The following is a 72,089-nucleotide window of genomic DNA, read 5'->3' on the forward strand; positions in this document are numbered from 1 at the left end:
TTATTATTACTAATTATAACTTTAGTTTTAAATGTATATTGTATATAAAATATAACTATATTTTTTATGATTTTTAAACTAAAAAGATAGATATTATAAGTTAGATACAAATATTAGATATATAGAAATATATATAATAAGTATATTATTTTTATTAATAAAATACTTTTTGTTCATTTACGTTTTAACGTAACTCGAATTTATTAAAAATATTATCATAGTAAAAGTTATGAGTATTTAAAAATATTGAAATTAAGTAATTATTCAAAATATATTAATAAGGTATATAATATATTATTATCATAATTTAATGAAATATATAAAATAGAAATATTTAAGTAACTATTAATATTACATTTAATATCACAAGTATATTACTAATATCAAAATATATATTTATTTGAATATTATTATATGTGTTAATATGCATACTTGATATAGGTTCGTGAATCCGAGGCCAACCCTGCATTGTTCAGTTCTGTCGTATGCATATTTTTACTATAAAATATCGTATAGTGAGTTCATTTGAATCCCTTTTACTCTTTACATTTTTGGGACAGAGAATACATGCGCTACTTTTACACTGCTTTATTAAATGCTTTTGAAATACATTTTGAACTGCGAATACATGAAATGCTTTTATAAATGTTTGACGAGATAGACACAAGCAAAACATTCCTCAAATGAATTATGTGGACGTGATAATTGCACCATTAAATTATGTGGACGTGATAATTGCCACCATTGTTATGAATATTTTTTCCCTGATTATTATTGCTTGGTAACCTAAGAATTTGGGAACATCACTAATTTTGAGAATTAGTACACGCCTAATTCACGCGAATCCTAAAGGTAGCTACCGGGTTTAACACCCCCACCCAGAATGTTCACTAGACGGAAGGGCTAGTGGGCGTGGTGTTTATTACTTCGAAGTTTATATGATTATTATACAGACGAGATGTTCTATTTTGGGGATATTATTATGCGCATTATATGTTAAGGTCGGTTACCAAGCCAAGCTATGAAAGCAATGAAAAGTGAATGTTATGTATCGAGAGAATGATTTTATACACAGGTTATGTGTATGTTATTTTTGTGCACAAGATATGTGTACGGTTATTAAGATTTATGAAAGATGATTTCATACACGAGAAAGGTGTACTGTATTTAAAAGATATCGCATGTACATTACAGGTGGGTATAGGATTCGGGCCCATTTGTACCGATTTAAATCTTGTGGTCTATCAAAATGATGAATTTTATTATTTACGATAAACTTATGAACTCACCAACCTTTTAGTTGACACTTTAAAGCATGTTTATTCTCAGGTACGAAAGAAATCTTCCACTGTGCATTTGCTCATTTTAGAAATATTACTTGGAGTCATTAATGACATATTTCAAAAGACGTTGCATTCGAGTCGTTGAGTTCATCAAGATTATTATTAAGTCAATTATAGTTGGATATATTATGAAATGGCATGCATGCCGTCAACTTTCGTTGTAAAGAATGATTGTCCTTTAAAATCGAATGCAATGTTTGTAAAATGTATCATATAGAGATCATGTACCTCGCGATGTAACCAAATGTAATGTATTCGTCCAGATGGATTAGGACGGGTCATTTTAGGTGGTAGCAGAGCGGTGGTCTTAGCGAACCAGGTCTTGCATTAGTGTGTCTAACTAGTAGTTGTTAGGATGCATTAATGAGTCTGGACTTCGACCGTGTCTGCATGTCAAAAGTTTTGCTTATTATTTCTTATCGAAAATTACCTGCTTATCATTCTTAGGGAATCACTTGCTTATCATTCTTAATCTAGACACATCTTACTGCATTGATTGCATGAATAGTGTATAGACAAAATCCATATCTTAGCGTATCTGTTACTGTAGACTCTCTTTGACATATTCCGTAAATTTCTCCGTAATCTACGAAATCTTTTGTTCTATATATATAGATATTTTATGTAATTAGAATATCATCCGATAGCCGGAAATCATTTCATATCGAAAATCCTTGTTCTAACCGTGTAAGATGAATTCTGCAACCAGTTCAAGTTCCTCGGATTCCGATATAGATTTTCACTCGAGCTCCGAAAGCAGTGTAACCGGAATGGGTCAACCAATTAGCCATTATAAATTCAGGATGAATTGAGAATGGGTACGAAGTAAACTTAATCAATGGAGATGCGAAGAAGTGATCCCTCCCACCAACCATATTGCCCTATTGGCAAAGAACCAGAAGCACTTACCGGCAAACCTGTTCGAACCACCATTTTCACTCTCATTTCCCGGATAGCTCTCAACATTTACATAATATCTACTATTCTAAACCTTATTCGTTCATCCAACCGATAATCATCCTGGAATAATGGAAGAAGTCAACGAGCTTCGCTCTCGAGTGATGGCTTTGGAAAATATGGTGCAAAACTTACCAGCTTCAGCAACATCACCAGCACCAACAGTACCACCAACATCAATACCAGTATCATCAACAACCCAAGTTTCAACATCACATGCCTCAACATCACAACCTAAACCTCGAACCTAATCATCGTTCTACCTATCATTCTACGTCATTATTCTCATTCTTCATGACGATTATGTAATCTCTAATGTTTTAGAGATTATGTTTTCTAGTTCTAACGGTAAATCAAATGAGTTTAATATTATATTGACTCATTAATTCCATGATTACGTCTGAAGAAAATATATATGTATATATATTTTCATAAATATTGTAATTAAAATTCTTTTGTACAAACTGTTAATGGTGAAAATATTTTCACGGGTAGGTAATACCCGAGGAATATTTAGATTTCACATTAACATGTTACACCGTACATTCTTCAAATTCGATTCAACAATCATCTACTATCCTACATACAACCACAGATACACGTATTCGCTCACCAAAGAATAACCATTTTCATTCCAATTCAATTTCATATACGAGTTTCTGCCAATCAAAATCCAAGACAAGATTTTACAAGTGGCATAATGAAGAAAATAATGAGTAAAATAAAAATTGATTAGTAACCAATTAATTAACTACGTAAAATTTCTTCATGATCTTCTAATCTAAAATATTTTAAATTCTAAGATTATGTATTGGGCTATTGGACTTTTGGACTATTGGACTACTAACCTTGGACTATTATCATTGGACAATTCAAAAGTATTAAAAGAGTAGAAAATATTAATTACAACACATTTTGAGTTAAAAGATCGTAAATAAATCCCATCTACTACAGTTAAATATTTCCTCAAGTTTGCCACTTGGTTTCATCTTAAACATCCTTTGTATCTTGACGATTACAATCAGCGTTTAATCATCTAAAAACACAACTTTCTTAAAATCTCTCGAATTGATAACCGATGATTCAGATATCGTAGCATTAAATGCAGAGGAAACAGAAAAATTGTAGATGGTCTAAATGGCCAAAAGTTTGATGATAAAGAATGGAGTGTGGGGAACGCTCGATAGAAAAATTTGGTACTAAAAAATGGATTGAGCTAACCATGAAGGAGACCAAGGACAAATACAAGGACCAAACCCTATATTCAAAGAATCCAGGTAATTTTGGATCCGATGAAACCTTTAGAGAATATCTTGCTCCGAAGTCATGTTAAAATCTTGCGAATTTTTTTTCTTCATCAATCTTCATACTTAGAAATTCCAAAATATCATCATAAATATCTTCGATATTTCTGAGGATATTTTCACAAATATTCTTGTCCGAAATTATCTATCTTCTCGTACTATCTGTATTACATTATAAAAGAAACTGTTTTAGTTTCTATTCTTCTATAAGATTTGAGTTTAAATTATGAATGATTTCTGGAGAAGTGTTGGGAGTTGACGCATGAGTTAGTATAATATAATGACGCCCGACCAACGTGATTATATTACAGTAAGTCATGCTGAATTTCTAACGGAACGTGATGATGGTTCACAGATCATACCCTCATCATGTGCCATGTTACATAACTCCTTCATTCTACTTAATCTCTAAAAACATCAAGAAAATATTTCTCTTGATGATTCGGTCTTTTTAGTGATTCTAGTAATTTAACAAGTCAAATCATGCTATTACCATTTCTTTCTTAGAACGTTAGCCGTGATCATTTGAAATCCAAAGATTTGATCTACGAATCCAACACGTCTTGATCACTTGAAGTCAGGTAGAAATAAAAGCATGAAGCTTCAAAAATAGAAGAAAGAATAAGATTGGTGAAAATAATGGAATGAAAGAGATCAAATTATAATGAAATATTAGACGAAGCAATCGAGACAGATTACCGCATTTAATTAAAGAAGATCATAATTTCCTTAAATCCTGAAGAATCAGATCTTATAGATTTCGAAGATTATCTTTAAATCTCTTGAATTCCGGAAATCCACCGTGACTACGTCAAAAGTTAAATCTCTATCTCAATCTTTTGTGACGGTTTCACTCTAACGCTCCACATAATCGAATCGTTTTATCTATATTTATCAATAATGATAAAACCCTATTTATCAACTCATATTCGTCATAAAAATATTTTTATTCTTAGTCATGACCACCTCGATCAAATTTCAGGACGAAATTTCTTTAACGGGTACATACTGTGACGACCCAGAAATTTCTGACCAAATTTAAACTTAATCTTTATATAATTTTGACACGATAAGCAAAGTCTATAATGTTGAGTCACAAAATTTTTGAACTGTTTCATATATTCAATTGACCTTCGACTGTTCCCGACGACTCACGAACAATTAATTGTAAATAGATATGTGTGTGTATATATATACATGATAATTGGAATTTATAATTTGTAATATTATATGTTGTAATGTGTATACATATATATATATATATATATATATATATATATATATATATATATTAAAAATTCAATATATTATATAATTGGTAAATAATAATAAATTGTAATATATTAAATCAAGTTACAAATTCGAATATAATTATCATTACTTTCATTATTATTATCAATAGTAATATTAATATTAAAGTCAGTATTAATAATATTATTATATTCAATATACTACATATAGATATGAAATTGATATAAATAAATTATTATAGTATAATTATTACTAATATTATTATTATCATTAATAATATTAGTATTATTATAATTAATATTATTATTATTATTAATATTATTGTTATAAATTCTATAATCATTAATAATAAAATTATTACTAGTATATTATATAGAAAAAAGTTTATTATTAAGAGTATTATTATTATAGTTATATTTATTAATTAATAAGATTAATAATAATATGTAAAAACAGATATATAAACACAGATATATATACAGATATATTATATGAACCAGTATTATTGTATTAATTATATAATCATAAATTTAGATTAATTAAACAAAGAATAAAACAAACACAGAATCAAAATCTGTTTCACGTTACAATCCTACTGTAAGTAATTTGATTTTCGGGCTCTAATCTAGTACAAATCAAGATTTAATCACAAGAACAAAACAAACTTGGATAGGAATCAGTAACAGAAGGATGTACGAATTTGTTACATCTGACTTATATATTCTTGTTTTCTTCTTCTTGTTTGAAGAACCTTCTGTTACACGTCGACTTCACAATCGTCCTTCAAATCTTGTTACTGTATAACCCTGTCTGAAAATTTGAAAATCAAATAGGAATATTAAGATACATATACATAGGCATATATTACTTACACACATATTATGTATACATAAGAAATGCATCTTGATCATCACTCTCACAACTGAACCATCACCAATTGAATCCGGAACACCCACCATCATCAACTTGGTATTTTCTTTGCTCTCTTTCATTTCCTGTTTCTTTTTGAATCACAAACACCACTAACCATCGTGTTAGCTAGTCAAGAAACAATCACCACGATTATTTAATGCAAGAATGATCGAACCATCAACCACTTCACCTTTCCTTCTCCCACTTTCGTTACTATATAAAATGTTTACTTTCTTTTCGACTAAATGTTATCCACCAAACTATTCGATCAGACCCTCACATATTACCTTCACCCTACGGATCTAACCCACCATTGAGCTCCACAACTCAATCACCACCGCCACCTTTGTTCTATCACACAAGCCACACCAAGTTTGCCATATCCTCCTTTTATGTTCGACTGCTGCTTTACTTAATTTTTTCTGCTTTCTTGTCCCCTATATGAACCAAACGAACCCTAAACCACTTGAAACACCTTCTGTTTTCTTTCTCTCAGCTACTTATGTTTCCTACTGTAGCTGCTATTGATTGTACTCAATTTAAACAAAATATCGAGATAGGTAAATAATTTGTTGGTTATCGACATTGACTTGGTCCCGACTTGAATGATATTAAATATAAGGAAATCAAATGAAATTGAAAGAGAAGATGCATGATGGTTGACAAATTTATTTTAGCCTGGCACGTTCCTTTTTCTTTTCCACTTGGCCGACAATCTTTAATCATGGTAACCCACTTATTTCATTTAAAATGATAAGGATATAAATTGATGAAACTGCCTATTATTATATTGCCACCATCGAGTCCCTTGTTTTCTTTCGTAAACTCAACCAACAAAATTATATATACATACGAACCAAATGTCTTTTTCACATGCTATCAATTTTAAACAGCAAAAAGAGGTGTTGTTATTACATGATGGCCGACTGTCTCAATTATTAAACCAAAAAGCTTTTACTTTAAGATAATGGCTTATTTGTGGATCAATTTAATCAAGTTGTTACACTGCATTTGTTGTCAAATTGCTACGTACCTTTATTTGCCAAATTTCCATCCACGTACATCATATTTTTTTTTATATAAACAACTTGCTGGCCACCTTGTTCTGTTTCATTTTGGTACCAATGAAAACATGACCCTCACTCAAAACGAACCACTTCTGCTGTAACTGTTTCAAGTTATAACTGAAGCCAAATATTTTTTTTTACTGCCATATGTTGTAATCAAGCTACTACTCGATCACTGTCGCGTACAGCTTCTTTTCTTTCTGTTAACCCAACACCCACACCACAAAAACCGAAACCACCACAATTATTATAGAAGACTACATCTTCCTTCTTATCACAGTCGATGACATTTTTTTACTATATCACATAGTGGCATAGTCCTACACACCATAATACAATAATAAAACTACTCCCTATTGTTTTCATAAAGTGGAAATTAAAGTGAAAAACAAGGAAAGTAATATAGAAAAATAACGGACTGCTGTAAATTCAATTCTATTTGGGCCGCTATGTTCATACTTATTGGACGGCATTTTTTCAGGCCATGTACTTGTTGCACTAGTGGGCCGAGATCAAGTTATTACAGTTGGGCTGAGATCCTTATTTTCTATTGGGCCGAATAACGGGTTAAAAGAATTTGGGTATTAATTGAATCAGAAAAGAAACAGATAGAGCATTGGTTAGGCATGTGTTTAGTGAACGAGAGGTCGCGGGTTCGAGCCCGGGCTACGACATTATTTTGGAAGCTATTTTTTTAAGGTAGTATACTTATTATTCCTATTATTATTATTATTATTATTATTATTATTATTATTATTATTATTATTATTATTATTATTATTATTATTATTATTATTATTATTATTACTATTATTATTATTATTATTATTATTATTATTATTATTATTATTATTATTATTATTATTATTATTATTATAAGTATTATTATTATTATAAGTATTATTATTACTAATATCAATATTATTATTATTATCATTATTATTTTACTACTAATATCATTATTATTACTAATTATAACTTTAGTTTTAAATGTATATTGTATATAAAATATAACTATATTTTTATGATTTTTAAACTAAAAAGATAGATATTATAAGTTAGATACAAATATTAGATATATAGAAATATATATAATAAGTATACTATTTTTATTAATAAAATACTTTTTGTTCATTTACGTTTTAACGTAACTCGAATTTATTAAAAATATTATCATAGTAAAAGGTATGAGTATTTAAAAATATTGAAATTAAGTATTTATTCAAAATATATTAATAAGGTATATAATATATTATTATCATAATTTAATGAAATATATAAAGTAGAAATATTTAAGTAACTATTAATATTACATTTAATATCACAAGTATATTACTAATATCAAAATATATATTTATTTGAATATTATTATATGTGTTAATATGCATACTTGATATAGGTTCGTGAATCCGAGGCCAACCCTGCATTGTTCAGTTCTGTCGTATGCATATTTTTACTACAAAATATCGTATAGTGAGTTCATTTGACTCCCTTTTACTCTTTACATTTTTGGGACTGAGAATACATGCGCTACTTTTACACTGCTTTATTAAATGCTTTTGAAATACATTTTGAACTGCGAATACATGAAATGCTTTTATAAATGTTTGACGAGATAGACACAAGCAAAACATTCCTCGAATGAAATATGTGGACGTGATAATTGCCACCATTGAATTATGTGGACGTGATAATTGCCACCATTGTTATGAATATTTTTCCCCTGATTATTATTGCTTGGTAACCTAAGAATTAGGGAACATCACTAATTTTGAGAATTAGTGCACGCCTAATTCACGCGAATCCTAAAGGTAGCTACCGGGTTTAACACCCCCACCCAGAATGTTCACTAGATGGAAGGGCTAGTGGGCGTGGTGTTTAGTACTTCGAAGTTTATATGATTATTATACACACGAGATGTTCTGTTTTGGGGATATTATTATGCGCATTATATGTTAAGGTCGGCTACCAAGCCAAGCTATGAAAGCAATGAAAAGTGAATGTTATGTATCGAGAGAATGATTTTATACACAGGTTATGTGTATGTTATTTTTGTGCACAAGATATGTGTACGGTTATTAAGATTTATGAAAGATGATTTCGTACACGAGAAAGGTGTACTGTATTTAAAAGATATCGCATGTACATTACAGGTGGGTATAGGATTCGGGCCCATTTGTACCATGCAGGATTTAAATCTTGTGGTCTATCAAAATGATGAATTTTATTGTTTACGATAAACTTATGAACTCACCAACCTTTTGGTTGACATTTTAAAGCATGTTTATTCTCAGGTACGAAAGAAATTTTCCGCTGTGCATTTGCTCATTTTAGAAATATTACTTGGAGTCATTCATGGCATATTTCAAAAGACGTTGCATTCGAGTCGTTGAGTTCATCAAGATTATTATTAAGTCAATTATAGTTGGATATATTATGAAATGGTATGCATGCCCCGTCAACTTTCGTTGTAAAGAAAGATTGTCTCTCAAAATCGAATGCAATGTTTGTAAAATGTATCATATAGAGGTCATGTACCTCGCGATGTAACCAAATGTAATGTATTCGTCCAGATGGATTAAGACGGGTCATTTCAGCTGCTCAAAAGAGAGGTTTGAGGATGCTGTGAAGAAGTTAATTATAAATAATTTAAAACAAAAAAAATGAAAAAAAACTGCAACGATGGTAGTTATGATGAAGAAGAAGATTGAGGTAGGTAGGTAGATTTTTTCTTTTTCTATGTTTTCTTTTTTAGCTTTAGTGGTGACTGGTGAGTTCACATAAATGATAAATAAATAATAGTAAAAACATAAATTAGAAAATCATTTTTTTTTGAACGACGATTTTTTTGGCATCAGTAGATCATTTCTTTCAACAACCCTCATCATTTGTGTGACGACCCGGAAATTTCCGACGAAATTTAAACTTAATCTTTATATGTTACCGACACGATAAGCAAAGTCTGTATGTTGAGTCTCAAAAACTTTGGAACTATGTTCATATATTCAATTGACCTTTTGACTATTCCCGACGATTCACGAACAAATAGGTGTGTATATATATATATATATATATATATAATATTTTAAAAAAATTAATAAAGTATACTTTAATCATTTGAATTAAAATATAAATAATATATAGAATAATTAAGTTGTTATTGAAATAAATATATATATGACTTTTATATCCAATTAAGATTACATGTATATTGTAAAATTCATAAAATATATAAATATTAAATATTCTATACATTAGATAACTAGTAAAATGATATAATTAATAAATTGTAATAATAATATATTAAATGTAATTACAAGTTAGAAATAAATGTTATAGTAATATTATTATTATTTTCAGTATTAATATCAAAATTAGTATTATTAATATAACATACAAGCATGAAACTTGATATATATAAATTGTTATAAAATTATTACTAATAATATTATTATCATTAATAATATAAATAATTATTTTAATTATAATTAATAAAGAATTATGATTATTATCATTAATTGTTATCATTCTTATTATCATCATTATCAGTATAATTTTTAGTATTATTTTGGTGTTATTATTATTATAAACATTATTATTATTATTATTATTATTATTATTATTATTATTATTATTATTATTATTATTATTATTATTATTTATTCCATTAATATTCGATATTAATATTTGTGTAATTAATATTATTATGTTCCTTAAATACTTAATATATATATATATATATATATATATATATATATATATATATATACTTGATATAAAATTATATAAATACAGACATATATATACATATATATATATGTATACATATATATATATATATATATATATATATACATATATATATATATACACATATATATATATACATATATATATATATATATATATACATATATATATATATACATATATATATATATATATATACATATATATATATATACATATATATATATATATATATGGGGAAGTAACCAATCGGTGGGAAGCGGGGGGAAGCAAAATTTTTTTTTTCTTCGTTTTTTTGAATTTTTTTTTCGGCATCAAGATCACACGAAAATATGAACATTTAGAAGAGACACTTCGTGATGAATGTTATTATTTAGGCGGGAAAACGATCGACAAAAATAACATTCAAGATAATATTGTTCGTGAAGAATATGAACGTTTTTTTTCTTCATGTTTTGTGAAGTAAAATTTAGCCCGATTTAGAGTTTATGGTTTAGGGTTTAGGGTTTAGGGTTTGGTGTTTTGGGTTTATTCCATAAACCCAAAACACCAAACCCTAAACCCTAAACCCTAAACTCTAAACTGTTCGTGTTAAAAACTCAATCTAAATCCTAAATCTAAACCGTAAACCCTAAATTTCTAAACCCTAATATCTAAACCACATAAACCCTAATATCTAAACCCTAATATCTAAACCCCAATAGCTAAAACCTCAAAATACGCTCGAAAAACATGATAATTGTTATATATTACTTCTTCGAGCGTTTTCCCGCCAAAATAAAAACATTTATCACAAAGTGTCTCTACTAAATGTTCATATTTTCATCTCATCTATAATGTTCGTGAACAAAGTTTTTTCAAAGAACGAAAAAAAATGTTTTTGCTTCCCCCCGCTTCCCCCGAATGGTTACTTCCCTCTTGATCCTACCACTATATATATATATATATATATATATATATATATATATATATATATATATATATATTATATATATAAAGAAAATATATATATCATATATGTATATAATACTGATATTGTATATTAATCCGTATTATTATACATTCAAGAATCAAAATCAGATTCCTTTCATTATCAAACTGTGTTTGATTGTCGTTCTGTTACTGAACTCGTACCAATCAGATATAGAACGAATCAATATGCGAATAAATTTTGTTTCATATCCCTTTCTACTTTTTATTTTTTTGTATTTATTCTCCTGGATAAATATTATGTCGATCATGTACTTGATATAAAAGCAATCCAATTGCAGTGTTCTTAAAAAAAATCACTCATTCCTTTCATCACCATTATCAATTATCAATTTAACTAGTTTAATTTATCAAATTTAAACAGAAAATTTATGTTACAGGTCGTTTACCTCTGTTTCTAAACTCAAATTGCAAATCCTCAAATTCGAAATTAATTTCAAATTATGTTAATGCAGTTAGGTTAGGAATTAGCTAGTCGATCTTTCTTCAAAGTCCCAACTTTCAATTCTTAATATCGACTGTGAATTTCTGAGTCAAACCTTAATTTCAAAAAGTTAAACTTTTTGTTCATCATCAAATTCGAATTCAAGTCGATGTTTTAGATTCAATTAAGGTTACAGAAAGTTTGTAATAAGGATTTAGCACCTTTTTTCATGTAGAAGTCGTTATCCAAAACATTCTAAAAACTCGAGTTTGATTTCAAGTTCATAAGCGTTCAATAAGGACTGTTCCAGTTATTAATTTTTTATTTCAATCCTGTTTTAAACAATGTAATCAGTTACCAGTCATTTTCTGTGGTTATAATGTAACGACCCGTCCTGATCCACCTGGACGAAGTCATCAACATTTGGTCCCATTGCGATGATCGACTCCAAGTAATGTCCTTAAAATGAGCAAATGCACAGCGGAAGACTTAATTCGTACCTGAGAATAAACATGCTTTAAAGTGTCAACCAAAAGATTGGTGAGTTCATAGGTTTATCATAACAATCATTTCATTATATTAATAGACCACAAGATTTCTGTTTAATATATATGTACACTCGCAGGTGTATAAAAGTATTCTATAAGTTGTAGGCACCCGGTAACAAGCCTTAACATTCATGTTTTACCCTCTGAAGTACACCAGATCAGGTGTGTTTAAAATAACCTCGAAGTACTAAAGCATCCCATAGTCAGGATGGGGTTTGTCAGGCCCAATAGATCTATCTTTAGGATTCGCGCCTACCGTACATAGACAAGTAGTTTAATGTTACCAAGCTAAGGGTATATTTCTGGTTTAAACCCACATAGAATTAGTTTTAGTACTTGTGCCTATTTTGTAAAACATTTATAAAACAGTGCATGTATTCTCAGCCCAAAAATATATATAAAAAGGGAGTAATGAAACTCACCTAATGTATTTTGTAGTAAAAATACATATGACGACTTTGAACAAGTATAGGGTTGGCCTCGGATTCACGAACCTATATCATTTGTATATTTATTAATATACGTAATCGTAATCGAGCAAGTTTATATAAATTATTATTAATAATATACTTGTTATATCATTTGTTATTTAGATCAATTTAATATATTTAGTTTATGTATATAATATAACTAATATTTATCATTCTTTACAATATGATAAAAAAATATATATATATTTAGGTTTATATATGATAACAATATATATTTACGTATTAATTGAAACTTTATATATATATATATATATATATATATATATATATATATATATATATATATATATATATATATAGTTTAGTAATTATCATTTTAATAATAACAGTGTAGTGATATATAAATTTTAATATTGTAGTATTATATTTTATATAAAACTATCCATATTACAACTAATGCTAATAATAATAAGTTTAATAATACATTACTAATATTTATATTATTAATAAAGATAATATTATTAGTAACTATACTCATGTTACTAGTAATAATAATAAACATAATAATGATAATAACAATAATAGTAATACTTGAGCCTAATACTAAAATGATATTAATATTCATAATCAATAATAATAATAATAATAATAATAATAATAATAATAATAATAATAATAATAATAATTATTATTATTATTATTATAATAATGAAAGAAGTAAAAAGACTACCTTATAAGCTCAATTTTAAAAAAATTGCACCCAGCAGGGATTGAACCCGAGACCTCACGATCCCCCAACACACTACTAAACCGTCCAAGCCATTCTATTTTTCTGTTTTAGTACATCCCCATGAATATTTAACCAGGGTTTATCTGTTTCACTATCTTCTTTCTTCTTCATCCAAATAGTCGACCCAGGTTCCATAAAATCAAAGTAACCTTGTCACTAATTTGTTTGTTTTGATTTAAACTCTCATATGAAATCTAAAAAGATTGTTTAAGGTTTGTATCAATAGAACAACAACAAAAAATGTATATATAATCTAAACAGCCCTGTTGGCCATCGCTGTTGTATAAAAAAAAAAAATGATTTTCGATTTTTATAGTGTTTTATCGATTACTTCCCACATGAAAAAGATTTTAAATCATCTATACAAACCTTATGGATCATCATTCGATCCAGAAACATCATAACAAAATTGAATTTCCCTATGAACACTTGTTTTGACTTTTTGACAATAAGATTTGACTCTAAAAATTAGAATTCAATTCGATTAATTGAACTCTGAAACATTACAGGGAGTTTGATTGAATGGATCCTAACCTATCTGCACTTACACATTTTGTAATTTCGTTTGGTTTTGAGATTTGAATAAAACGAGTCAAGAACAGAGGTATATGATACAGTTCTTCCTCTTTATGTTTAATTCATCGACTTTTCAGTTATGTATAATTGAATATGGTAGTAGGTATTTGAATAATTCTCCTCCTAATACTGATAAATCTGTTTGGTTTATAGCAGTTAGTGGTCGACATGTTTGTTTCATTCGTACAGCAAGATAATAAAAAAAAATAGCTAAAGGATGACAGCAATTCATAACAGATTTGGATCTGTTATGTAGATTGAAAATGACAGAAAAATTACCTAAGTAGAATAGATAACGAACGGGAACAGGTATTGCATATATTTATTAATTTTCCATTCATACATAATTATTAGTATGTATATATTATTTTTAGTCAAAATACTAATAGTAATAATATAATTGGTAATAATAATTAATATTGATATTATGAAATAAAATGAAATGATAATACTATTATTATTGATAATAATTATCATACTAATCATAATAATGATAACAACAATTGTTAATAATAAATTTTAATAATAATGTTTTTAATAATGATATTAATAGATTATATTAATAATATTGATAATTTATAATAATAATATCGATTCTAAATGCTAGTATCTAATAATAATGTTATTATTAATCATTATAATTTTTCTACTAGTTATCATGATATTAACTATGGTAACAATAATATTAAAAATATACATATCAAATGTATCAATTTCATATTATAATAACATTTAAATATATTAATAGTACCAATATTAGTATTATTAATAATAATAATGAATGTAATAGTAATATATCAATTATAATTAAACTTGTATTTTCATTTACTACGTTAATAGTAAAGTTTATTAATTATATAATGTTTAATATTTATAATATATGTAGTAATTTTTATTGAATAGTTAATATTTATAAATTTTTTTATAATATACATATCATGATACTTATAAGAATCATACATATAGATTCATTTTTAATTACAATTATTTATTTTGTATTTTGGTTTACATATTTGATTACTTATTAACATTTCAAATTATTATATATTTCTAATTTCATATATATATATATATATATATATAACAATTGTTCGTGAATCGTCGAGAACAGTCGAAGGTCAATTGAATACAATTCAAAGTTTTTAAGACTTCATCATTACAGACTTTGCTTATCATGTCGAAATCATATTAAGATTAGGTTTGAATTTGGTCGGAAATTCCCGGGTCGTCACAGTACCTACCCGTTAAAGAAATTTTGTCCCGAAATTTGAGTGAGGTCGTCATAGATAACAATAAAAATGTTTTCATGACGAATATGAGTTGGTAAATATAGTTTTATCATTATTGTTTAATATAGATAAAACGACTCGATTATGCGGAGCGTACGAGTGAAGCTATCATAAAATAGTGAAATGAAAGGATAAAGATTTGTCTTAGCTTTTGACAGAGTCAAGGTTGAATTCCGGAATTTAAGGAATTTAAAGAAAATCTTCGAAATCTAAAAGATTTGATTCTTCGGCGAATAAGGAAATTAGAATCTCTTTAATTAAATACGATGATCTGTCCCGATTACTACGTATGATATTTCCAATATAAATTTACCTCTTCCATTCCATTAGTTTTCACCACTTCTATACTCAATTCCTAAATTCAAAAGATTGTGAAAATGCTTAATCCAATCCCGATTCTTGTTCTTATCCTCACTATCGCAACAATCATTCTCCTTTTCCAATTACCACCGGAGGAATCTGTTTTCTTCTGCTTCGCCCTTGGGGTCATAATGTTTTTAATTCTCCCGTGTCTTTATGTCGCGATAAACATTGATATACACGGTTTGTAATTCCTGTGTTTGTGATCGGCTTTACATTTTTTTTTATTTTTCGGAGCTTCATGCTCTTGTTTTCTCTTTCCGACTCCAAGTCAAGCGAATAATGGTCCAGAATTCGTAGATATAGAGTTTCGAATGATTATAATGTTCTAAGCAGGAAGGAATGTGATAGCATGATTTGATTTTCAAATTTATCAAAATTACTGAGGATAGAACTATCAAGAATATATTCTTCTTGATATGTTCGGAGGTTATGTAGAATGAAAGAGTTATGTAACATGACACATGATGATGGTACTGAGAATCATCGCATTTCATTAGAAACTCAGCATGACTTACTGTAATATAATCACGCTGGCCAAGCGCATTATATTATACTAACTCATACGTCAGTTCCCAACACTTGTCCACAATTCATTCATAATTTATACTTAAATTTTACAGAAGTTTCCAATATAATGGAATACATAAATACAAAGAGGTAGATAATTTCGGACAAGAATATTTATAAAAATATCCTCAGAAATATCGAAGATATTTATGATGATATTTTGGAATTTCTAAGTTCGAAGATTGATGAAGAAAGATTTTCCGCAAGATTTTAACATGACTATAGGGCAAGATATTCGTTGAAGGTTTCATCGGATCCAGAATTACCTGAATCCTTTGAATATATGGTTTGGTCCTGGTATTTGTCCTTGGTCTCCTTCATGGTTAGCTCAATCCATTTTTCAGTACCAAATTTTCTATCGAGCGTTCCCAACACTCCATTCTTTATCATCAAACTCTTGGCCATTTAGGCCACCTACAATTTTACTGTTTCCTCTGTATTTAATGCAGCCATATCTGAATCGTCGATTATCAATCCGAGGTGGTTTCAGGAGAATTGTGTTTTTAGATGATTAAACGCTGATGGTAATACGGTGGAATATAAGAGGTTCCCCGGTACAATAAAAGAGCACGCATACATATCAAGGTTATAATAAGGTTGTTTATAACGAAAAGTCAAAGTTGTCTTGCTGGAGCTGTGACAAAATTGGCTAATTTAGAAAAGGAATTGCAAAGTTATTTTGGGTAATAATAACACTAAGGAATTAGCATAACTATGTGTTAAATGTTTACTCAGTTTTTGAGAGTTTCTCAGATGCATAACTATATGTATCAACCTTTTCCTTCGTAGATGAAGTGCGGTTGGTTCATCCTATTGATTGAGGTGTTTTCAAAAATAATGAAAGGTTTGAACGTAGATTGTAATCGTCAAGGTACAAACGAGGTTTAAGATGAAATCAAGTGGCAAACTTGAAGAATTGTTTAGTTTCATATGTTATAATCAATATTTTAATTCATTTTAATTGTCCAAAGTTAGCAATCCAATAGTCCAATAGTCCAATAGTCCAATATATTCATATATAATTTAATATATAATATTTGAATTAATTATTACGTATCGTGACCCGTGTACCGGTCTCAGTTTTGATCACAACTCAAACTATATATATATATATTTTGGAATCAACCTCAACCCTGTATAGCTAACTCCGTCATTTGCATATAGAGTGTCTATGGTTGTTCCAAGATAAATATATAGATGGGTCAATATAATATGTCGAAACCTTGTATACGTGTCCCGTTATTTAAAGTGCGTAAAATAAATACAGAAATTAAATGACGATAAATAAAATTGCGAGAATGTAAATTGCGATAATTAAATTGCGATAAATAAAATGTAACCAGTTAGCTAGGAACAGTTAGCTAGGAACAGTTAGCTAGGAATAGTTAGCGTGGATTTCTAACAAAATTCTTATCATAGTTAAATTGTTTGTTTCTAACAAATTTTATTTTGTCCAATGTTTTCTTTATTATGCCACTTGTTGGATTCTGATAAGTCAAATTCAATTATGAATTTGAATGAAAATGGTTACTATGTGATGAACGGATTCGTATAGCTGTGGGTGTGAGTAAGATAATAAATAATTGTTGAATCAGATTCGAAGAATGTACAGTGTAACTTATTAATGTGAAATCTAAATATTTCTCGAGTATTACCTACCCGTTAAAATATTTTCACCATTAACAGTTTGTACAAAAGAATTTTAATTATAATCTTTATGAGAATATACTTGCATATATATTTTCTTCAGATGAAATCATGGATTTTATGAGTTAATATGATATTAATCTCATTTTCTTTTCGGTTTGAGCTAGAATAAGTAATCTTTAAAACTATTAGGAACCACATATTCTTCGCAGAATATTAGTGAAGTTAGGGATCAATACTTCATCGTTCATTGCTGTTGGTACTCCTTGGTATCTATGGTGCGTATGATATTGATGTTCGAAATAAAGATTGTGATGTTGAGGTGTGGGATGTGGATGTTGATGTTGGTGGTGGTGATGGTACTGTTGATGCCGGTGATGCTGCTGAAGCTGGTACATTTTGCACCATCTTTTCCAAGGCTACAACCCGGGCGCGAAGCTCGTTGACTTCTTTGATTATTCCGGGATGATTGTTAGTTGGAACGAGCGGATGAGTAAGGTTTAGAATTATAGATAGAATATAATCGTGACGAGATATTCGGGATCTGAATATGAAAATGGTGTTTCAAACAGGTTCACCGGTAAATGCTTCAGGTTCACCGCCAAGAGGTGAATTTGGTTGATAGAAAGGATCACCTTCTTTTTGTCTCCAATGATTCAGTCGACTACGAACCCATCAGATGAATTAGTTGGTCCATTCCGGTCATACTGCTTTCGGAGCTTGAGTGGGACTCCATATCGGAATCCGAGAGGCTTGAACTAATGGTGAGTTCCATTTTGCTCGGTTAGATAAAGAGTTTTTGGTATGAAATGAATTTCGGATATCGGATGATATTCTAATTACATAGAATACCTATGTATAATACAAAAAAAATCTCATAGATTACGGAGAGAATTAAGGAAACGTGTCAGATAAAGTCTACAGTAACAGATACGCTAAGATATGAATTTTCTGTACACTATCTATCAAATAAGTGCAGGAGGTCGTGTCTAGACTTAGGAATGATAAGCAGGAAATTTTCCACTAGGAATGACAAGCAATACTTATAATATGCAGCTAAGGTCGAAGTCCAGACTCACTAATGCATCCTAACAGTATCTGGTAAGACACACTAATGCAAGGCCTGGTTCGCTAAGACCAACGCTCTGATACCACCTGTAACGACCCGTCCTGATCCACCTGGACGAAGTCATCAACATTTGGTCCCATTGCGATGATCGACTCCAAGTAATGTCCTTAAAATGAGCAAATGCACAGCGGAAGACTTAATTCGTACCTGAGAATAAACATGCTTTAAAGTGTCAACCAAAAGATTGGTGAGTTCATAGGTTTATCATAACAATCATTTCATTATATTAATAGACCACAAGATTTCTGTTTAATATATATGTACACTCGCAGGTGTATAAAAGTATTCTATAAGTTGTAGGCACCCGGTAACAAGCCTTAACATTCATGTTTTACCCTCTGAAGTACACCAGATCAGGTGTGTTTAAAATAACCTCGAAGTACTAAAGCATCCCATAGTCAGGATGGGGTTTGTCAGGCCCAATAGATCTATCTTTAGGATTCGCGCCTACCGTACATAGACAAGTAGTTTAATGTTACCAAGCTAAGGGTATATTTCTGGTTTAAACCCACATAGAATTAGTTTTAGTACTTGTGCCTATTTTGTAAAACATTTATAAAACAGTGCATGTATTCTCAGCCCAAAAATATATATAAAAATGGAGTAATGAAACTCACCTAATGTATTTTGTAGTAAAAATACATATGACGACTTTGAACAAGTATAGGGTTGGCCTCGGATTCACGAACCTATATCATTTGTATATTTATTAATATACGTAATCGTAATCGAGCAAGTTTATATAAATTATTATTAATAATATACTTGTTATATCATTTGTTATTTAGATCAATTTAATATATTTAGTTTATGTATATAATATAACTAATATTTATCATTCTTTACAATATGATAAAAAAATATATATATATTTAGGTTTATATATGATAACAATATATATTTACGTATTAATTGAAACTTTATATATATATATATATATATATATATATATATATATATATATATATATATATATATATATATATATATATATATATATATATATATATATATAGTTTAGTAATTATCATTTTAATAATAACAGTGTAGTGATATATAAATTTTAATATTGTAGTATTATATTTTATATAAAACTATCCATATTACAACTAATGCTAATAATAATAAGTTTAATAATACATTACTAATATTTATATTATTAATAAAGATAATATTATTAGTAACTATACTCATGTTACTAGTAATAATAATAAACATAATAATGATAATAACAATAATAGTAATACTTGAGCCTAATACTAAAATGATATTAATATTCATAATCAATAATAATAATAATAATAATAATAATAATAATTATTATTATTATTATAATAATGAAAGAAGTAAAAAGACTACCTTATAAGCTCAATTTTAAAAAAATTGCACCCAGCAGGGATTGAACCCGAGACCTCACGATCCCCCAACACACTACTAAACCGTCCAAGCCATTCTATTTTTCTGTTTTAGTACATCCCCATGAATATTTAACCAGGGTTTATCTGTTTCACTATCTTCTTTCTTCTTCATCCAAATAGTCGACCCAGGTTCCATAAAATCAAAGTAACCTTGTCACTAATTTGTTTGTTTTGATTTAAACTCTCATATGAAATCTAAAAAGATTGTTTAAGGTTTGTATCAATAGAACAACAACAAAAAATGTATATATAATCTAAACAGCCCTGTTGGCCATCGCTGTTGTATCAAAAAAAAAAAATGATTTTCGATTTTTATAGTGTTTTATCGATTACTTCCCACATGAAAAAGATTTTAAATCATCTATACAAACCTTATGGATCATCATTCGATCCAGAAACATCATAACAAAATTGAATTTCCCTATGAACACTTGTTTTGACTTTTTGACAATAAGATTTGACTCTAAAAATTAGAATTCAATTCGATTAATTGAACTCTGAAACATTACAGGGAGTTTGATTGAATGGATCCTAACCTATCTGCACTTACACATTTTGTAATTTCGTTTGGTTTTGAGATTTGAATAAAACGAGTCAAGAACAGAGGTATATGATACAGTTCTTCCTCTTTATGTTTAATTCATCGACTTTTCAGTTATGTATAATTGAATATGGTAGTAGGTATTTGAATAATTCTCCTCCTAATACTGATAAATCTGTTTGGTTTATAGCAGTTAGTGGTCGACATGTTTGTTTCATTCGTACAGCAAGATAATAAAAAAAAATAGCTAAAGGATGACAGCAATTCATAAAAGATTTGGATCTGTTATGTAGATTGAAAATGACAGAAAAATTACCTAAGTAGAATAGATAACGAACGGGAACAGGTATTGCATATATTTATTAATTTTCCATTCATACATAATTATTAGTATGTATATATTATTTTTAGTCAAAATACTAATGGTAATAATATAATTGGTAATAATAATTAATATTGATATTATGAAATAAAATGAAATGATAATACTATTATTATTGATAATAATTATCATACTAATCATAATAATGATAACAACAATTGTTAATAATAAATTTTAATAATAATGTTTTTAATAATGATATTAATAGATTATATTAATAATATTGATAATTTATAATAATAATATCGATTCTAAATGCTAGTATCTAATAATAATGTTATTATTAATCATTATAATTTTTCTACTAGTTATCATGATATTAACTATGGTAACAATAATATTAAAAATATACATATCAAATGTATCAATTTCATATTATAATAACATTTAAATATATTAATAGTACCAATATTAGTATTATTAATAATAATAATGAATGTAATAGTAATATATCAATTATAATTAAACTTGTATTTTCATTTACTACGTTAATAGTAAAGTTTATTAATTATATAATGTTTAATAGTTATAATATATGTAGTAATTTTTATTGAATAGTTAATATTTATAAATTTTTTTATAATATACATATCATGATACTTATAAGAATCATACATATAGATTCATTTTTAATTACAATTATTTATTTTGTATTTTGGTTTACATATTTGATTACTTATTAACATTTCAAATTATTATATATTTCTAATTTCATATATATATATATATATATATATATATATATATATATAACAATTGTTCGTGAATCGTCGAGAACAGTCGAAGGTCAATTGAATACAATTCAAAGTTTTTGAGACTTCATCATTACAGACTTTGCTTATCATGTCGAAATCATATTAAGATTAGGTTTGAATTTGGTCGGAAATTCCCGGGTCGTCACATATAAGAATCCTAAAAATCCAAATTTATAAATGGTTATGTTGATTGTATAAGCTCTGGTCGAGTAGATCGTAAAGAAGAAGATGAATATGAACACAGAATTAATTACGGGTTATATAAATTACCAGTTAGAATAAGTCAGGAAAGAAAGTAGTAGCAGGATGGTTGAGGGTGTTAGCGGTGAGCGAGAGGTCTCGAGTTCGAACCCATCTTGGTGCAATTCTTTTTAAAGGGGCATTAGAAGGTAGATTACTATGCCAAAATTTTTATTATTAATAATATTGTTATTATTACTAATCTTGTAATTATTATTATTGTTAATTACCATTTATTATTAGTATTATAATTATAGTAATTATAATTATTATTAATATTGTTATTACTAATTAGTATCAATTTTAAGTATTATAATTTAGTATTATTACCCTTAGGTATTACAAATATTATTGATATTGTTATTATCATTATAATGTTAGTATTTATTACCAATATTATTACATTTACCATTATTACTATTATTATGTTAGTTATTATTAATTATTAACTATATGATTATTATTATTAATGTAACTTATGATATTATCATTATTATTACTAGTATTAACACTTAAAAATTATTAGTATTATCGTTACTAATATTATTATTATTAATGTACTATTATTATTATTAATGTACTATTATTATTGTATTATTATTATTAGTATTATAATTAATGTTGGAATTATTATTATTATTATTATTATTATTATTATTATTATTATTATTATTATTATTATTATTATTATTATTATTATTATTATTATTATTATTATCACAGTTACAAGTATCATAATCATTAGTATCATTAATATCATTATTTTTAAATCTATCAATTTATTAAAAATTAGTATACTCATTAATAATAATAATAATAGTAGTATCATTATTATTAACATTATAAGTATTATAAAATTATCATTTTATATAAAAACATATTTAATACATGTAATTAATACATATTAAAATCTTATTTATAAAAATGAATATATATAATCAAATAATGAAATATATATGTTATTAATATAAAAATTATATCACTGATAATAATATATATTTGTTCGACTACAAGTATATGTTTTAATATATATATAAATGATATAGGTTCGTGAATCCAAAGCCAACCCTACACTTGTTCAATGTCGTCATATGTATTTTTACTACAAAATACAGTATTGTGAGTTTCATTTGCTCCCTTTTTAAATGCTTTTGCAATATATATTTTTGAGACTGAGAATACATGCGCTGTTTTATAAATGTTTTACAAAATAGACACAAGTAATTGAAACTACATTCTATGGCTGGATTATTAAACTGAATATGCCCCTTTTTAGTCTGGTAATCTAAGAATTAGGGAACAGACACCCTAATTGACTCGAATCCTAAAGATAGATCTATCGGGCCCAACAAGCCCCATCCAAATTACCGGATGCTTTAGTACTTCGAATTTATCATGTCCGAAGGGAGTCCCGGAATGATGGGGATATTCTACATGCATCTTGTTAAGGTCGATTACCAGGTGTTCAATCCATATGAATGATTTTTGTCTCTATGTATGGGACGTATATTTATGAGAAATGGAAATAGAAATCTTGTGGTCTATTAAAAAATGGAAATGATTGTTAAGATAAACTAATGAACTCACTAACCTTTTGGTTGACACTTTAAAGCATGTTTATTCTCAGGTATTAAGGAAATCTTTCGCTGTGCATTTGCTCATTTTAAAGATATTACTTGGAATCATTCATGGCATATTTCAAAAGACGTTGTATTCAAGTCGTTGAGTTCAATAGAGATTATTATTAAGTAAATGACAGATTAGGTCATTTATAGGTTGGATATTATGAAATGGTATACATGCATGTCAACTTTCGATGTAATGAAAGGTTGTCTTTTAAAAATGAATGCAATATTTGTAAAATGAATCATATAGAGGTCAAATACCTCGCAATGTAATCATATGTTATTGTATTCGTCTTTATGGATTAGGACGGGTCACTTCAATTTGTACGTAACACACACGTTCGGGTGGAAACCCGAACCCGATTGACGGTACCCGGGAACACATCCATTCGGGCAGTGGTTCCGGGTAGGGGTCCGTGAACGAATCCGGTAAAACCTCCCTATAGGGTCAATATATACCACCATTATTGGTGTTCAATTGGTTTAAAGAAAATCATGTCATCCCTAAGGATCGAACCCATGACCTCTCCCAATCCCATGACACAAAGTACATGGGGAGAACCGTTGGGCTATGCCCGCAAGTTCAGTTAGAAAATCATTTTAGTTTAACCCCTTAAGTTTTTTATGAATTTATTTATTAAAGTATATTTTATATATATTTTTTTTCTTTTTTACTTTGTTTATAGTATGTTTTTTAGTTAAGTCTTTTTTATTTTTTGTATTTTATTATTTTACCTTAACAAAAACTAATTAAAACGACCAAACAAAAATCAAAAATAAAATGACACGTCATTGTCATCCTGTGACAAAAGCCCCCCATAACAATTCCTCACTTTTCCTGTCATGGTCCAATCACTAACTTGCCCCAAAAAGTGCGCCTTACCCACTCCACGTCACAATCACCATTATCCGTGGTCTTATAGATTGTGTACCTAAAAGTTACTAGTAAAAGCTACAGAGTAGTAACACAAGAAGTGGTTCTTTTTATTATTTTTTAATCCTTCTATGTTAACCTATGAGTAAGTAACCTCAACTGGAAGAAAGAATACTCCGTATATCTACTGGATCAAAAGACCGACCAGTAGTTTATTTATGGGTTTATCTCCAAAATGCCCAATTTTTCGAACTTTTTTGCGTCAGAGCCCATAAAAAAATAAAATTGACATTTTGCCCTCGCAAGGCGCAAGGTGTCTTGCGCCCTTGTGCCTTGCGTCTGGAGGTGCCTCTTGCAACATTGCTTCTCGGGGACGCAAGGACGCAATGTGCCTCTTGCGACCTTGCTTCCCGGGGACACAAGGACGCAAGGTTCCTCTTGCGTCCTTGCTTCCAGGGGACGCAAGGACGCAAGGTGCCTCTTGCTCCTGCGCATATGATAATCGTTTTCTTTCAGACATTTCATCGAACACCTTATGTGCACGCATTGAAAAAACAAGCATATGTCTGAATTAAACCATGTTGTTATATCTAATCTTCTCTATGAGGCCATTTATTTTTTATTTATACATATGAAGCTTGTTTTTCCAGTAAGCAAGCCACTGATGATTACATATATTTGCGTAATTTATGATTAAAATCATGATTACAACAAATGTTGCCTTCTTCTGAGGCTTTTTGTTTTTAGTCATTAGTTTATTAAATTTGAAATTAATTTAGTGTAGTTTGGGAGATTCAGATGATGACTATTGCATAGTTCACGTGATATTCAGAAATTAGTCTTTCGCTCCTATCTGATGAACTCTCTTTAAACAACGACACTTTTCTCTGAATCAAAATACGTAGTAAATACCTATCCATGATTAATTGTCTGAAATATTAATCATGCACATATTTTGATATTTTTCAATGCATGCAGATAAGGTGTTCGATGAAATGTCTGAAAGAAAACGATTATCATATGCAGGCAGGAGCAAGAGGCCCCTTGCGTCCTTGCGTCCCCGGGAAGCAAGGTCGCAAGAGGCACCTTGCGTCCTTGCGTCCCCGGGAAGCAAGGTCGCAAGAGGCACCTCCAGGCGCAAGGATGCAAGGAGCAAGGCACCTTGCGCCTTGCCAGGGCAAAATGCCTTTTTTATTTTTTATGGGCTCTGACGCAAAAAAGTTCGAAAAATTGGGCATTTCGGTGATAAACCCTTTATTTATTGGACTTTGAGGTGCACAGTTATTTTTTAATGGGTGCACCAGGCTATAGCCCAAACTTTAAAGCCTATTTGCACCTAGTTCTTAATCTACTTTTACTTAGTTGAGTGGTGTCACGTGCCACCATAGTTTATATGGTGGCTCCGCCCCTGAAGGTATTCACATATTGTAAATTGTAAATTTATTATATGACAAAATTACAAGGATAGTCCCATGTGGTTTGTATCAAATTTCATTTCAGATCTAATAAAAAAAAAGATTTTTTTGTTCTAAACCATCAATGTGGTTTGCACCTTTCACGGATAGTCCAAATTATCCAAATCACTAACGACCGTTCATTTGTTTTGTTAGTGATTTTGACTATATGTGAAAGGTATGCAAATCACGGGGTTGGTATACTGATTAATCCATATCATAAAAACACATACGACACAGTTTTGAAATGTGTGTCTTAAAAAACATCAACCATATAATCATAAAAGAAGTTATTATTTCTGTCAACATCAATTTAAATGTAATCAAAAATGTTAAGCCATAAAAAATATATTTACAATAATGAATAATAAATTTTCATTGAATTGAAACCCAAAATTAACATGTAAAATGCAGCAGCACTTTATACTGCAGTGAGACAGTCCTCCCAGGCTCCATATTTGGAAGTGAATGTACCGCCGCCACTCTTTTGAGCATGCTCCAAAAGAACTTCGCGACAACATACGTCCCAACTCCTTATCATCTCCTCGAGTGACATCGGGTCTGAAAGACTTCTCAAACAATTACTGAAACGCAATTTGGCTTTCGTTGAGAGATCTGCATATTCTTTGCTGCGCAATGGAAATAAATCCAGTCAAATATAGTTCTTTAATCTAATCTAATCTAATCTAACTATATACAAATAAAAGTGGTAATTAGATAAGCATATTCAATTAAAACGTTATATAAATTATTTTAAATCATAATCTCTTCATTGATTTGGGTGATGATATCATAATTATCAACCACTTATTACAATTCAAACCAAAACATTATTCGTCTAGTAACTAGAGAGAAATTCCCCCAATTAGTTATTTGTTTCCTTAAATTAGTTATTTGTCTCTCTTTTAATTGATTATTAATTATTTTTAATTACTACATATTATTACTTATAAATTACTAATAAAGTACTTATATAATTATTGGTATTAAACAGTGATGTCGCGGGTTATAAACTACAAGTATTCTTCAAATTAGGAGCTACTAACGCCTGGATTTTGGCAAAACTTATGCAATTATAAAAGTGCCTGAAATGGTCGCGTTTAAGAAGGTCATGTGCAAATGAAAGTAAACGATTTCTCACCTGAGTTCAAAAGGAATCTTATCTAAGATAATTGGGGAGCAATTTGGATAGTTAGAAGGAACAAGCAACTGCAATGGTTGTATGAGTGGCTGCAAATCAGTTAAATAAAACTTTAATCTCCATACAACAGGTCTAACATAAATTAATAAGAGATGAAAATTTCAACATCTCTTAAATCATTTTACTCAAAAACTATAATCTCCATACAACAGTCTAACATAAATTAATTAGAGTGTTAATTAACAACGTCCTAAATCATTTTACTCAAAAACTAGTAAATTATTCTGAAGATATGATTTGTTTGATCATACAACATATTAGAAGATTTTGAAGTTCCAAGAAGAAAGTTGGTTCATTTCAAATGTTACCAAAAGTTACCCATTTTGACCCGTTATTAACTCGCCACTTTGAAAAAGAAGATACAAATAGTGTCGGTCGTACAGTAACATACCATTTGTGCCGAAGCATATCTAAGATAAACAGGGTTAAATGTGCACTTAACAACTGTTCCTTTACCAACTTCTAAAGATACAGCTGCATCAACATCTTCCTCACTAAATTCTACCACAGTATCTACAAGTCTTTGATTAATCTTTCTTATTTCTTCCACGAGCGGATTTATCTTCTGCAACATTATGAATAAATGTTATCATATACAGATTTAAAGTGGCAATTTCGACCCATTCACGTACAACCGGGATGATATGGGGCTATGTACTAAACACATATGTGATCTAATGAAGAGATAATACCTCAACTCGGCACCTTTTAGAGGTAGAGGATGCAGTTGAATCAACGTCTGTGGGCCCCAAACAATCAATATTGTTGACGCTATCATTTACACTGCTAGCAGATGATACAACATCAAAAAATTTAGCTTTTCTTGCTTCAGTAGTTACATCTTGAGGTCTTTTACGACAAAAGTGTGTCGTGGAAACCAAGTCTTCACCACCTGGTGCAGAACCTGCAATGCTATCGATTGTACTAACAACTGAACTAATGTCGCTAGCCAAAGCACTCAAGGATTTGGCCGAAGCTGACTTCACCTATGAACCAAAGATATTCAAAGTGTTAGACATAAATATTTAATTTCTGATGAGAAACCTAAATATAATAAGAAAAAAATAGACAAAATAGCACGTATGGTCCCTGAGGTTCCGGTGGTCCCTGTACTTTTTTCCGTCAAAGATGGTCCATGTGATTTGCATTAAATTCACTGGTGGTCCCCGTGATTTGCATCTTTTTCATCAAAGATGGTCCCCATTGGTATTCACCGCAGAGACCATCCATGACGGAAAAAAATACAGGAACCACCGGTGATTTATGACACAAACCACGGGGACCATATATTTTTCATGGTACGTTATACACTTATACAAATTGGTACATGTATAATCTTGTTGAAATCAACTAATATCTATACCAAAAGCAAAAACTTCTGAAATAAAATTTATTTTTTTATTTATAATTACTGAAATACTTACTTGGTTTTTCATATTGAATCTAACACAATAGAAAAAAATTTCCCTATAGGTAGAATAAAATTTTAATCTAACCAACGCCGCCCTTTTTTAATCGCACAAAAATATACATTTAGACTAGGAGGTTAAAAAGTGATTTACTGACCGCTCTGAGCAAACGCTCCATGGGATCTTCGATAGTAGTCGACTTTCCGGAAGCTTCTACTGACGCACGATATCCAGATGTACCGATAGCAACAGGCTGAGAGTCTAACATTGCAGCAGTTGTTTGTTGTCCATTATTACCGGCAGCATTAATAAGTGACGAAACACAAACATTGACTTTTTCTGACTCTATAGGCATATGAGCTGTAGATGGTGTAGATGGTGATGACGCAATAAACGGCGAGTTTACCGATTGCATAGGCGTGGTGGATTTATTAACAGAATTCAGTTGATTTTGCTGGTCTATTTGTGGAGAAGAAAACGTGGGTCCCGCCTTAAACTGCTGCTGCGAAGATTCCGACCTTATTTCAATCATCTGTCTAACTTTCAAATCATTACCATTATTTATCTGATTCCCATTTTGTTGCAGCTGCTTCGTTTGTGGATTAAACTGGTGCTGTTTATGCATAACTTGTTGTTGCATATCCCGATTTTGAAGTTGCTTCAATTGCTGACGTAGAAGCATGTTGGGATTTGGGCCCACATTATTATGCTGCAACGCAGCCACTTTATTATGCTGTAAATTAATCGACTGCATCTGATTTTCATGCGGTTGAACTTGTGTATGTTGTGATTGGTGCAGAGAATCGATATGTGGTGCAGTTATTGGTTGCTGCGTTGTGATACCGGGCTTGCGGTTAAACATCGTCATGAAATACATAATATATTTCTCAACCTGAACCAGTTTTTCATTATGGTTGGGAGGTATGTTGGTTTTAGGGACTTGTAGGCATTGCATGCAAAGTTCCCAAATCGATTTGAACTTTTTCAGTCTCTCAAACTGCTCACTTTTTTGTTGCCGAGTAAGAGAATCGGGCTGGACATTAGAATTCATCAATCAAATTATAACAGAGACGAACTTTTAACGTTAAGTTACGTTTTCTCTTTCATGGTTGTCTGAATTTTACCAAAAGAACTAACAGAAGAAAATAAATTTTGTAATAGACTATAACATTCAGAATGGTGTTGTTTAGTACTCCCTTCGTCTCATATTAATTGTTTTCAGACATAAAACTTACCGTTTAAGAAAAAGTGACCGTTACATGTACTTTTTTCTTTAGTTTAAAGTTTTACCCCTTACTCTTCACCCACTTTTTTGTCCCACATGCATAAAGTAAGGGTATAAAAAAAATTTACTTTCATATTCTTATCTATTTATGAAAGTGAACAGTAGATTTGAGACATCCCAAAATGGAATACTAGACAATAAATTAGGGACGGGGGGAGTATTATACGTTTGCATTTAAGGATATAAGCAAAACTTACCCGATTCAATTCGGCTACACGTTTCTGGTACAAGTCCATCACCTCTACCATATACTTATCTTTCAAAAATTTCATCTGAGATAGAAGAATCAATCATCAATCATACTATTCACATACATCTTTCGAAAATTCCAGTAACAGGAAACATTATTTATCCGGCGGAAGAACATTTGGTACATGAAGAGTATGGGCTTAATACGACAAGTGGCAACACAATAACCAAAACCCCATACGCAAATACAATTCAAGAGAAAAACATATATATAAATTATAAAAATGTTTAAAGTCTGATTATTCTGAAATCCAGGTGAAACTTCTCATACACCTGAATAGATGGGTACGCACTGCACATATCAGACCTTAATTATTTGCATTTCCACGCACTTAACCCAAAATTCTAAATGACCCAATCGTAACTTTATTCTCATTAAGCCATTCGTATGTTATTAATGTACAACGTAGAATATTCAAAGTCAGGTATATAAAACATTTTAGCTATTAAATTTTAAAATATATCAATAAGTTTTACGTGTACGGTACCTTTTGAAACACCTCCTCTTGCCAATCTCCACAGTTTGTATTTCCTGTCTGAGCTGTTGATTCTGATGATGCTACAATATAATGAAAAAAAAAACTGTAAAGCTATGAAACTATCATTACAATTAAATTAGACCATTTCTAATGGTGATTGTGACGTCACGGGCCGTTGGTGCACTTTTTGGCCAAAAAGTGAATTTTAATTGTGACATGACTACGTCAGTTTCTGACATTTTTTAACCATTGTGTCAGTTTTTTGTGTCACATATTGGGTACGGTGATATGGTAAAATCTGATTGAAATTGAGTGGAAAAAAATAAATTAATTATAAAAAATATATATTTATTAAATCAAAAAAAATGCATGATTGGTTGATGAAGAAACTGGCGGAAGCTTTCAAATCGTCACATACATAACTGACGCCCCACACAATGACTAACTGACGCCCCGTTAAAATCCATAAGATTTCGTCAGTTTCGCCACATAGACTGAAGGATGGATAGTGACGCGCCGTTAAGTGTGGTCTTAGCATAAGTGGATGCTAAACCAATAGCATAATGCATACATACATACATACATACATACATACATACATACATACATACATGTGTGTGTGTGTGTGTGTGTGTTTGTGTTTATTACGTACTTGATGAAGGCTCCGCTTTAACTCTCTGTGGTTGCATTAGCTGTTTCTGCTGATCAATTACATTTTGCTGCTGTAAAGCACCTGATGTTGGAGGCCTTTGTTGTATATCGCCTCGTGACAGATTCACGTGCGGTTTAATATCTAACTGGTTCTGTAACTGACCTGAATGTGCTTGTAACTGGGGCATTAACAGTTGCTGTAAATCCACTTGTGGCCTTTGACCTTGAGTTGACTGAAAATGTTGATTGTTCATCATCTGTTGCTGTTTCTGACTACTTTGAGGACCCAAATGTTGCTGATGAACAGCAGATAATTTATTATGTTGACCACTCGAAAGATTATTCTGCGGGCCCACCATCCTTGGCTGCGGTTGCTGCACACTTTGTTGTTTTAGGAACGATTGGTGACTCATGGGTTGACTTGATTGTGAGAAAACAGGTTGCTGATTTTGCATAATTGACTGTTGAGACGATTGAAAATGACTTGGTTGAGACAACTTATGTTGTTGAATGTGTGATTGTTTTGCCATTTGATGCAACTGCTGCTGTTGAAAACGATACTGCTGTGAGTTTTGAGGCTGCTGTTGACTTCCTGGCATCTGCCTTTGACTTACGAAATTGTTGGACGGGACCCGTATCCCTTGTCCCATATTATTTCCTACAGAAGTTTGTTGAACCCCGGAAACGTTTTTAATATTCTGCAAACTTGAATTTTGACCGGAAATGTTTGACATTGTTGACTGTGATATGCTACTGCCATGTGGCAATGCAGATGAAGCTACAACGTTGTGATTGCTTTGCGGTAAAATCTGTTTTACGGGTTGAGGATGATTAATAGGTACAGGAACGGGAGACGGTTGACCTCGATTGTTGACTTGTTGCATGCCCTGAGAGCCTACACATCCAAGATTCAACGAAAACAGACAAAAGATTAGGAATGGCAAATAAAATATTATAACAAATGGATATATACATACAACTTTATATCGTTGTATATGTTTTCAGATTTATATCTAAAGTACCTTGATCAGATGCGTTTACAGAATTTCCAGCATTGTTCGACTGTGGAGAATCAGTCACAGGATTCGATGATCTAATCTCAAAATTCATCAGCTTGACGGATATTTTACGCATATAATCATCCTGCAAAACAAAAAAAAATATATATAAATACATAATAGATAACTGAAAATAATATTGGAAACTGTAGCTTGTGAAACATATAACAGTGTCTAAGTATATCTTTCACATAACTTTACACTTAAGACTAAATCCCTGGCAATATATATTCCATTAAAAGCATAATTTTCAGAAAATATTAGCGTAAAAAAAAAAAAAAAAAAAAAAAAAAGCAAACCTGGCTTGTTGCAATATTGTAAATCTTTTCCTCAAACTGCAGAGCTAATTTCTTAACATCCTGTAGATGCTTTTCGGAAAATGGCCCGCGTTTCATCAAGGTATCCATTCTATATAATAAAAAAACACATATACTATTATAATAACATAATACTAAATGACATAATCCACAGAACCCATAGATCAACAACAAATTTCACAACTCTTGGTATATTAGCTCCATAATACGTGAAACTAACTAAATTCATATACGAAGATAAATATTCACCAAATATAAATCCATACTATTAATATTATTATACAATATAACATTCACATGATTGTTCATAATCAAACCTTTGTTATTTTTATTTCCCTTGTTTTATTTATTTATTTTATTTGCAATCACATGTTATAAAGGAATACTCAAAAATACAATATGTCAATATGTACGATATAGCTTGAACACAACTGCAAAAACAAGGTAAAAAAAATCACTTTGATACATGCAATCTCAAATACCTAAACCATAAAGATAATATGAAGTAAATAAGATAATTCGTGTGTACATAAAAATACATACATTTTGTTAATAAGTTTTTGCCGCGAATCAGGTAACAATTTAGTCCTCCAATTACTCGTATCCATCGTCGATTTCATAAATCAATTTCTAAACCTGGAATGTAAAAATTGTGAAGTATCTCTTAACCTGCAATATAAAAATTATGAAACTAACATATATAAGTACAAAATATACATACAGATGATGATAATAATACGAGTAATTAATTATTAAATATAACAATAATAATATAACAAGATCGCGATATTAAAAATAAATCAAACAAACATAATTGCGAAACCGTAAAAACGTAAAGCAGTGCGAGTTTCTTTTGTATGATCGTAATCGGAAAAGTGTAGGGAGGGAGTACTTACTTGATTCAAACCGATCGGATTTTAATGGCGATGATCATTGATTGATTTTGTTAATTAGATGAAGGTTCTTGGTCTTTTCATGCAAGAAGAGAGCGTATGTGTAAACAAGGATTTTGTTGAGATATATATTGACCTCGAAAGTCTTATTTTTTTGATATAGACTTTTATTTTATTTTATTTCAATCTTACTTATATAACCCCCTGTATAATACATACGGATAACCAGGGAAAAAATATGACCAAGCCTAACATCATTTGTAACAAGATAGACAACCCCGCTTATGGCTTAGAAATTTAAACTATATTTAGTTAAATCAAATAAAAAATTATCAATTAAAGTTAAAATACCTTATTTTTAATAGTTAAATACAATGTAAGTAAATAAATAGATAAATTAGAGTATTATTTTTTTATGCGTGGTAAAAATTTAACGTATATGTGGGCCCATCATTGTTGATGGAGAGTCAGAATGAATATAAAATAATTCGAAAAAACCCGTTCAGAAGTGCATATTTCTTTGTGTAACATGTGAATATTTCATATAATTAACAATTTAACATGTAATTTGTGATGATGAACATATGTTTGTTAATAATATAAGCATTAATTAAAATTTGGATGTAATTTGCTGCATTTAAATGCATATAATATATAATCAGCCAACGATTTTTTATTATGATTTTTTTCTCTTTTCTTTTTTATTTTGTTTTTTTCCTAGTAAAAATCACAATCGAAATATATTTTTTTAATTTCTAATTTTATTAGAAGGCTAGCAATGAGCTAAAGGATTACAAAGTCATAAATTCCAACTATGGTCAACTTTGCCTCTAGCTTTAATCCAATAAATAACAAAAAGCCTAATGTTATCAAAACAAATCACTTACTTTAATTAAAGATGAAGCATGTAACATATCATTCCGTAACCTACAAAACCACCATAAAGTCGTTGCCACGATATAGAGACAAAATATTAACATGTAAAATGCGGCACTTTATACTGCGGTTAGGCAGTCCTCCCATGCTCCATATTTGGAAGTGAACGGACAACCACTGCTTTGTTTCGCATGGTCCAAAATAACTTCGCGAGAATATACGTCCCAAGTCCTTACCATGTCCTCGAGTGACATCGGGTCTGAAAGACTTCTCAAACAACTACTGAACCGCAATTTGGCTTTCGTGGAGAGATTTACATGTTCTTTGCTGCGCAATGGAAATAAATTCAGTCAAATATCTATCTATAGTTCTATAATCTAATCTAAATTTAATCTAGCTAAAGTGAAGCGTATTCAATTACACCATTAGATTATTTTAAATCATAATCTCGTCATTAATTTGAGTGATGATCTCTTTTATTTTTAAACCATTGATTTGAATATCAACCACCGATTACAATTCAAACCAAAACATTATTGTCTCCTAATTAGAGAGACATTCCTCCTAATTAGAGAGACATTCCTCCTAATTCAAACCAAATCTTAGAACATGAGATTTCAAATCCCTCATATATACAAAGGATTTTAAAATCCTTCATATATAGGATTTCATGAGATTTGAAATGCAAATCCTTCAACCAAATCCTCCAACCAAACATGAGATTTCATGGGATTTGAAATGCAAATCCTTTCAAATCCAACGAAATCCCACAAACCAAACGGCCCCTTATTGTATTATAATTAATAATAATTACTATTATTATTAATTATTGGTATTAACCCACGATTTTGCACGTTATAAACTACTAGTACTTTCAAAATAGGAGCTACTAATGATCTATTGTATAGCTCTTAATCATAAGTAAAATTGTTGTTTCTTTATCACTAAATTTTAATTCAGTAAGTAAAATTAATGTTTCTTTGTCAATTAATCTGAAAATTATTCTGTTTTAAGGAGATATAGAATCAAGCACTCTCCACAAACAAAGCCAAATGGAAACAGGTGCAAGTAAAAGTAAAAAATTTATCACCTGAGTTCAAAAGGAATCTTATCTAACATAATCGGGGAGCAATTTGGATAATTTGAAGGAACAAGTAACTGCAATGGTTGTATGAGTGGCTGCACATCAGTTAAAATAAAACGTTAATTTCCACACACTCTTAACATAAATAATGAAATGGCAATTTCAACATCTCTTAACAGGGGCCGAAAGGTTTGAAAGTCAGTCAAAGTGTAGTGTTAAAGTGTTCATTAATACAACGTCCTAAACCATTTTATTCAAAAAATAGATTATTCAGAATATATGATTTGTTTGATCGCACGACGTCATATAAAATTTAAAGTTTCGGAGGAAAATTGGTTTAATTCAACCCAACCCATTTCGACCTGTACCAAAAGTAACCTTTTTCGACCCGTTACTAACCTGCCACTTTGCTCTCAAATCCGGCTATGTATCTTTCGAGTCCTTAGTTTTTTAGATGTTGGTGTTTGAGTTGCAACCTTTGCATCTCAAGCCATTTTGTTTCATATAAATTGTCGGGTTGGTCTTGTTGTCGTGTATCTTTTCGTGTTAGAGCTTTCAATTGCTCATGTACCTTTGTTTCGTTTTTTAATAAAAATCTTGCTGTTAAAAAAAAATGATGTCGGATGTACAATAACATACCATTTGTGCTGAAGAATAGTTTGACTTGCGATTTTGACCAAGATATACAGGGTTAAATGTGCACTTAACAAAAGTTCCTTTACCAACTTCTGAAGATACAGCTGGATCAACATCTTCATGACTAAATTCTACCACCGTATCTACGAGTCTTTGATTTATCTTTCTTATTTCTTCCACAAGCGGATTTATCTTCTGCAACAGTTTAACAAAGCATATACAGATTAAAAGTGGCAATATCGACCCATTCACATACAACCGGGATAATTAGGGATTATGTACTAAACACAGATGTGATCTACAGAAGATATAATACCTCAAGCCGGCTCCTTTTGGTGGTAGAGGTTGCAATGGACACAACCTCGGTGGGCCCCAAACAATCGATATTGTTGACGCTATCATTTACACTGCTAGCGGATGATACAACATCAAAACATTTAACTTTTCTTGCTTCAGTAGTTACATCTTGAGTGTTGAGAGGTCTTTTAAGACGAATGTGTGTTGTGGAAACCAAGTCTTCACCTTCTTCTCTTGATCCGTTACCAGGTGCAGATTCTGCAATGCTATCGATTGTAGTAACAACTGAACCAATGTCGCTAGCCAAAGCATTAAAGGATTTTTGTGATGCTGACTTCACCTATGAACCAAAGATATGACATAATTATTTGATTTCTGATGAGAAACCTAATTAAAAAAGGGAAAAAATATATATATTATTCTTTTTATGTTGTACACTTATACATACTGGTACATGTATAATCTGGTTGAAAAACATACGATATCTATACTTATTTCAAAAAGTTGGTAAATTTAGATTGTTTTAATTCATATTCATAATTCATAATTCATAATTCATAGTTCATAATAGTATAATGATAAAATAAATTTTTTTTTTTGAAAGGCAAGCTTGCATCAGCGTATCATTTATTTCAACGACACTCATCATTTGCACACACACACGCGCTTTCGGGCAGGAAACCCGAACCACACTATGAGGATCCGACCCTTAAACCATCCCGAGGGGCAGGCGGGCCGGACCTTAGTCCCGGAGCGGGTCGGTAAAACCTTCCCTTTGGGCCACCTTCAAGGAATATATTTCAATTCCTAGAGCGGGTGACGAGGTTCGAACCCGAGATCTCTAGCCCTGCGAGTACACAAGTGTAACCACGGTACCGCTGGACCGAAGATCCGTTGGTATAATGATAAAATAATAACTTAGTTTTTCATACTAAATCTCCAACCAACCCCTCCCTTGTTAATCGAACAAAAATATACATTTTGACCTGTTTCCCAACCTTGTACTTCTACTTATAGACTAGGAGGTTAAAAAAATGATATACTGACCACTCTGACCAAACGCTCCATGCGATCTTCGATAGTACTCGGCTTTCCGGAATCTTCTACCGACACATCATTACCACAAACATTGATTTTCTCTGACACTATAGGTATATGAGCCGTAGATGGTGTTGATGGTGATGACGCAATAAACGCCGAGTTTACAGATTGCATCGGTGTGCTGGATTTAGTAAAAGAATTCAGTAGATTTTGCTGGTCTATTTGTGGAGATGAAAACGTGGGTCCCACCTTAAACTGCTGCTGCAAAGATTCCGACTTTATTTCAATCATCTGTCTGATATTCAAATCATTACCATTATTTGTATTTATCTGATTCCCATTTTGTTGCAGCTGCTTCGTTTGTGGATTATCCCGATTTTGAAGTTGCTTCAATTGCTGACAAAAGAGTATGTTGGAATTTGGCCCCACGTTATTATGCTGTAACACAGCCACTTTATTATGTTGTAGCTTAATTGATTGCATCTGTGAGTTCATCTGATTCTCATGTGGCTGCACTTGTGTATGTTGTGATTGGTGCAGAGAATCAATATGTGGTGCAGTTAATGGTTGCTGCATTATGATACCGGGCTCGCGATTATACGCCATCATGAATTTAATAATATGTCTCTCAACCTGAATAAGTGTTTCTTTATGGTTGGGAGGTATGTCGGCTTTAGGAACTTGTAGGCATGACATGCAATATTCCAACATTGGTTTAATCTTTTTCAGTTTCTCAAACTGCTCACTTTTTTGTTGACGAGTAAGAGAATCAAGCTGAACATTAAAATTCATCCATCAAATTATAACAGAGACGATCCATTAACGTTAAGTTACGTTTTCTCTTTCATGGTTGTCTGAATTTTACCAAAAGAACTAACAGAAGAAACTAAATTTGTAATTAAACTTACCTAATTCAATTCAGCTACACGTTTCTGGTACACGTCCTTCAACTCTAGCATATACTTATCTTTCAAAACTTTCATCTGAAGTACAAGAAACAACCATCAATCATACTATTCACATGTCTTTTAAAAATTCCAGTAGCAGGAAACATTATTTGTGTTTCATTGTATGCTAACATTTAGGTTTGGAAAGGATGTAAAAATACTTTAAGCGGAATAACATTTGATACATGAATAGTGTAGACTTACTACGACAAGTGTCAACGCAATAAACAAAACCCATTCGCAAATAAAATTTAAGACAAAAGAAATAACAAAACCTTAGTCAGTTGTAAATAATACTGAGTAATTCTTAGTCAGTTGTATAAAACATTTGTATTCAATCAACTTGCTATCAAATAGAAAATAGATCAATAAGTTTTACATGTACACTACCTTTTGAAACACCACCTCTTGCCAATCTCCACAATTTGGATTTCCTATCTGAGCTGTTGCTTCTGATGATGCTACAATATATAATTATAATTATATAATATATAATGAAAAGAAAAACGTCTAAAAGCTATGAAACTATCATTAAAATTATGAGCATTTTGTGCAAATATGTAATTGCATGTCTATATGTGTGTATTACTTACTTGATGAAGGCTCTGTTTTAACTCTCTGTGGTTGCATTAGCTGTTTCTGCTGATAGATTACATTTTGCTGCTGTAAAGAACCCGATGTTGGAGGCCTTTGTTGCACGTCGCCTCGTGACAGATTCACGTGCGGTTTAATATCTAACTGGTTCTGTAACTGACCTGATTGTGCTTGTAACTGGGGCATTAAGAGTTGCTGTAAATCCACTTGTGGCTTTTGACCTTGAGTTGACTGAAGCAAATGTTTCTGACTACTTTGAGGGCCCAATTGTTGCTGATGAATACCAGATAATTTAGTATGTTGACCACCCGAAAGATTATTCCGCGGGCCGATCATCCTTGTATGTGGTAGCTGCGGTCTTTGTTGTTTTAGGAACGATTGGCAACTCATGGATTGCTGGTTTTGCAACATTGTGGGATTCATAATTGATTGTGGAGACGATTGAATATGACTTGGCTGCGACAACTTATGCTGTTGAATGTGTGATTGCTTTGCCATTTGATGCAACTGCTGTTGATAACGACACTGCTGTGAGTTTTGAGGTATCCGTATCCCTTGTCCGATATTATTTCCTACAAAAAGTTTGTTGAACCCCGGGAATGTTTTTAATATTCTGCAAACTTGAGTTTTGGCTGGAAATATTTGACATTGTTGACTGCGATATGCAACCGCCATGTGGCAATGCAGACGAAGCAATAACGTTGTCAAAATTACAATATTCTTTATCAGATTCATATCTAAAGTACCTTGATCAGATGGGTTTACAGGATTCCCAGTATTGTTCGACTGTGGAGAATTGGTCATAGGATTCGATGATCTAAAAGTCATCAGCTTGACGGATATTTCACTCATATAATCAGCCTGCAAAACCAAAATTAAAAATAATATAGATAACTGAAAAATAATATTGCAAACTGTAGCTTCTGAAGGATACAACAGCGTCTAAATATATCTTTCTCATGACTTTACATTTAAGACTAAACCCCTAGCAATATATTTATTCCATTAAATGCATAATTTTCAGAAAATATTAGCGTAGAAAAAAAAAAGTAAACAAACCTGGCTTGTTGCAGTATTGTAAATCTTTTCCTCGAACCTCAGAGCTATTTTCTTAAAATCCGGTAGCTTTTCGGATCCAAAAAATCGACAGCTTTTCATCAAGGTATCCATTCTATATAATAAAAAAAACACATATACTATTATAATAACATAATACTAAATGACATAATCCACCTGAACCCATAGATCAACAACAAATTTCACAACTCTTAGTATATTGGCTCCATAATACGTGAAACTAACAAAATTCATATACGAAGAGAAATGTTCACCAACTATACTTTCATAGTATTTATATAAAGAATGAAACATCAACTTATTCAAACCAAACAAATTTATACTCCGTATTATACAATATAACACTTCACATGTTTTATAATCAAAACTTTGTGTAGACGCTGAGAGAGGATCTTAGAATCAACCTAACACGATCTAGAGGCGGAATAACACTAGAAAGAGCTTAAACGAATATCTATGGGTTTTCGGGTTCGTACAAGTCAAACCAAGATTAGATCTTGATAAACACGAAGCCTAGACTGACATTCTGTGGTATTTGGACATGAAGATTGAGAGAGACTCGACCTAGAACTGTTTTCGTGTGTTTGTAATGTGCAGAGTTGTTAACCAAATTAATGAAGATTAATTAGGCTTAAATACCTCAGTTCCTTTGTCGGTCGACAGTGGATGACAGTCGGTCGACTGACCATGTCAGTCGGCCGACTGTCGAGTAATATTACGAATTATATTTAAACGTTTACAAATATAAAATAACACATCGACAATCAATGTTTAACAATATTACAGGTTACAACATGATCGAATAAAACGTTAAAGTTCACGGAACTAGGGATTACAAAATATGCACTAACACTTTGTTATTTCCATTATTTTATCTATTTTATTATTTACATTCGTACTCCGGAAAATCACCTATTGGTTCATCTTCAATAATTACTTCATCAAAATCGTTGTCGTTTTCATTACTTACGACAATTTCCTCAAAATCATCACTAGAATCGTAACGATTCTCAAAAAATGAGCTAGCAGTTGCGTCAGCTGAAGTACTTGCTTGTTGCTCTTGACGCACTAGCTCGGCCTGCTCCTCAGCGCTTAGATCCGGCGGGATCTCCCCTTCTTCTAAATCATCAAATACAACTGAGTGATTCAGACGATCCTGCTTTGCCAAAAAATCACGTAAAGAATAATCAATATTTAGAGGAATTACTGACAGTGGGTTCTCGCTTGTGCCTTTAGCAATATCCAAACCTAGCTCATCCTCGCCTTGATCGTTAAAATTACCAAAGTCTATATCCTCCTCGAGATCAACAGCCTCAATATCGAAATTATTTTCCCACTCAAGCACCTTCGACAGTGCCTTGTTCGCTGTAGTCTCAGCCTTTACAATCAGCAAATTCTGAGCATCAAACTTAGTTTGTAACTTCTTCAATTCAACCTGTTGATCTTCAACCTGCTTGGTCAGTTTGGCAATCTCAGCATCCTTTCTTCTCTCTCGTTCATCAACTTTTTCTTTAAACTTTTCAAATTCAGAAGCCATATTGACAACCTTCTCACTTAATATAGAAACCGCAGCATCTTGTGTAATAGCAGTCGTGGATGCAGTAGCATGAACTCCTGTATCAGTTTCAGCACGTGTTTCTTGAGTAGCAGCAGCTGAAGGTTGTCGTTGTGGTTGTGATTGATGTGATTGTCGCTGTTCAGTAGCTGAGGACGACTCAGTCCTTTTTGCCTTCTTAATGAATCTTATGCGCCTCTGCTTCGGCTTTGTCGTAACCGAAGGACCCTCAGATTGTTTTCGCTTTCTCAGCTCGAATTGATCAGGGTCAAAGTCATCTCCTTCATCGTCTTCATCAACCAGTATCTGTTCAATTGTAACAACTGGCGGTGGCTGATTAACCTCTTGATCGTCTTCACCAACTGCGACGATATCATCTTCATTACCAGACGTACTGTTCTCATGACGACAGGCAGCACCTGGTGGACATACATAGTTTTCATTTGCGAGGTGGCCAACCAATCTCTTGAATGGTTCATCCGGACCTCTCTTTTTCCTGACTCGATTGAAAGTCAAATCGTTCAGATGATTCAGCTTAATCTCATCCTCCCAAACCTTATTCAATCCTTGCACTTGCTTTTCAATCATCACCTGCAAGAACCTAGGAAACATTAAGTGGCTCTTCTTTTTCACGTTCACCAACATGCTTCTGAAAATTACTTCGGAGAAATTGAAGTCCGCATGAAGAACTAGTGCTGCAAATATTGAGCTATAAGTCTCATTCAGCTCATCAACCGCCTACCATTGGACTCATGCATCTTAACAACACCAAAGTTAGGTATTTGTATTGATGACAGAATCGAGTTCTCTTAACAGCACCTTTCATTGGATCACCAGAGTATCCACATCTTACTAGACACCTTCGGACCTTAGTTCTATTCAGTGTGACTGGCATAGAATCTTTATCTGGAAAACCTAAGTCTTCAAGAACTGTCTGTGCCGAGATCTTTACAATTGTACCACCAACGCTGCTTCGTATCACCTTTCTTCCTTGTTCAGTGACAATAGAAGCATTGTTCCAGAATTATCGTTGGTGTGAGTAGTATGCCTTGCATTCTAGAGTTATTGCAGTATGAATCCTGGACCTTTTCAAGAATTTGATAATATCAACGAAGCCTTCCTTTGCTTCAGGTCCTTCCTCGTTTAGACATGCCTCTAGATTGGCATTTTCGCTTGCCGTCAGGCCTGGAAGATTCTTGGACAGAATCACCTCTTCCTCATGTACGTCTTCGTTCACTGGACTACCTAGTTGAGCCATTTATTCTGCTATACAAACATATATACAATAATCGAAAAGCGTTAAATCGAAAACCATAAAAAGAATACAGGAAACAACAGTCGGTCGACATACTATGTAATTCGGTCGATTTTCAAGGACAGTCGACCGACATTTATACAAATCGATCGACTTATAAAGTCGCCCGTCATAGGGTAAATCGGTCGACTTAGGAAGTCAATCGGTCGATTTATCTAACGAAGCAAAAACGCAGATCCAAACTCAAATCCACCGATTTTATGGTGTTTTGTTTCAATCAAAGACTAATAAAGATCCAGAGAAAGCCGATATACATGATCTAGTATTCAACTAACTCTAACAGATCCTAATTCTCACCAATTTAATCGAAAATGAAAAATAAACAAGAAAACTTCAATAACTTTCGATTGAAAAAGAATTACCTTGATTGGTTAACGGCGCTGGAATCACAATTCAAAGATGTATACGAAAAACACGATCAAAAGCTCTTCCTTGCAAAGTTCGAATTTTTTGGTAAATCAACACAATCGTATGAAATAAAGAAAATCGGCCGTCTGAGGCCTTTTTATACCCAGCTCGACAATCGGTCGACTTTGGTGTTATGTCGGTCGACATATGTGACAATCGCTTGACATACTTGATAAACGGTCGACATTATAACAAACGAGTAAGTCGGTCGACTTTTTTCAACATCGACCGACTTATGTTATAAATCGGTCGACTGTCTCCTCCCTTTATAAAATAGTTTTGCGTTTTAGAAACCCCAATAATTCCTTCTATTCACTTCCACTGGCTGATTTTACACGCAAAATATTTTCATTTTGAAGACTTTAACAGGTTTATGATTTGAGATGTGTAGTTCGTTTCTTTTTGACGTCGAGACACAATTTGTAACTTCAAGGAAATATACACATATTCACATAAGCAAACAAATAAAATGTTTTTGTATTTTTTCAAAATAAATATCAACACACTGAAAAATCTTTTTGTAGTTTTTAGGATTTTAAAACTTTTCACAATAACAATGCAAATGAAGTACAATTCATGTCAGAAAGTCAATGATCAAGGTTAAGAAAGATCCAAGATTGTATGGCATAAAACATGTTATTTACAGGTGAAATGTCCCGTTCTTATTGATTAAAAACGTTCCATATTAATTGATTTCGTTGCGAGGTTTTGACCTCTATATGAGACATTTTTCAAAGACTGCATTCATTTTTAAAACAAAACATAACCTTTATTTCATAGATAAAGTTTTTAAAAAGCTTTACGTAGATTATCAAATAATGATAATCTAAAATATCCTGTTTACACACGACCATTACATAATGGTTTACAATACAAATATGTTACAACAAAATAAGTTTCTTGAATGCAGTTTTTACACTATATCATACAAGCATGGACTCCAAATCTCGTCCTTATTTAAGTATGCGACAGCGGAAGCTCTTAATAATCACCTGAGAATAAACATGCTTAAAACGTCAACAAAAATGTTGGTGAGTTATAGGTTTAACCTATATATATCAAATCATAATAATAGACCACAAGATTTCATATTTCAATACACATCCCATACATAGAGATAAAAATCATTCATATGGTGAACACCTGGTAACCGACATTAACAAGATGCATATATAAGAATATCCCCATCATTCCGGGACACCCTTAGGATATGATATAAATTTCGAAGTACTAAAGCATCCGGTACTTTGGATGGGGTTTGTTAGGCCCAATAGATCTATCTTTAGGATTCGCGTCAATTAGGGTGTCTGTTCCCAAATTCTTAGATTACCAGACTTAATAAAAAGGGGCATATTCGATTTCGATAATTCAACCATAGAATGTAGTTTCACGAACTTGTGTCTATTTTCTAAATCATTTATAAAACCTGCATGTATTCTCATCCCAAAAATATTAGATTTTAAAAGTGGGACTATAACTCACTTTCACAGACTTTTACTTCGTCGGGAAGTAAGACTTGGCCACTGGTTGATTCACGAACCTATAACAATATATACATGTATATCAAAGTATGTTCAAAATATATTTACAACACTTTTAATATATTTTGATGTTTTAAGTTTATTAAGTCAGCTGTCCTCGTTAATAACCTACAACTAGTTGTCCACAGTTAGATGTACAGAAATAAATCGATAAATATTATCTTGAATCAATCCACGACCCAGTGTATACGTATCTCAGTATTGATCACAACTCAAACTATATATATTTTGGAATCAACCTCAACCCTGTATAGCTAACTCCAACATTCACATATAGAGTGTCTATGGTTGTTCCGAAATATATATAGATGTGTCGACATGATAGGTCAAAACATTGTATACGTGTCTATGGTATCTCAAAATTACATAATATACAATACAATTTGATTAAGTTATGGTTGGAATAGATTTGTTACCAATTTTCACGTAGCTAAAATGAGAAAAATTATCCAATCTTGTTTTACCCATAACTTCTTCATTTTAAATCCGTTTTGAGTGAATCAAATTGCTATGGTTTCATATTGAACTCTATTTTATGAATCTAAACAGAAAAAGTATAGGTTTATAGTCGGAAAAATAAGTTACAAGTCATTTTTGTAAAGGTAGTCATTTCAGTCGAAAGAACGACGTCTAGATGACCATTTTAGAAAACATACTTTCACTTTGAGTTTAACCATAATTTTTGGATATAGTTTCATGTTCATAATAAAAATCATTTTCTCAGAATAACAACTTTTAAATCAAAGTTTATCATAGTTTTTAATTAACTAACCCAAAACAGCCCGCGGTGTTACTACGACGGCGTAAATCCGATTTTACGGTGTTTTTCGTGTTTCCAGGTTTTAAATCATTAAGTTAGCATATCATATAGATATAGAACATGTGTTTAGTTGATTTTAAAAGTCAAGTTAGAAGGATTAACTTTTGTTTGCGAACAAGTTTAGAATTAACTAAACTATGTTCTAGTGATTACAAGTTTAAACCTTCGAATAAGATAGCTTTATATGTATGAATCGAATGATGTTATGAACATCATTACTACCTTAAGTTCCTTGGATAAACCTACTGGAAAAGAGAAAAATGGATCTAGCTTCAATGGATCCTTGGATGGCTCGAAGTTCTTGAAGCAGAATCATGACACGAAAACAAGTTCAAGTAAGATCATCACTTGAAATAAGATTGTTATAGTTATAGAAATTGAACCAAAGTTTGAATATGATTATTACCTTGTATTAGAATGATAACCTACTGTAAGAAACAAAGATTTCTTGAGGTTGGATGATCACCTTACAAGATTGGAAGTGAGCTAGCAAACTTGAAAGTATTCTTGATTTTATGAAACTAGAACTTTTGGAATTTATGAAGAACACTTAGAACTTGAAGATAGAACTTGAGAGAGATCAATTAGATGAAGAAAATTGAAGAATGAAAGTATTTGTAGGTGTTTTTGGTCGTTGGTGTATGGATTAGATATAAAGGATATGTAATTTTATTTTCATGTAAATAAGTCATGAATGATTACTCATATTTTTGTAATTTTATGAGATATTTCATGCTAGTTGCCAAATGATGGTTCCCACATGTGTTAGGTGACTCACATGGGCTGCTAAGAGCTGATCATTGAAGTGTATATACCAATAGTACATACATCTAAAAGCTGTGTATTGTACGAGTACGAATACGGGTGCATACGAGTAGAATTGTTGATGAAACTGAACGAGGATGTAATTGTAAGCATTTTTGTTAAGTAGAAGTATTTTGATAAGTGTATTGAAGTATTTCAAAAGTGTATAAATACATATTAAAACACTACATGTATATACATTTTAACTGAGTCGTTAAGTCATCGTTAGTCGTTACATGTAAGTGTTGTTTTGAAACCTTTAGGTTAACGATCTTGTTAAATGTTGTTAACCCAATGTTTATAATATCAAATGAGATTTTAAATTATTATATTATCATGATATTATCATGTATGAATATCTCTTAATATGATATATATATACATTAAATGTCTTTACAACGATAATCGTTACATATATGTCTCGTTTAAAAATCATTAAGTTAGTAGTCTTGTTTTTACATATGTAGTTCATTGTTAATATACTTAATGATATATTTACTTATCATAGTATCATGTTAACTATATATATATCCATATATATGTCATCATATAGTTTTTACAAGTTTTAACGTTCGTGAATCACTGGTCAACTTGGGTGGTCAATTGTCTATATGAAACATATTTCAATTAATCAAGTCTTAACAAGTTTGATTGCTTAATATGTTGGAAAAATTTAATCATGTAAATATCAATCTCAATTAATATATATAAACATGGAAAAGTTCGGGTCACTACAGTACCTACCCGTTAAATAAATTTCGTCCCGAAATTTTAAGCTGTTGAAGGTGTTGACGAATCTTCTGGAAATAGATGCGGGTATTTCTTCTTCATCTGATCTTCACGCTCCCAGGTGAACTCGGGTCCTCTACGAGCATTCCATCGAACCTTAACAATTGGTATCTTGTTTTGCTTAAGTCTTTTAACCTCACGATCCATTATTTCGACGGGTTCTTCGATGAATTGAAGTTTTTCGTTGATTTGGATTTCATCTAACGGAATAGTGAGATCTTCTTTAGCAAAACATTTCTTCAAATTCGAGACGTGGAAAGTGTTATGTACAGCCGCGAGTTGTTGAGGTAACTCTAGTCGGTAAGCTACTGGTCCGACACGATCAATAATCTTGAATGGTCCAATATACCTTGGATTTAATTTCCCTCGTTTACCAAATCGAACAACGCCTTTCCAAGGTGCAACTTTAAGCATGACCATCTCTCCAATTTCAAATTCTATATCTTTTCTTTTAATGTCAGCGTAGCTCTTTTGTCGACTTTGGGTGGTTTTCAACCGTTGTTGAATTTGGATGATCTTCTCGGTAGTTTCTTGTATAATCTCCGGACCCGTAATCTGTCTATCCCCCACTTCACTCCAACAAATCGGAGACCTGCACTTTCTACCATAAGTGCTTCAAACGGCGCCATCTCAATGCTTGAATGGTAGCTGTTGTTGTAGGAAAATTCTGCTAACGGTAGATGTCGATCCCAACTGTTTCCGAAATCAATAACACATGCTCGTAGCATGTCTTCAAGCGTTTGTATCGTCCTTTCGCTCTGCCCATCAGTTTGTGGATGATAGGCAATACTCATGTCTACAGAATCTTGAAATAAATCTGCCATCCCTATCAGAGATAATAGAGATTGGTATTCCATGTCTGGAGACGACTTCCTTCAAATACAGTCGTGATAACTTCTCCATCTTGTCATCTTCTCTTATTGGTAGGAAGTGTGCTGATTTGGTGAGACGATCAACTATTACCCAAATAGTATCAAAACCACTTGCAGTCCTTGGCAATTTAGTAATGAAATCCATGGTAATGTTTTCCCATTTCCATTCCGGGATTTCGGGTTGTTGAAGTAGACCTGATGGTTTCTGATGCTCAGCTTTGACCTTAGAACACGTCAAACATTCTCCTACGTATTTAGCAACATCGGCTTTCATACCCGGCCACCAAAAATGTTTCTTGAGATCCTTGTACATCTTCCCCGTTCCAGGATGTATTGAGTATCTGGTTTTATGAGCTTCTCTAAGTACCATTTCTCTCATATCTCCAAATTTTGGTACCCAAATCCTTTCAGCCCTATACCGGGTTCCGTCTTCCCGAATATTAAGATGCTTCTCCGATCCTTTGGGTATTTCATCCTTTAAATTTCCCTCTTTTAAAACTCCTTGTTGCGCCTCCTTTATTTGAGTAGTAATGTTATTATGAATCATTATATTCATAGATTTTACTCGAATGGGTTCTCTGTCCTTCCTGCTCAAGGCATCGGCTACCACATTTGCCTTCCCCGGGTGGTAACGAATCTCAAAGTCGTAATCATTCAATAATTCAATCCACCTACGCTGCCTCATATTCAGTTGTTTCTGATTAAATATGTGTTGAAGACTTTTGTGGTCGGTATATATAATACTTTTGACCCCATATAAGTAGTGCCTCCAAGTCTTTAATGCAAAAACAACCGCGCCTAATTCCAAATCATGCGTCGTATAATTTTGTTCGTGAATCTTCAATTGTCTAGACGCATAAGCAATCTGATGTGGTAGCACGGGGTTACGAAATAGTGTATATTTTTAATACGGAATGCTACAAAATTTAACAAGTTTTAATTAAATATTTACAAAATGGATATACCAAAACCTTGCTACAACACAATAGGCAGTGTACCTAGTCTCGAAGTAGTATAGTTTTTAGTAAGTCCGGTTCGTTCCACAGGGAGACGGGCTTATGAAACACTTTATTTTTATATAACAATATATAAATATAAATATAAAAAGGGGGGTTTTACCGTTTAATGACCGGTTTGTCGATTTTATATTTTAAAGTCACAATTAAAAGCTAATGCAAAATATTAAAAATAACTAAAAACTTAATTTAAAGAGTAAAGTAAATGACGATAATTAAAATGACAGAAATTAAAGTGCGAAAATTAAAAGTGCAATTAAATATGAAATAAAAGGGATTATGCTTATTTAAACTTCTATAATCATGATGTTCGGCGTATTAATTTTAGTTTTATGCCCATGGGTTAATTGTCCTTTGTCCTGGATTATTTAATATGTCCGTCTGGTTTTTGTCCATAACAGTCCATCGGTCATAAATTTAAAGTGCGAGTGTCCTCGTCAATTTATTCTTATACCCGAAGTCAAATATTCCAACTAATTGGGGACTTAAACTGTAACAAGGTTTTAATACTTTGTTTAATAATTACACCAGGATATCGACTGCGTGTAACCCAAGGTTTTAATACTTTGTTATCAATTATGCCAAGTGTCCTTGTACATAATTTCACCCCTGTTTTAATTATTCTAGTGGCTATTAATCCATTCCCGTGTCCGGTTAAATGAACGATTATTCGTACATATAAATACCCCGCCCATCGTGTCCGATCGAGTGTATATGGTTATTTATAGGTACATCCAATTGTAAATCTTTATATTAAAATTAACAAACTATCATTTAGTTAAACAAATATAAAGCCCATTAATAGCCCATAGTCTAATTTCCACAAGTGTCGTTCTTTTGTCCAAACCCCAATTATGGTACAAAGCCCAATTACCCCGTCTTAATATTTAGTCCAACATCATGATTACTTCGGCTCAAATAAGCATAATAATAACTTAGTTACGAGACATTAATTTAAAAAGGAGAACATAACTTACATTGAGTATTTATCGCGTAGTGTTACACGGACAGAATTTCGACTTCAAAAACCCGTAAAATAACCTTTACATAACCCGAACTAATCTAATATAAAACTACCCTATACTATATATATAATATATATATTTATTATTATTTATTACAGAGTATTATTATTTATTTGTGTGTGTGGTGTTGTAAACTGGCAAGAAAACGTTGCAATTTATAGACCTGGCCAGATTTTTGGGCTCATGCGACTCGCATGAGAATGGCCTTCCAGCCATGCGACTCGCATGGCTACCAGGGACAGCTCACATACTTTTTGTTTTTACGTTCGTCGACATATTTATTAAATATATATAAAATATAAATAATTTTAATAATTATTTATATATTATATTATATTTATATGCATAGTAGACTAGATATTTTTGGTCCATTGCGTCGGGCGTTTCTTCTTGGCTCGGGTCCCGGTTCCGGATTTTCGAACGTCCTTGCGTACTATTTTATATCGTGTACTTTGTGTGTTGTAACTTGTACTCTTGTCATTTTTAGACGTTCCTCATCAATATTTTGAACCTTTTTAATTGTATCTTGTACATTTGAACTTTTTGGACCTTTCCGTCTTCAATTCGTCGTTTTCGCCTTTTGTCTTCGCACTTATTTAAAATAAACGAATATTACTTGAAAATGGAACAATTGCAACTGAAATCTTGTCTTTCTTGGGGAATAATGTTATGAAATATATGTTCCTTTTTAGCCTTATCAATATCCCCACACTTGAACGTTGCTTGTCCTCAAGTAATACAGTCTTGAAATAAAAACATACAAATCACTTCTTTATTCTTCACACTTTATACATCAGTGATTTTGATAGAGCGGTATAAACAATGATAGTAACGATAGAACCATGGTTAAAGGTGGGTGTGTCATCCACAGTTGCCTCGGGTTTAGGTCAACGACACTTGCAATCAAATAGCCGATTTACTTTCGGTTTCCAAAGCAAAGTGCACATTTGAAAGGCGGTTTACAGTCCCACATGACTATAAAAATGTAGAGCCTTAAGAAAATTGGATCTTTATGAAAACATTTGATCTTTTAAAAATTCAAGCTAGATTTTACCCTAGACAAGTTTTCTGATTTGACCCACCATTGGTGTTGTAAAATATATTTGTGGATCAATATTTTGGCTAAAACTTTTAGGCTCGTGTAATCCACTGCTATCCCGGTATCGGAAAGCACACATCCAGTTTACTTGTTCCGTATATTACCTTTCGGTAAACTACCGTCCGGTTGTAAAGGAAAGCGATGAACAAGAAACTGTTAAGGCAATGTCTAATGACATGCAAATTTTCATGGTCTTTTTAACGTGTCGGATGCTAGAACTATCCTTGGTAGGAGCAATAGTAAAGATCATCCTATAATTTTTCGGTCTGGCACAAGGTCCTGTCTCCGACCATGCTATGCAACCACCGTTCTTACGGTTGACACCCGATTTGGTTCAGGTGACCTAATGAATTCCAGGTGAATTCCTAGGATTTTACGTTCAATGGTAATGAACGCATTGAAAATGGGTTTTCAGAAAACAAATCGGTTTGTAATTTTGATCAAAATATTTTCTCGTTCAAGCTCGAGTTTAGATATCATTGAATTCTATGAGTTTGAATTCTCAATCTTTAAGGTCAATCTCAAGGATTGAGTAATATCAGGCTTAAAAGCTGATTTTTGATCTTTAAAGGAGATTATCCTTTCTAGGGATCTGATTCATTAGTCTTATCAAGCTAATTTGCACGGTGCCCCCCCATTGTACGAGATAAATCCTTCTCATGGTTAGGATAAATCTGACCACTTGGCGACCCTGTTTGATGCTGAGGTCCGTGGATTTCCAGCTGATTTTAGAGATGACTTTTCTAGATTTTTCGTCAACCTACAGCTGGTCTGGACGACAACTTCCTGACCTAAATCAAGAAGCGCGTGTCTTTTTCGGAAGACTTTACTTCCTTCAAATGATGGAATTGATTCATCGTGTAGATCCATCTCTCTTTTCTTTCATCGGGTAAAATAGTTAATTTAGTTCAAAACAAAAACACCTGTAATAACTTTACAGAAACATGTGATAGATATTTTTGAATAACTTGGTACATTCTCCCCACACTTAGTTTCTTTCTTTGCCTTTTTATTCTCCTTTATTTCATTTTAAATGAATTCAAGCGTTTTGGGTTGTTTCTCAATTTATGTCCTTTTCGAGGTAACGATAATTTCGGTATTAACACCTAGTTTTCATCGTTCATAAATATGTATAAACATGATTTTGAGTTCATTTAATTGAAATTTTTTCAAATTTTCACAAAATTTCGGCAAATAAACCAAGTATAAACCCAAGAGAATTTATAACCCTTCCCCACACTTGAGATCATGCAATGCCCTCATTTGCATGAAATCAGACTATAATTATAAATTCATGAGGGTGATTAGTGTAGAAAAGTGATTAAGAATACCTAGTTTGTACTTACAAAGCTCGTCGAATGATAGATGGCGCGCCTCACCGTTCATTCCTTCTTGTTTTATCACACATGTTTTTCTTCAAAAATGGTTACTTTTCTGAACTATTTGCTAATCTTTGAAAATGCGTATTTTACCCTAAGTTATCATGCATGTTTATTAACGAGTTATGCACTAACCCGAACCCCTAATTTAATGTTAAGTGGGGTTAGACTTCCCTACACTTTAGCTGACGATATGTGAAGTCGGTGGAATAAGTTCCTCGAATTAAAATAGTGAGCCAGTTATTTATATCTCGGGTGGTGTATAATATATCAATGGGTTTAAAGTTTAGACTCACCCGATCGTCACTACTTAATTCTTTTTTAAGTGTAGCTTTTAGTAAATGGATATGTCTCTTTTCTGGTTCTTGGTCAAATGGATCGATATACACCGACATACCTATTATAGGGCGGACAATTCCTAATATTTCCTTCCGTTTATTCTTGGGATCAAAGTTTTCACCTCTATTACCCAATTGGGTAAAATCCGAGGTGTCATTATCTATTACATCTCGTGGTTCATCTTCAGTAGATGACTCCTCTATTGAGAATATTGGGTTGGAAGGTTGTGGAATGGTGAAGTTCGGTTTGGTCTCGAGGGTAAAATTTTCAACGTTATCGTTTTCCCAATAGTACCAATTTGTCTCCCTTACTTCATCTTTATCCATTGATGGACTGATGATTTCGTCAGTAGAGGCTAATGTGTCGATATGTTGTGAAATTGGTAAGACTGAATAAAAAGTATCATCGGGATAGTTGGTGATTTCGGAGCTCTCGAATTCATCAAAATTCGATGATTTGAAATTTTCTTGCACAATACTCCTCAGATCAACAGGTGTATAATCTGATAGAGTTTCAGCTTGCCGGTTTACAAACTCTCTCATTTGTTCCTTTTGAGCATCAAGTTCTTCGAGTTTGATTCTCATATAATCTAAAGAATTTTCGGACACGTAATTTTCCTCGTCTTCTGGTTGTTGAGTTTGGATATATTCTTGGGAATAATCCCAATTTGAATTGTGTTCTTCATAATCGTTCCATTCAGGTTCCGTGGGTGCGTAATTTTCCATAGGAACGTAATAGTAACATTCCCATGTTGAGTGATAATCTCCACAGATTTCACAACCAGTTATTGTTTCGTCGTTCGCGATCCAAGATTGACTGACCGAATTGTCATCAACACTCGTTTGAGAGTATTGATTTAATTGATTTTGGAGTTCAAAAAGAGTTTCCAAGGCCTTGTTTTCAAAATTTTCCATTTTATTGCGATGGCCAAATTTTAGCTACAGTTTTGCGCAATTCCTATTAGTTATAAAAATAGAAAAACTTAAATAAGTTGTCCAATTAATAGACTTTTCTGCTTTTGCCCACGTTTCGAATAGCCAAAAGATGTAGCAGGGAGCCAGGCACCTTTAAATCGGAAAAGCCACAACTCAGCCACTAACAAATCCAACTATTACTACGAAGCAGAAAAATGTCAACGTCCATTAATTTAACCGCTTAAATAATTTTTCTTTCCGTTTGAGATATTAGATAAGAAATAGAGAAAATTCTAGGTCCTAAAAACTAGAGTGTCGAGAAAATAGAAAGAAATAGATTGCGCGTCGAAAAGTGTCGAAAAATAAAAATAAGAAAGAAAAACGTCGAAACACGGCGTCGCAAAATTCTAAAGCACCTAAATCTTAGTCTAAGGAATAAGCACTTAAGGGATTTTACGGCAAAGCCTAAAAATTCTAGAAATAAAAATTAAAACTACGACAAAAACTAGACTTAAAACTAAGCACGAACGAATAAAAATACACAAATTACGCTAAAACGATAAAAAGATACAAAATATAAAAATATATAAAAAAATGGTAAAAAGTACAATTTTTATAAAAATATAATTTTTATATTATTATTTATTAAAGATATCAATTTATATATTAATAAAACTAATTAAAAGTAAAATACAAATAAAACTAAAAACTAATTATATTAAACAAATAAACTAACTAGGGTTAAATATAATAAAATTAAATAATATACCGTATTTAATGCAAAAGTAGGGTTGTATGTGGCCCTGTCAGACCCCTCATGCGACTCGCATGGGGTTCAGGCTAAGGGTCATGCGAGTCGCATGACCTCCAGAGCCGGTTCAAATGAGGGGGGTCAAATGACAGGTTCAACCGTATTATTTATATTTATTTATATTTTCTGTTTTATATATTAAATAAAATATATATATAATTTAAATAAAAAAATAGAAATATTTGATAATTTTATAAATAAAAATCTTAAAACTATATAAAAATATATATTTTTTTTTTCGGTTTTTTTTTTTTTTTTTTTTTTAAGTTTTTTTTAATTTTTAGGATTTTATATTGTTTTTCTAAAAATGATATAAATATTTCGCCGACTCCCCGGCAGCGGCGCCAAAAACTTGATGTGGTAGCACGGGGTTACGAAATAGTGTATATTTTTAATACGGAATGCTACAAAATTTAACAAGTTTTAATTAAATATTTACAAAATGGATATACCAAAACCTTGCTACAACACAATAGGCAGTGTACCTAGTCGCGAAGTAGTATAGTTTTTAGTAAGTCCGGTTCGTTCCACAGGGAGACGGGCTTATGAAACACTTTATTTTTATATAACAATATATAAATATAAATATAAAAAGGGGGGTTTTACCGTTTAATGACCGGTTTGTCGATTTTATATTTTAAAGTCACAATTAAAAGCTAATGCAAAATATTAAAAATAACTAAAAACTTAATTTAAAGAGTAAAGTAAATGACGATAATTAAAATGACAGAAATTAAAGTGCGAAAATTAAAAGTGCAATTAAATATGAAATAAAAGGGATTATGCTTATTTAAACTTCTATAATCATGATGTTCGGCGTATTAATTTTAGTTTTATGCCCATGGGTTAATTGTCCTTTGTCCTGGATTATTTAATATGTCCGTCTGGTTTTTGTCCATAACAGTCCATCGGTCATAAATTTAAAGTGCGAGTGTCCTCGTCAATTTATTCTTATACCCGAAGTCAAATATTCCAACTAATTGGGGACTTAAACTGTAACAAGGTTTTAATACTTTGTTTAATAATTACACCAGGATATCGACTGCGTGTAACCCAAGGTTTTAATACTTTGTTATCAATTATGCCAAGTGTCCTTGTACATAATTTCACCCCTGTTTTAATTATTCTAGTGGCTATTAATCCATTCCCGTGTCCGGTTAAATGAACGATTATTCGTACATATAAATACCCCGCCCATCGTGTCCGATCGAGTGTATATGGTTATTTATAGGTACATCCAATTGTAAATCTTTATATTAAAATTAACAAACTATCATTTAGTTAAACAAATATAAAGCCCATTAATAGCCCATAGTCTAATTTCCACAAGTGTCGTTCTTTTGTCCAAACCCCAATTATGGTACAAAGCCCAATTACCCCGTCTTAATATTTAGTCCAACATCATGATTACTTCGGCTCAAATAAGCATAATAATAACTTAGTTACGAGACATTAATTTAAAAAGGAGAACATAACTTACATTGAGTATTTATCGCGTAGTGTTACACGGACAGAATTTCGACTTCAAAAACCCGTAAAATAACCTTTACATAACCCGAACTAATCTAATATAAAACTACCCTATACTATATATATAATATATATATTTATTATTATTTATTACAGAGTATTATTATTTATTTGTGTGTGTGGTGTTGTAAACTGGCAAGAAAACGTTGCAATTTATAGACCTGGCCAGATTTTTGGGCTCATGCGACTCGCATGAGAATGGCCTTCCAGCCATGCGACTCGCATGGCTACCAGGGACAGCTCACATACTTTTTGTTTTTACGTTCGTCGACATATTTATTAAATATATATAAAATATAAATAATTTTAATAATTATTTATATATTATATTATATTTATATGCATAGTAGACTAGATATTTTTGGTCCATTGCGTCGGGCGTTTCTTCTTGGCTCGGGTCCCGGTTCCGGATTTTCGAACGTCCTTGCGTACTATTTTATATCGTGTACTTTGTGTGTTGTAACTTGTACTCTTGTCATTTTTAGACGTTCCTCATCAATATTTTGAACCTTTTTAATTGTATCTTGTACATTTGAACTTTTTGGACCTTTCCGTCTTCAATTCGTCGTTTTCGCCTTTTGTCTTCGCACTTATTTAAAATAAACGAATATTACTTGAAAATGGAACAATTGCAACTGAAATCTTGTCTTTCTTGGGGAATAATGTTATGAAATATATGTTCCTTTTTAGCCTTATCAATATCCCCACACTTGAACGTTGCTTGTCCTCAAGCAATACAGTCTTGAAATAAAAACATACAAATCACTTCTTTATTCTTCACACTTTATACATCAGTGATTTTGATAGAGCGGTATAAACAATGATAGTAACGATAGAACCATGGTTAAAGGTGGGTGTGTCATTCACAGTTGCCTCGGGTTTAGGTCAACGACACTTGCAATCAAATAGCCGATTTACTTTCGGTTTCCAAAGCAAAGTGCACATTTGAAAGGCGGTTTACAGTCCCACATGACTATAAAAATGTAGATCCTTAAGAAAATTGGATCTTTATGAAAACATTTGATCTTTTAAAAATTCAAGCTAGATTTTACCCTAGACAAGTTTTCTGATTTGACCCACCATTGGTGTTGCAAAATATATTTGTGGATCAATATTTTGGCTAAAACTTTTAGGCTCGTGTAATCCACTGCTATCCCGGTATCGGAAAGCACACATCCAGTTTACTTGTTCCGTATATTACCTTTCGGTAAACTACCGTCCGGTTGTAAAGGAAAGCGATGAACAAGAAACTGTTAAGGCAATGTCTAATGACATGCAAATTTTCATGGTCTTTTTAACGTGTCGGATGCTAGAACTATCCTTGGTAGGAGCAATAGTAAAGATCATCCTATAATTTTTCGGTCTGGCACAAGGTCCTGTCTCCGACCATGCTATGCAACCACCGTTCTTACGGTTGACACCCGATTTGGTTCAGGTGACCTAATGAATTCCAGGTGAATTCCTAGGATTTTACGTTCAATGGTAATGAACGCATTGAAAATGGGTTTTCAGAAAACAAATCGGTTTGTAATTTTGATCAAAATATTTTCTCGTTCAAGCTCGAGTTTAGATATCATTGAATTCTATGAGTTTGAATTCTCAATCTTTAAGGTCAATCTCAAGGATTGAGTAATATCAGGCTTAAAAGCTGATTTTTGATCTTTAAAGGAGATTATCCTTTCTGGGGATCTGATTCATTAGTCTTATCAAGCTAATTTGCACGGTGCCCCCCCATTGTACGAGATAAATCCTTCTCATAGTTAGGATAAATCTGACCACTTGGCGACCCTGTTTGATGCTGAGGTCCGTGGATTTCCAGCTGATTTTAGAGATGACTTTTCTAGATTTTTCGTCAACCTACAGCTGGTCTGGACGACAACTTCCTGACCTAAATCAAGAAGCGCGTGTCTTTTTCGGAAGACTTTACTTCCTTCAAATGATGGAATTGATTCATCGTGTAGATCCATCTCTCTTTTCTTTCATCGGGTAAAATAGTTAATTTAGTTCAAAACAAAAACACCTGTAATAACTTTACAGAAACATGTGATAGATATTTTTGAATAACTTGGTACATTCTCCCCACACTTAGTTTCTTTCTTTGCCTTTTTATTCTCCTTTATTTCATTTTAAATGAATTCAAGCGTTTTGGGTTGTTTCTCAATTTATGTCCTTTTCGAGGTAACGATAATTTCGGTATTAACACCTAGTTTTCATCATTCATAAATATGTATAAACATGATTTTGAGTTCATTTAATTGAAATTTTTTCAAATTTTCACAAAATTTCGGCAAATAAACCAAGTATAAACCCAAGAGAATTTATAACCCTTCCCCACACTTGAGATCATGCAATGCCCTCATTTGCATGAAATCAGACTATAATTATAAATTCATGAGGGTGATTAGTGTAGAAAAGTGATTAAGAATACCTAGTTTGTACTTACAAAGCTCGTCGAATGATAGATGGCGCGCCTCACCGTTCATTCCTTCTTGTTTTATCACACATGTTTTTCTTCAAAAATGGTTACTTTTCTGAACTATTTGCTAATCTTTGAAAATGCGTATTTTACCCTAAGTTATCATGCATGTTTATTAACGAGTTATGCACTAACCCGAACCCCTAATTTAACGTTAAGTGGGGTTAGACTTCCCTACACTTTAGCTGACGATATGTGAAGTCGGTGGAATAAGTTCCTCGAATTAAAATAGTGAGCCAGTTATTTATATCTCGGGTGGTGTATAATATATCAATGGGTTTAAAGTTTAGACTCACCCGATCGTCACTACTTAATTCTTTTTTAAGTGTAGCTTTTAGTAAATGGATATGTCTCTTTTCTGGTTCTTGGTCAAATGGATCGATATACACCGACATACCTATTATAGGGCGGACAATTCCTAATATTTCCTTCCGTTTATTCTTGGGATCAAAGTTTTCACCTCTATTACCCAATTGGGTAAAATCCGAGGTGTCATTATCTATTACATCTCGTGGTTCATCTTCAGTAGATGACTCCTCTATTGAGAATATTGGGTTGGAAGGTTGTGGAATGGTGAAGTTCGGTTTGGTCTCGAGGGTAAAATTTTCAACGTTATCGTTTTCCCAATAGTACCAATTTGTCTCCCTTACTTCATCTTTATCCATTGATGGACTGATGATTTCGTCAGTAGAGGCTAATGTGTCGATATGTTGTGAAATTGGTAAGACTGAATAAAAAGTATCATCGGGATAGTTGGTGATTTCGGAGCTCTCGAATTCATCAAAATTCGATGATTTGAAATTTTCTTGCACAATACTCCTCAGATCAACAGGTGTATAATCTGATAGAGTTTCAGCTTGCCGGTTTACAAACTCTCTCATTTGTTCCTTTTGAGCATCAAGTTCTTCGAGTTTGATTCTCATATAATCTAAAGAATTTTCGGACACGTAATTTTCCTCGTCTTCTGGTTGTTGAGTTTGGATATATTCTTGGGAATAATCCCAATTTGAATTGTGTTCTTCATAATCGTTCCATTCAGGTTCCGTGGGTGCGTAATTTTCCATAGGAACGTAATAGTAACATTCCCATGTTGAGTGATAATCTCCACAGATTTCACAACCAGTTATTGTTTCGTCGTTCGCGATCCAAGATTGACTGACCGAATTGTCATCAACACTCGTTTGAGAGTATTGATTTAATTGATTTTGGAGTTCAAAAAGAGTTTCCAAGGCCTTGTTTTCAAAATTTTCCATTTTATTGCGATGGCCAAATTTTAGCTACAGTTTTGCGCAATTCCTATTAGTTATAAAAATAGAAAAACTTAAATAAGTTGTCCAATTAATAGACTTTTCTGCTTTTGCCCACGTTTCGAATAGCCAAAAGATGTAGCAGGGAGCCAGGCACCTTTAAATCGGAAAAGCCACAACTCAGCCACTAACAAATCCAACTATTACTACGAAGCAGAAAAATGTCAACGTCCATTAATTTAACCGCTTAAATAATTTTTCTTTCCGTTTGAGATATTAGATAAGAAATAGAGAAAATTCTAGGTCCTAAAAACTAGAGTGTCGAGAAAATAGAAAGAAATAGATTGCGCGTCGAAAAGTGTCGAAAAATAAAAATAAGAAAGAAAAACGTCGAAACACGGCGTCGCAAAATTCTAAAGCACCTAAATCTTAGTCTAAGGAATAAGCACTTAAGGGATTTTACGGCAAAGCCTAAAAATTCTAGAAATAAAAATTAAAACTACGACAAAAACTAGACTTAAAACTAAGCACGAACGAATAAAAATACACAAATTACGCTAAAACGATAAAAAGATACAAAATATAAAAATATATAAAAAAATGGTAAAAAGTACAATTTTTATAAAAATATAATTTTTATATTATTATTTATTAAAGATATCAATTTATATATTAATAAAACTAATTAAAAGTAAAATACAAATAAAACTAAAAACTAATTATATTAAACAAATAAACTAACTAGGGTTAAATATAATAAAATTAAATAATATACCGTATTTAATGCAAAAGTAGGGTTGTATGTGGCCCTGTCAGACCCCTCATGCGACTCGCATGGGGTTCAGGCTAAGGGTCATGCGAGTCGCATGACCTCCAGAGCCGGTTCAAATGAGGGGGGTCAAATGACAGGTTCAACCGTATTATTTATATTTATTTATATTTTCTGTTTTATATATTAAATAAAATATATATATAATTTAAATAAAAAAATAGAAATATTTGATAATTTTATAAATAAAAATCTTAAAACTATATAAAAATATATATTTTTTTTTTCGGTTTTTTTTTTTTTTTTTTTTTTTAAGTTTTTTTTAATTTTTAGGATTTTATATTGTTTTTCTAAAAATGATATAAATATTTCGCCGACTCCCCGGCAGCGGCGCCAAAAACTTGATGTGGTAGCACGGGGTTACGAAATAGTGTATATTTTTAATACGGAATGCTACAAAATTTAACAAGTTTTAATTAAATATTTACAAAATGGATATACCAAAACCTTGCTACAACACAATAGGCAGTGTACCTAGTCGCGAAGTAGTATAGTTTTTAGTAAGTCCGGTTCGTTCCACAGGGAGACGGGCTTATGAAACACTTTATTTTTATATAACAATATATAAATATAAATATAAAAAGGGGGGTTTTACCGTTTAATGACCGGTTTGTCGATTTTATATTTTAAAGTCACAATTAAAAGCTAATGCAAAATATTAAAAATAACTAAAAACTTAATTTAAAGAGTAAAGTAAATGACGATAATTAAAATGACAGAAATTAAAGTGCGAAAATTAAAAGTGCAATTAAATATGAAATAAAAGGGATTATGCTTATTTAAACTTCTATAATCATGATGTTCGGCGTATTAATTTTAGTTTTATGCCCATGGGTTAATTGTCCTTTGTCCTGGATTATTTAATATGTCCGTCTGGTTTTTGTCCATAACAGTCCATCGGTCATAAATTTAAAGTGCGAGTGTCCTCGTCAATTTATTCTTATACCCGAAGTCAAATATTCCAACTAATTGGGGACTTAAACTGTAACAAGGTTTTAATACTTTGTTTAATAATTACACCAGGATATCGACTGCGTGTAACCCAAGGTTTTAATACTTTGTTATCAATTATGCCAAGTGTCCTTGTACATAATTTCACCCCTGTTTTAATTATTCTAGTGGCTATTAATCCATTCCCGTGTCCGGTTAAATGAACGATTATTCGTACATATAAATACCCCGCCCATCGTGTCCGATCGAGTGTATATGGTTATTTATAGGTACATCCAATTGTAAATCTTTATATTAAAATTAACAAACTATCATTTAGTTAAACAAATATAAAGCCCATTAATAGCCCATAGTCTAATTTCCACAAGTGTCGTTCTTTTGTCCAAACCCCAATTATGGTACAAAGCCCAATTACCCCGTCTTAATATTTAGTCCAACATCATGATTACTTCGGCTCAAATAAGCATAATAATAACTTAGTTACGAGACATTAATTTAAAAAGGAGAACATAACTTACATTGAGTATTTATCGCGTAGTGTTACACGGACAGAATTTCGACTTCAAAAACCCGTAAAATAACCTTTACATAACCCGAACTAATCTAATATAAAACTACCCTATACTATATATATAATATATATATTTATTATTATTTATTACAGAGTATTATTATTTATTTGTGTGTGTGGTGTTGTAAACTGGCAAGAAAACGTTGCAATTTATAGACCTGGCCAGATTTTTGGGCTCATGCGACTCGCATGAGAATGGCCTTCCAGCCATGCGACTCGCATGGCTACCAGGGACAGCTCACATACTTTTTGTTTTTACGTTCGTCGACATATTTATTAAATATATATAAAATATAAATAATTTTAATAATTATTTATATATTATATTATATTTATATGCATAGTAGACTAGATATTTTTGGTCCATTGCGTCGGGCGTTTCTTCTTGGCTCGGGTCCCGGTTCCGGATTTTCGAACGTCCTTGCGTACTATTTTATATCGTGTACTTTGTGTGTTGTAACTTGTACTCTTGTCATTTTTAGACGTTCCTCATCAATATTTTGAACCTTTTTAATTGTATCTTGTACATTTGAACTTTTTGGACCTTTCCGTCTTCAATTCGTCGTTTTCGCCTTTTGTCTTCGCACTTATTTAAAATAAACGAATATTACTTGAAAATGGAACAATTGCAACTGAAATCTTGTCTTTCTTGGGGAATAATGTTATGAAATATATGTTCCTTTTTAGCCTTATCAATATCCCCACACTTGAACGTTGCTTGTCCTCAAGCAATACAGTCTTGAAATAAAAACATACAAATCACTTCTTTATTCTTCACACTTTATACATCAGTGATTTTGATAGAGCGGTATAAACAATGATAGTAACGATAGAACCATGGTTAAAGGTGGGTGTGTCATTCACAGTTGCCTCGGGTTTAGGTCAACGACACTTGCAATCAAATAGCCGATTTACTTTCGGTTTCCAAAGCAAAGTGCACATTTGAAAGGCGGTTTACAGTCCCACATGACTATAAAAATGTAGATCCTTAAGAAAATTGGATCTTTATGAAAACATTTGATCTTTTAAAAATTCAAGCTAGATTTTACCCTAGACAAGTTTTCTGATTTGACCCACCATTGGTGTTGCAAAATATATTTGTGGATCAATATTTTGGCTAAAACTTTTAGGCTCGTGTAATCCACTGCTATCCCGGTATCGGAAAGCACACATCCAGTTTACTTGTTCCGTATATTACCTTTCGGTAAACTACCGTCCGGTTGTAAAGGAAAGCGATGAACAAGAAACTGTTAAGGCAATGTCTAATGACATGCAAATTTTCATGGTCTTTTTAACGTGTCGGATGCTAGAACTATCCTTGGTAGGAGCAATAGTAAAGATCATCCTATAATTTTTCGGTCTGGCACAAGGTCCTGTCTCCGACCATGCTATGCAACCACCGTTCTTACGGTTGACACCCGATTTGGTTCAGGTGACCTAATGAATTCCAGGTGAATTCCTAGGATTTTACGTTCAATGGTAATGAACGCATTGAAAATGGGTTTTCAGAAAACAAATCGGTTTGTAATTTTGATCAAAATATTTTCTCGTTCAAGCTCGAGTTTAGATATCATTGAATTCTATGAGTTTGAATTCTCAATCTTTAAGGTCAATCTCAAGGATTGAGTAATATCAGGCTTAAAAGCTGATTTTTGATCTTTAAAGGAGATTATCCTTTCTGGGGATCTGATTCATTAGTCTTATCAAGCTAATTTGCACGGTGCCCCCCCATTGTACGAGATAAATCCTTCTCATAGTTAGGATAAATCTGACCACTTGGCGACCCTGTTTGATGCTGAGGTCCGTGGATTTCCAGCTGATTTTAGAGATGACTTTTCTAGATTTTTCGTCAACCTACAGCTGGTCTGGACGACAACTTCCTGACCTAAATCAAGAAGCGCGTGTCTTTTTCGGAAGACTTTACTTCCTTCAAATGATGGAATTGATTCATCGTGTAGATCCATCTCTCTTTTCTTTCATCGGGTAAAATAGTTAATTTAGTTCAAAACAAAAACACCTGTAATAACTTTACAGAAACATGTGATAGATATTTTTGAATAACTTGGTACATTCTCCCCACACTTAGTTTCTTTCTTTGCCTTTTTATTCTCCTTTATTTCATTTTAAATGAATTCAAGCGTTTTGGGTTGTTTCTCAATTTATGTCCTTTTCGAGGTAACGATAATTTCGGTATTAACACCTAGTTTTCATCATTCATAAATATGTATAAACATGATTTTGAGTTCATTTAATTGAAATTTTTTCAAATTTTCACAAAATTTCGGCAAATAAACCAAGTATAAACCCAAGAGAATTTATAACCCTTCCCCACACTTGAGATCATGCAATGCCCTCATTTGCATGAAATCAGACTATAATTATAAATTCATGAGGGTGATTAGTGTAGAAAAGTGATTAAGAATACCTAGTTTGTACTTACAAAGCTCGTCGAATGATAGATGGCGCGCCTCACCGTTCATTCCTTCTTGTTTTATCACACATGTTTTTCTTCAAAAATGGTTACTTTTCTGAACTATTTGCTAATCTTTGAAAATGCGTATTTTACCCTAAGTTATCATGCATGTTTATTAACGAGTTATGCACTAACCCGAACCCCTAATTTAACGTTAAGTGGGGTTAGACTTCCCTACACTTTAGCTGACGATATGTGAAGTCGGTGGAATAAGTTCCTCGAATTAAAATAGTGAGCCAGTTATTTATATCTCGGGTGGTGTATAATATATCAATGGGTTTAAAGTTTAGACTCACCCGATCGTCACTACTTAATTCTTTTTTAAGTGTAGCTTTTAGTAAATGGATATGTCTCTTTTCTGGTTCTTGGTCAAATGGATCGATATACACCGACATACCTATTATAGGGCGGACAATTCCTAATATTTCCTTCCGTTTATTCTTGGGATCAAAGTTTTCACCTCTATTACCCAATTGGGTAAAATCCGAGGTGTCATTATCTATTACATCTCGTGGTTCATCTTCAGTAGATGACTCCTCTATTGAGAATATTGGGTTGGAAGGTTGTGGAATGGTGAAGTTCGGTTTGGTCTCGAGGGTAAAATTTTCAACGTTATCGTTTTCCCAATAGTACCAATTTGTCTCCCTTACTTCATCTTTATCCATTGATGGACTGATGATTTCGTCAGTAGAGGCTAATGTGTCGATATGTTGTGAAATTGGTAAGACTGAATAAAAAGTATCATCGGGATAGTTGGTGATTTCGGAGCTCTCGAATTCATCAAAATTCGATGATTTGAAATTTTCTTGCACAATACTCCTCAGATCAACAGGTGTATAATCTGATAGAGTTTCAGCTTGCCGGTTTACAAACTCTCTCATTTGTTCCTTTTGAGCATCAAGTTCTTCGAGTTTGATTCTCATATAATCTAAAGAATTTTCGGACACGTAATTTTCCTCGTCTTCTGGTTGTTGAGTTTGGATATATTCTTGGGAATAATCCCAATTTGAATTGTGTTCTTCATAATCGTTCCATTCAGGTTCCGTGGGTGCGTAATTTTCCATAGGAACGTAATAGTAACATTCCCATGTTGAGTGATAATCTCCACAGATTTCACAACCAGTTATTGTTTCGTCGTTCGCGATCCAAGATTGACTGACCGAATTGTCATCAACACTCGTTTGAGAGTATTGATTTAATTGATTTTGGAGTTCAAAAAGAGTTTCCAAGGCCTTGTTTTCAAAATTTTCCATTTTATTGCGATGGCCAAATTTTAGCTACAGTTTTGCGCAATTCCTATTAGTTATAAAAATAGAAAAACTTAAATAAGTTGTCCAATTAATAGACTTTTCTGCTTTTGCCCACGTTTCGAATAGCCAAAAGATGTAGCAGGGAGCCAGGCACCTTTAAATCGGAAAAGCCACAACTCAGCCACTAACAAATCCAACTATTACTACGAAGCAGAAAAATGTCAACGTCCATTAATTTAACCGCTTAAATAATTTTTCTTTCCGTTTGAGATATTAGATAAGAAATAGAGAAAATTCTAGGTCCTAAAAACTAGAGTGTCGAGAAAATAGAAAGAAATAGATTGCGCGTCGAAAAGTGTCGAAAAATAAAAATAAGAAAGAAAAACGTCGAAACACGGCGTCGCAAAATTCTAAAGCACCTAAATCTTAGTCTAAGGAATAAGCACTTAAGGGATTTTACGGCAAAGCCTAAAAATTCTAGAAATAAAAATTAAAACTACGACAAAAACTAGACTTAAAACTAAGCACGAACGAATAAAAATACACAAATTACGCTAAAACGATAAAAAGATACAAAATATAAAAATATATAAAAAATGGTAAAAAGTACAATTTTTATAAAAATATAATTTTTATATTATTATTTATTAAAGATATCAATTTATATATTAATAAAACTAATTAAAAGTAAAATACAAATAAAACTAAAAACTAATTATATTAAACAAATAAACTAACTAGGGTTAAATATAATAAAATTAAATAATATACCGTATTTAATGCAAAAGTAGGGTTGTATGTGGCCCTGTCAGACCCCTCATGCGACTCGCATGGGGTTCAGGCTAAGGGTCATGCGAGTCGCATGACCTCCAGAGCCGGTTCAAATGAGGGGGGTCAAATGACAGGTTCAACCGTATTATTTATATTTATTTATATTTTCTGTTTTATATATTAAATAAAATATATATATAATTTAAATAAAAAAATAGAAATATTTGATAATTTTATAAATAAAAATCTTAAAACTATATAAAAATATATATTTTTTTTTTCGGTTTTTTTTTTTTTTTTTTTTTAAGTTTTTTTTAATTTTTAGGATTTTATATTGTTTTTCTAAAAATGATATAAATATTTCGCCGACTCCCCGGCAGCGGCGCCAAAAACTTGATGTGGTAGCACGGGGTTACGAAATAGTGTATATTTTTAATACGGAATGCTACAAAATTTAACAAGTTTTAATTAAATATTTACAAAATGGATATACCAAAACCTTGCTACAACACAATAGGCAGTGTACCTAGTCGCGAAGTAGTATAGTTTTTAGTAAGTCCGGTTCGTTCCACAGGGAGACGGGCTTATGAAACACTTTATTTTTATATAACAATATATAAATATAAATATAAAAAGGGGGGTTTTACCGTTTAATGACCGGTTTGTCGATTTTATATTTTAAAGTCACAATTAAAAGCTAATGCAAAATATTAAAAATAACTAAAAACTTAATTTAAAGAGTAAAGTAAATGACGATAATTAAAATGACAGAAATTAAAGTGCGAAAATTAAAAGTGCAATTAAATATGAAATAAAAGGGATTATGCTTATTTAAACTTCTATAATCATGATGTTCGGCGTATTAATTTTAGTTTTATGCCCATGGGTTAATTGTCCTTTGTCCTGGATTATTTAATATGTCCGTCTGGTTTTTGTCCATAACAGTCCATCGGTCATAAATTTAAAGTGCGAGTGTCCTCGTCAATTTATTCTTATACCCGAAGTCAAATATTCCAACTAATTGGGGACTTAAACTGTAACAAGGTTTTAATACTTTGTTTAATAATTACACCAGGATATCGACTGCGTGTAACCCAAGGTTTTAATACTTTGTTATCAATTATGCCAAGTGTCCTTGTACATAATTTCACCCCTGTTTTAATTATTCTAGTGGCTATTAATCCATTCCCGTGTCCGGTTAAATGAACGATTATTCGTACATATAAATACCCCGCCCATCGTGTCCGATCGAGTGTATATGGTTATTTATAGGTACATCCAATTGTAAATCTTTATATTAAAATTAACAAACTATCATTTAGTTAAACAAATATAAAGCCCATTAATAGCCCATAGTCTAATTTCCACAAGTGTCGTTCTTTTGTCCAAACCCCAATTATGGTACAAAGCCCAATTACCCCGTCTTAATATTTAGTCCAACATCATGATTACTTCGGCTCAAATAAGCATAATAATAACTTAGTTACGAGACATTAATTTAAAAAGGAGAACATAACTTACATTGAGTATTTATCGCGTAGTGTTACACGGACAGAATTTCGACTTCAAAAACCCGTAAAATAACCTTTACATAACCCGAACTAATCTAATATAAAACTACCCTATACTATATATATAATATATATATTTATTATTATTTATTACAGAGTATTATTATTTATTTGTGTGTGTGGTGTTGTAAACTGGCAAGAAAACGTTGCAATTTATAGACCTGGCCAGATTTTTGGGCTCATGCGACTCGCATGAGAATGGCCTTCCAGCCATGCGACTCGCATGGCTACCAGGGACAGCTCACATACTTTTTGTTTTTACGTTCGTCGACATATTTATTAAATATATATAAAATATAAATAATTTTAATAATTATTTATATATTATATTATATTTATATGCATAGTAGACTAGATATTTTTGGTCCATTGCGTCGGGCGTTTCTTCTTGGCTCGGGTCCCGGTTCCGGATTTTCGAACGTCCTTGCGTACTATTTTATATCGTGTACTTTGTGTGTTGTAACTTGTACTCTTGTCATTTTTAGACGTTCCTCATCAATATTTTGAACCTTTTTAATTGTATCTTGTACATTTGAACTTTTTAGACCTTTCCGTCTTCAATTCGTCGTTTTCGCCTTTTGTCTTCGCACTTATTTAAAATAAACGAATATTACTTGAAAATGGAACAATTGCAACTGAAATCTTGTCTTTCTTGGGGAATAATGTTATGAAATATATGTTCCTTTTTAGCCTTATCACAATCACTTTCGTTCGTTGCATTAATACACAACCGAGACCTTGCTTTGATGCATCACAATAAATCACAAAATCATCATTCCCTTCAGGCAATGACAATATAGGTGCCGTAGTTAGCTTTTTCTTCAATAACTGAAACGCTTTCTCTTGTTCATCATTCCATTCAAATTTCTTCCCTTTATGCGTTAATGTAGTCAAGGGTTTTGCTATTCTGGAAAAGTCTTGGATGAACCTTCTGTAGTAACCAGCTAGTCCTAAAAACTGGCGTATGTGTTTCGGAGTTTTCGGGGTTTTCCACTTTTCAACAGTTTCTATCTTTGCCGGATCCACCTTAATACCTTCTTTGTTCACTATGTGACCGAGGAATTGAACTTCTTCCAACCAAAATGCACACTTTGAAAACTTAGCGTACAATTCTTCCTTCCTCAATACTTCTAACACCTTTCTCAAATGTTCACCGTGTTCTTGGTCATTCTTTGAGTAAATAAGTATGTCATCAATGAAAACAATGACAAACTTGTCAAGGTATGGTCCACACACTCGGTTCATAATGTAGTGACCTGAACTTTTCCATGTTTATATATATTAATTGAGATTGATATTTACATGATTAAATGTTTCCAATATGTTAAGCAATCAAACTTGTTAAGACTTGATTAATTGAAATATGTTTCATATAGACAATTGACCACCCAAGTTGACCGGTGATTCACGAACGTTAAAACTTGTAAAAACTATATGATGACATATATATGGATATATATATAGTTAACATGATACTATGATAAGTAAATATATCATTAAGTATATTAACAATGAACTATATATGTAAAAACAATACTACTAACTTAATGATTTTTAAACGAGACATATATGTAACGATTATCGTTGTAAAGACATTTAATGTATATATATCATATTAAGAGATATTCATACATGATAATATCATGATAATATAATAATTTAAAATCTCATTTGATATTATAAACATTGGGTTAACAACATTTAACAAGATCGTTAACCTAAAGGTTTCAAAACAACACTTACATGTAACGACTAACGATGACTTAACGACTCAGTTAAAATATATATACATGTAGTGTTTTAATATGTATTTATACACTTTTGAAAGACTTCAATACACTTATCAAAATACTTCTACTTAACAAAAATGCTTACAATTACATCCTCGTTCAGTCTCATCAACAATTCTACTCGTATGCACCCGTATTCGTACTCGTACAATACACAGCTTTTAGATGTATGTACTATTGGTATATACACTCCAATGATCAGCTCTTAGCAGCCCATGTGAGTCACCTAACACATGTGGGAACCATCATTTGGCAACTAGCATGAAATATCTCATAAAATTACAAAAATATGAGTAATCATTCATGACTTATTTACATGAAAACAAAATAACATATCCTTTATATCTAATCCATACACCAACGACCAAAAACACCTACAAACACTTTCATTCTTCAATTTTCTTCATCTAATTGATCTCTCTCAAGTTCTATCTTCAAGTTCTAAGTGTTCTTCATAAATTCCAAAAGTTCTAGTTTCATAAAATCAAGAATACTTTCAAGTTTGCTAGCTCACTTCCAATCTTGTAAGGTGATCATCCAACCTCAAGAAATCTTTGTTTCTTACAGTAGGTTATCATTCTAATACAAGGTAATAATCATATTCAAACTTTGGTTCAATTTCTATAACTATAACAATCTTATTTTAAGTGATGATCTTACTTGAACTTGTTTTCGTGTCATGATTCTGCTTCAAGAACTTCGAGCCATCCAAGGATCCATTGAAGCTAGATCCATTTTTCTATTTTCCAGTAGGTTTATCCAAGGAACTTAAGGTAGTAATGATGTTCATAACATCATTCGATTCATACATATAAAGCTATCTTATTCGAAGGTTTAAACTTGTAATCACTAGAACATAGTTTAGTTAATTCTAAACTTGTTCGCAAACAAAAGTTAATCCTTCTAACTTGACTTTTAAAATCAACTAAACACATGTTCTATATCTATATGATATGCTAACTTAATGATTTGAAACCTGGAAACACGAAAAACACCGTAAAACCGGATTTACGCCGTCGTAGTAACACCGCGGGCTGTTTTGGGTTAGTTAATTAAAAACTATGATAAACTTTGATTTAAAAGTTGTTGTTCTGAGAAAATGATTTTTATTATGAACATGAAACTATATCCAAAAATTATGGTTAAACTCAAAGTGGAAGTATGTTTTCTAAAATGGTCATCTAGACGTCGTTCTTTCGACTGAAATGACTACCTTTACAAA

General features: G+C 31.8%; 1 protein-coding gene, 1 non-coding gene and 1 pseudogene across 2 annotated transcripts; 1 reads left to right on the forward strand and 2 right to left on the reverse strand.

Annotated features, from left to right (window-relative positions):
* The first annotated feature begins 25,962 nt into the window (after positions 1 to 25,962).
* Positions 25,963 to 26,038, forward strand: LOC139887441 (small nucleolar RNA snR60/Z15/Z230/Z193/J17). The gene has a single exon (XR_011773273.1). It is a non-coding gene; the product is annotated as a small nucleolar RNA snR60/Z15/Z230/Z193/J17 (small nucleolar RNA).
* An 868-nt stretch (positions 26,039 to 26,906) lies between these two features.
* On the reverse strand, positions 26,907 to 32,785 carry LOC139877268 (mediator of RNA polymerase II transcription subunit 15a-like). The gene is made up of 8 exons (XM_071864704.1): positions 31,903 to 32,785; positions 31,260 to 31,330; positions 30,720 to 30,794; positions 29,395 to 30,270; positions 28,521 to 28,814; positions 28,220 to 28,393; positions 27,769 to 27,857; positions 26,907 to 27,256 (listed from the first exon to the last, which is right to left on the reverse strand). Exons 1-8 carry the CDS (start codon positions 32,783 to 32,785, stop codon positions 27,049 to 27,051), a joined length of 2,670 nt encoding a protein of 889 aa, XP_071720805.1. The 3' UTR covers positions 26,907 to 27,048.
* Positions 32,786 to 35,035: 2,250 nt separating this feature from the next.
* Positions 35,036 to 40,814, reverse strand: LOC139877353 (mediator of RNA polymerase II transcription subunit 15a-like; annotated as a pseudogene).
* Between the last annotated feature and the right edge of the window lie 31,275 nt (positions 40,815 to 72,089).

The sequence above is a fragment of the Rutidosis leptorrhynchoides genome, chromosome 1 (genome assembly GCF_046630445.1).
Source record: "Rutidosis leptorrhynchoides isolate AG116_Rl617_1_P2 chromosome 1, CSIRO_AGI_Rlap_v1, whole genome shotgun sequence".
Lineage (NCBI taxonomy): Eukaryota > Viridiplantae > Streptophyta > Magnoliopsida > Asterales > Asteraceae > Rutidosis > Rutidosis leptorrhynchoides.

Bases quoted from the DNA above. Each gene is read 5' to 3' on its own strand.
- LOC139877268 (XM_071864704.1), bottom strand. From the start codon at position 32,785: ATGCAACAAGTCAACAATCGAGGTCAACCGTCTCCCGTTCCTGTACCT. The intron at 27,858-28,219 runs GTATGTTACTGT...ACTGATTTGCAG, and splicing joins GATATGCTTCGGCACAAATG to CCACTCATACAACCATTGCA. The intron at 27,257-27,768 runs GTGAGAAATCGT...TCCATTGCGCAG, and splicing joins AAGATTCCTTTTGAACTCAG to CAAAGAATATGCAGATCTCT.